This window comes from Varroa destructor, unplaced genomic scaffold (genome assembly GCF_002443255.2).
Source record: "Varroa destructor unplaced genomic scaffold, Vdes_3.0 BEIS01000001.1, whole genome shotgun sequence".
Taxonomy (NCBI): domain Eukaryota; kingdom Metazoa; phylum Arthropoda; class Arachnida; order Mesostigmata; family Varroidae; genus Varroa; species Varroa destructor.
In genome coordinates, this window is record NW_019211454.1 from 59,829,203 (window position 1) to 59,901,291 (window position 72,089).

The 72,089-nt window shown below is 40.4% G+C and overlaps 2 protein-coding genes and 1 long non-coding RNA gene across 6 annotated transcripts in view; 1 reads left to right on the plus strand and 2 right to left on the minus strand.

Moving 5' to 3' along the window:
• Positions 1-2,758: 2,758 nt before the first annotated feature.
• On the minus strand, positions 2,759-52,456 carry LOC111255496 (uncharacterized). 2 transcript variants are annotated; one of them, XR_002675508.2, is made up of 4 exons: positions 51,996-52,456; positions 11,074-11,190; positions 4,331-7,470; positions 2,759-3,303 (listed from the first exon to the last, which is right to left on the minus strand). XR_002675508.2 is itself a non-coding variant. In XM_086974071.1 (3 exons), exons 2-3 carry the CDS (start codon positions 11,188-11,190, stop codon positions 7,219-7,221), a joined length of 369 nt encoding a protein of 122 aa, XP_086830197.1. In that variant the 5' UTR covers positions 51,996-52,456; the 3' UTR covers positions 2,759-7,218. The 2 variants fall into 2 exon arrangements, 1 of the variants encoding a protein (XP_086830197.1); XM_086974071.1 differs by having other exon boundaries at positions 2,759-7,470.
• On the plus strand, positions 20,666-22,400 carry LOC147758886 (uncharacterized). Its single transcript, XR_015327123.1, has 2 exons — positions 20,666-20,914; positions 21,357-22,400. It is a non-coding gene; the product is annotated as an uncharacterized LOC147758886 (long non-coding RNA).
• A 19,352-nt stretch (positions 52,457-71,808) lies between the features above and the next one.
• The window catches only part of LOC111250018 (uncharacterized), a 28,500-nt gene continuing 28,219 nt past the window's right edge, over positions 71,809-72,089 (minus strand). For all 3 annotated transcript variants that reach the window (XM_086978350.1, XM_086978349.1, XM_022804608.2), the window contains one exon: positions 71,809-72,089. This exon is cut by the window's right edge and continues 5,909 nt beyond it. The gene's annotated coding sequence lies outside the window, so the exon portion shown is untranslated.

Below are 72,089 nucleotides of genomic sequence, written 5' to 3' on the forward strand. Positions count from 1 at the left end.
TTCGAGACTTCAACTATACGTTAGCCACTCTCAATTGTCCATTTACAAGCTTTTCGTTTCAAGAGTAACCGTCCGTTAAGCAACACAGGCAGACTTGTCTGTGAAGGTCTTATGTTCCACGCAAATAACTCATTCCCAAAAGTGCAAAAACTGAGCGCTCTGAAGAGTCGAAAAAGGCTGGGCGTTGCCGATTCTTTGGCGACACAATAGGTTAGACGATACTCTTCGCGAAGACAGAAGCCAATTTCTATATCGACCGCTGAAGACTATCAGAAATTCAATCAATTTTCCAGCCCCCTAAATATAAGCCCCACTGTAAATCGTCCGCTTTGTTGCATATAAAATTCCCTTGAACGTTCTAGAAGCTGCGCCACTACTGGGACACACTGGAAATACCACGGAGCATCGATTTCGGGCAAAGAAATACATTTTCAATTTTGGCGCGTTCGCTCTCGCGAGAAAATATTCGTCATTTGCAAATTTTGTCCGGAATGTAAGAACAACTCGGTCGCGTTCTAGTCACCATATATTAGGAAGATAACGAAGATTAACATACATCTATATACAGGCATGTATTCATAGAAACTGCATGAGAAGACAGGGTAGGAGTATTGTAATGCTTGCTGCCTTCATTAAGCATCCAATCTACTAAGCTGACAGGACATCCGCCATGGCGTTCCTAGGCGGAGCGGGAAGTAATCACGAAGATCACACAATCAGCAGGTATACAGGAGGTGAATCGACCGTTATTGACATTAAGCCACATTAACCTTTCCTTAAGGCTCTACTCCCTCGCGCTGCTTCTTTCTGGGCGCCGCTAGCGCTGTATGAACAGCCTACAGGATACGTTGGGCTGTTTATTCGATCAAGCCGGTACGTCAGTAGACAAGCGGTATTGGTTCAGCGACTTTTACCACTCAATGGCCATGATGAGGCCTAACTTGCTGACCGTACAGGCATAACGAAGTTAGTGTAAGTCTGTGTTGAGCTGTTGTATCTTTTAGTTTCGGCCGAAAAGGGCACGCTGCCCTAGTTCTCCATAATATAACTGTCGCTGCATGGTGATCTTCAAGTAATAGTTTGCCTTCCTCTGAATCTGCCAGTTCCGCTTTGTACGGAGGGACGTCATGGCATCTGACGTTCGAAGATACCAAGTGTCGTTCAATTCATTCTTTTTAGATGCTTTTGCCTCCTGAAAAAGGTGCAGTTCGCAACCTTTGACCATTCTGCGCATCGTCCTTACTAAATAATTAGGCCTGCCCTTAGAGCAATATTCCAAGTAATGCTATTCTGTTACGAGAAATTTCACCATTTGTCATTTTTGTCTCTTTGCATATTTAAGCAATTGACAAAGGGACAAATTGTTCATTTGTACTTCAGAATGTTTACTATAATAAGTATTTCAATGGAAAAAGGTATACTCTTAGTACTTTGACCTACATTTGTTGTTGAGATAATTTTAGTGCCTTTTCCAATATGTGTACCAGAAATTCGCGGAGTTTTTGTTTTTAAACGTGGCTAAAAGAAGAGGTTTCAGCAAAAAGTTTTTGCGAAAGACCTAATAACATATATTTTTTGAGAAATTCTAGACTTTACATTTGTGTGCGGAAACCCAACGCAATTAAAATCTTTTAACGAACTTTTAGTAAAATCAGTCTGCAGGTTTTCTTGTCATTTTTTTGGCAGATCATTAGGAACAGTTAGACGAATCTAAAGGCATGGCTATGTAAAAATTATAGTTCATGCGAAAATTCATCGTATAATCAATAAATTCTCTATGATGAAAAGAAGATTACCATTTTGGGTGATTGAGAAATTTGTATCGAGAATTTTAAGAAATGGAAGATTGTAGAAGCTCACATGCGCGCCACTATGGCGCAAATAACAATCCCTTTGGCTATGAAATCCAAGGCCGTCAGCTCCAAGCCAGCGATGGACCATCTACCTCATCCAAAGGTTAAAGCTTAATGCAAATATGAGAACCACATATTTCACAAATATCTGCTTCTCAATTCTATAGAAATGCACCTCGGACGAAGAGCTTCAAATTGGAAAAACGTATTAACTTATTAACGCCAACAGCTTTTCTTTGTAGAGGAAACATAAGTTTTTTTTTTCCCACTTTAGATAGAGTAAATCCAAATGTACTTTTTTTAGAGAACACTTCAAATAAAATATTAGTAAGTCAGCACTTCGTTTGCAATAAATATGTTGTATCTCAAAAAAAGTTTAATTCTCTCCATTTATCGATATGGCAATTGAGTTAAGGTTCGTATGTCTGAAACCTGTTGCTCTTATTTCAGATGAAGCGAAACATTACGTATGATAGCTAGGATAAATTAAGTTAAAATTGGGGAATTAAAGTTTACTCGGTATCGATGACATCTGTTACTTGAAAACTGCTACGGATCTCTGTGTCTCTCTCTTAGTGACAGGGACACTCTTAGTGACTTTCTTCTCCAATGTTCAAACATCGCGATTTGTATAGGACCATTGGAGTAATTTTTAACTTGGTTGGAACTTCGTTCATCATGGAACTTTTGAGAACGTTCATTTTGAGTGGCCTTGTATTATATATTCTAGCCGGAAGACGGGATTATATTTATGCCTTTTCTGCTTGGGTAATCTAGAATCCACGTATTATTTATATTATCCCGTTTTTAGAGGAAACACCTTACCGCGATACCGATAGCAATAGGCCAAGGGTACGCCTACACAGTTTTTGTAAAATATTGTACCCAATTGAGAAAGAATAGTATTCAACACTCAACGGCAGATAATATTGTTGTTTATTTACTTATTTCATTTTCAGTTATTATCGTTCAACAGAGAGTTTCTTATCGTTTTGTTTACTCATCGGTCTCTTATAATCACTATATTTGCAGTAAGAATCACCACTTTTCCTAATAATATACCATTCGTCTCATTTTTTAATATTAATAATTCTCATTATTAGTATATTGTTATTAGATTACTATATAAATATTAAAGTGTCTCATCTCGTTCATAGCAACCACGGCCAATATGAGATCCGGTGGAATCGAGATTGTCCGGAGCTTCTGCTAGTTCGAAACAGAATGTCGTCTGCTCTTGAATATTGCGAATCCAATCCGATCTGTTGGTACTCGGTAGGGTGTAAAACGCAAAACGTTCAAAGTCTTATTCAGAGCTGTAACTGCAATAATAGCAGGATTGGTCACCGTAACGTATCTTGCTCTTTTGAAGGTGGTATCATTTCTACCCTTTTGATGAATCGCGTAACATGTACGTAGGCTGATGAGGCGGGTCACTTTTGCGATGAGTCTGCAGATATGATAACCGTAAGCAGAAAGAACTTCTTTTTCACTTTCCTCTTCCATAGATAGTACTTGATTCTCTTTGACAACACTGAAGTTTCTACCTTTCGGTCATTATATATATATATTCTTAACATAAATGCACTTTATACCCAATAAAATCATTTAACTGTTTACAAGTTCGGCTTCAGCGATGCTGAAACCCACTTCGCGCAGTTTTCTATTATGCCACTACAGCTTGCGGTGAAAAGGATCTGTCCAGTGAAACAACCTCGCAATTTCTTAGATTGCCGTGGCCCTGATCATGTTGTGGCCCTTGTTGTCCTTCCCTCTCTGTTTCTAGGTAGTCAACCCGGTACTGCCATTGGAAATTTTAACTCCTATAGTGGAGTTGCTGGATGACATGTAAGCATTGTATTTATATGAATATTATTTCTTAATATTATGACTATTAGTTCTTGAGTGTGTATGTCAATGGAAATTATTTGCAGTGGAAGGGCGTCATCCATCCATATCTGTTTTACAAAATCGTTTCTTCCTACTATGCTTATACCTTACTTGAATATCTATGGTCACATTTTTATATATTATAGATGTAACTCGTAGGTGCCTATGTTCTATACCGTAGTGTTATATCGGTCCTTTCCATCTGCGGTTTAATGCCTGTTAATATGTATACAGACAATGCGTGCATGTACCAAGATTTTGTCGTGCAAAACCGCCTTCATTTCGTTGTAGGGTTCTCCTAAACATCATCGCCGCAATAATAGCAGGACTTATATTATTATTGATATCGTGTCTCGATTGGCCGGGCCATCGTGAAAGGGCTTCAGTTCGGTGACTTGCCATCATATCAGTCACACTTGTGTTGTGAGTATCACAGCCGTCGTCAAATAGAGGCAGCGGTGTTACCGCTTCCAAAATAGCCACTATTTGAAACAACTTTGTTCTAGACCTCCTGTAACAGACTCGTTTTTCTGCTTTAATTTTTATAGTAGACATCTTTGTGATATGTGTGTTAACGATGTACGAACCTTGCGGACGATGATCTCTTCGACCGTTTCGGTTTTCGCCAATCGCATTACGCCTGGCTGCTGACGGTTGATCTTCTCGATTTTGTCGATGAATCGACGTTGTTGCAGAAGTAAACAGAGATTAAATGAAACACACTTAAGATGATGTTTTGACAACAGTTTTTCATTTGCTGTGGCCTTACCCGCTTGTCGTTCGCTATTCTGCTTTGATCTTTCATTGCTTGTTTACATATCGTCTGCGCGTTGATAGATTGTGCTATGAGCGCCATGAAAAAGTCAGCACTTGTTTTTCTGTGTTAGTTCGGTTAGCTTTAATTCGATACGTATTTTGATTTGTCGATTTTGGTCTGCTACATCGTCTGCTTGCGTATTTCGTTCTGTATTTATCAACACACTGTATCTGCGTTTTTTTTTGTTTGTTTTAAACGTGTGCACTGTCGTCGTCGTAACTGGTCAACAATTTATTAATATCATCTTGTTAATAATTTGATCTATAATTCATATTATTCTTATTTTTAATAGGAATAGAGGAGAAATATCTATTAGGTTTTCAAAAATAATAACACTATGGATATTCTTCATGTGATTTGAATCTATTACTACAGCAAATAGTAACATGTGCAAATGATGCAATGATTATACTATTATTCTTAAATCTTCGTTTCTATGGGACTTCGTATTCCACTCTTTGTAGCACTTACAAACTTCTATTTTTTCCGTTGGGCTGTTCTAGCAGCAGCCAGTGTTGCTGAGACCAACTTTTATTAGAGTGGTTAAAAAGCCAAAAAGAAAACGTATTAGCGTCTTTGTCACGTTTCGATTAAATAAAACTGTTTTTTTTGGCTGTCACAGGAGATGACGGGGTTGTCCTCTAAACTCGGTGTTTAAGTATCATACACACACACGCATGTATATATATATATATATATATATATATATATATATATAAGTGTGTATATAGACAATACTACAACGGTTGCAAGATAAACTGCTGGGCTTCCTTATACTAAGTGAAAGTCGGCGACTGCGCGACTGAGACGCGGGCGTTCTGTAAGTGCCTGCTAATTGGAATTATAGCAGTATTATTATTATTATTATCATAAGTAGCCATAATGGAACACCATGCTATTTCATAGGCTGGAAAAGTCTAGGTAAATCTAGCAAATTTGCAGTGCGGATAGTCAACGAGCGAGTGAAAGAAATATGGAACATAGTGCCTTATATCGGGGCTGACACTGCGCAATGTAAGCCTGACCTTCGCGGGTTTCAGCGCACAACTCAAGTCCAGTTATGCTATACGTCTTCTTGTCGATGATCCCGTAATAATACCTTAGAATTTATATCTTGGGTAAATCAGTCCACAAAAAGCAGGAATTAAAAGTCAGATATAGATTCAGAAAAAAATGGTAGTAATCGTACTCGAGGGGCCCCCAGGATTGCGGTGTTTGGTCCTATCAGGCCCTAATATTTACCACTTATATTTGTGTAGCTGCGCTGTGTTGCCTGTCAATATATTTATCATTGTCTGAGCTTTAACAGGCAGGCAAACGATGGTACATAAACGTTTAGCCAGACAGACGTAGTCAAGGGAATCAAAATCAAATTCAGACAAAAAAACGGAGTCATTGTCTATCTCGTATTGTCGCTACTTTTGCTGACGTATCTCCCTACCAGGCTTAACATATAAGATTAGCTAGGTTAGAAACCTTATAAAGTAAGTGTACTTTGGTTCGCGTTAGAAGGTAGCCATCGGAAGCGATGCTTAACAGCAGTATCCAACACGAAACTCGAAACTTTTAATCTACTTTGAAAGAAAACTATGATTAGTGGCTGTATCATAACTTATCGTAGACGATCTTGATTTTTCAAATATACGATGATAGTTAAATGAGAAACGGAAGAAAGCGTTTAAAGTTTCCTGAATAAAGTAAGCTTGAGAGCTTACATCACGGCAAAGATAAGTCATGGCTTTAGCTGTTTTCGAAGAAATAATCATCACTTATTTTTATTGTTTTTTTTTAAGTATATTCCCGATCGAAATAATCCCAGGATTCCCTTTCATGTAAACAAGAGTAAGACATTGAAAACAATGCAATGATTGTAATAAACACAAAGTTAAGCTCATTCTGTTTAGCTTTGACCATTACACCAGAGCAAGTGCACCTATGGGGACACATATGCGGATTTCAGCTTAAGAAGGAACCTAACCTATGGCTCCGACGAGATCGTATCAATTATCCTTTTTAAATAGTAAAAGAGATATACAAATGCCAGCTAGTCAGGTCTAGAATATAGCGATATTCTTGAGTGAATCGGAATTAACCAAAGCCAGCGATATTTTCAATAGGTCGAAAAAAGGAAGAGGGGCAATATGTCAGACCCGGAACATGCGCGACCGGGTTCCAGCCAACCGATCGATTGACCAGGTGGAACAAGGAGTTCGAGACAACAGGGTAAATCTACTTCATGAATTGAACTCTTTTTTTTAGATTATTCCTGCTGCAAGTAATTACAAGTGCCGATTCAGCTAGTTTACACGCCAAATGACTGAATTTTGCCACTGACGTCCTTGCCTTCCATAGGGTTACATCTAATCAAATTGGCAAATGAGCGCATGGCGAAGAACTGGTAGAGATCTGGCAGAATCAGTACCGTGCTAGTGTTGTTGTTTAGTCCACATTTGCTTTTAGAGATTACTACCCATCTTTTAATTTCCTCTAGAAAACTAGCTTTTACGAGCTTGTCCTGTGTCATTTGCTTGTTGCTATTGTTGTTTTGTTCTTTTGTATTTATTACACTGTCTTCAATCTTTTTCGTCTGGTTGTACAGTTCACTGTTGCTGCCGTTATTGTCATTGTTATTGGCGTAGCTTTCTTGTTTCTATTCCATTAGCCCCATCGGAGCGGAGTTCCGTACGGTCGTCCGCTGGGGGTTAACGCGGGTGCGTAAGCTGAGTCCTTGAAACGCGTCTGTCGGATCTGCGTGATAAAGTTACGCTTGTCGGAAAGGGCTTTTAGCAGGTCGGTGGCTCGTAAGAAGCGCCTGGCCGCTGACTGCGCGGCCACTCCAATTTCCGAATCGGGGTAATCCTCGTTTGCATCCGAATGGCCTTCAGGCCAGCGCGGGTGCCCCTGCAGCAACTAGAATCAGTCAACGAGAGAGCAAAAGCATAAAACAAACGGATCAGAACAGTAGCTTAAGAACACATATAGAGACGAAACGAATGATTGTAGATACGATCCCTAAGCAATAATATATAGAGCTTCAAACAGATGATAACTAGCGAGACTTTTCATTAAGGTAAGCGTTTGTTCGTTTGGAATAGTTAACGTTGAATTTAGGGTGCTGGCGTATGGACACGACTAAGCATTTCTTATTGGGAGCACTGAGAAGTTAGAGCTCACCACCATACAAACACGTTACATGTAAAGTCATTTTTTTGTGAATGCTCTATTGGATATGGTAAAAAGTACGGCTATTGAGATGGTAGCGATTTAAATAAACTGTCGTTTTTTGTTTTCGAATAAAAATATTTGCACAAGAAGATGGCGAAAAATGACGTATAAATCACAGACAGCTTGGGAGGAAATTCTCTAATGAGAGAAAGGGAGTCGAAAATGACGCGATCGGCCATAGAGACCTTTGGTGGAGAAATATGAGACAGGTGTTTATTTTAGATAGTGTATATCTTTACATCATTCGAAATTTTTCGTTCTTTGTCTAACCCGGTCTCCGTGTTTGTTTCGCAATAATCGACGGTTGCAACTCGCTCTCTACAACATTGTGAAAATGTTTTGGGAAGTATCATAACTGACAACTATGAACGACATTTCTAACGCGTTGAACAGACGGAAACGATACACAATGATCACGGTATTGTACCTATAAAAAAATGCGTCAAATTTAAAAATAGGCAAAAAATTATACGAATTTTGTACCTCTATATATATATATATATATATATAGCGAGGTATACACTCATAGATGCCTAATTACGAATCGGATGCAATGCTGGAGTGATTAGCTGTAAAAGGAAATTGCCAGCTGGATATGTGGGCGAGCCGGAACTTCTATCATGTACGTGGCTGTCGTATCACCGGTGAAAATAATCATAGTAATGGCTAATATGTTTGAATTGTTCGTTTATACAGTACAACTGGGTTTAGTCCGGTCTGCGCTGCAGTAGAGACATTAGTACAAGACACGTTTGCGTAAACAGATAGAAAGAACCCGGGATGTAATTGAGGACGCGTCAGGTCAAACGCGCAGAGCTCGGCTGGGTACGTAAAAGAACAAAGCGATATTTAGAAGGTGGCAATGTTTAATGACTTTGGAACTATTGATTGCTTTATAGGCGTCGAAACGAAATTCTGCAACTGTAATTCTATTATCCATAGAGAAACGGCCACATATGGCTTGACATATATATATATATATATATATACTATGCACGGCTCTGCTGTTGCTAACGGATAAAAAAGGCGCTCTGTCTGGCGTCAGATTATAGCTTGCCTTATTTTCGTTGCTTCCGTCACAGTTCGGTGTAATGAGTAACTCACAATAGAAAAAACTGAACGCCAGCAGTGTCGACGACACATTAAGGCATCGGTTGCGCAACATCAGCATCGTTCCTCTAAGCCACCCAAATGGGTCTTTGAAATCCTTACATTATATCAGTGTGTAATGTTTTATGTGACTACGCGTTAATGTCAATCCATTCTCGTTCTACGTCTCATCGGGTTTCTTATCCATAATAAAAATTATTGATAACTTATGTTACTTTGTAACATAGACAAGTATTTTCACGGTCCATCGCATGAACTATCTTCAATTCAAGATTAATTTAAGAAACGGAGTTTATATGGTCATATTTATATGCGCATAAAAACATACGCTTCTGTTTGCGCGCCTTTGTCCATTGATCTAAGTGTCCTGTTTATATACATATATATATATACAAAGATCTATTCGTTTCGATTGAAGCCCATATATATTAGACATCAAAATGAGTATGGCACAAGGGGCAAAAGGTGTATGACTTGTCGCTCGTCTACAATTAGGCTGCACGGGATAGCCTTTCTGACGCAGCATGACTGCCCGGAAAATGCACTCAAATTGCGCTAATGCCCCGACAAGAGACTGAAGACACGACACAGGGACTAGTACTAGGTGAAGTTTAGGGGAAGGACAAGCTGGATCAAAACTGGTCCAAATAAAACAGAAAAATCAAACGAAACGAATTATCCGTCACGAGAGGCCAGGATCAACTCTGCGCTTCGGGAAACACGAGCCATCTTGAGATGCGAAATGCTGGATTAAACGACAATAGCCAACAACTTACAGGATGTCGGCAAGGCATTCTCGCGATTGGTATTTGGCGACAACTGTGTTATGTGAATGAGCTTTAATATCTTGGAAAAAAAATTTGTTTACCTGTTGACAAGGACCGTACAACGATGGCCATAATTAGGCAAATAATGCTGACTGAGTAGTAGCTTTTTAGCAATTGGCATCAGGTCAGTTCTTTGCAGCTGTCGAAATAGCTCTTTCAACATTCGTCATCTGCAATTCAAGTTTTGACAATTTGGGTGGCAGCGTCCTGTTAGACTCGTCAAACATTCTCAGTTCCTATACGCGCGGCAAGGCTCAATTAAAACACGGATAAAGACTGAGCAAAAGAGAGCAAGTGCGGTTGCGGGGAAATAGAACGCTTGCCAATGTTTGACCACTTAAGATTCGAACGATACTGGACAGACCAATTGCGTCAATATTAGAAACTCGACTGCGTTCATTAGGGATTAACGCTAACGCACCACATGCCATCACAATTGCGTGCCAAGGAATATATTTAGGGTATTTGAATCAATCCAGGTCACCCGTTTAGGCCTCAGCAAACATAGTTAATCACGTCATCGGATCCTTGTGCTCCATTTTTGTCGTACCATAGAAATTATATATGTCGCCCAGAATATGTCGCCTCGGGTGAGGCGAGGTGAAATTATCGCTCTTAAGTAACACTGAAATGAGGTTTATATGTAAATCGGAATTGCTATAATCAATTCCAGTGGCGGAATAGTGCGTACAAAGCACAATGTAGAAGACAAATTTATCGCACGGGCTGGGAGCGCACACTGTGGGGTACGGAAAAAAATTGCCTATTTAAATATATACTAATACGCCGCTTGTTGAGAAGTCGTATGTAGTACTTCATCGGATGACGCGTTGAAAAATGTCGTAAGTACTGATAACCTCGTTTGAGCGTCGTTATCCGGCGTCGAACGTAACCGTTCATCCTGATCGGGTACTAATCAAATTTGCATTCGTTTCTATCCTACAAAAACAAACAAATTCTTGAGGACGATATAGTGGCAGTAAAGGCAGTCTGTGTAAGTACGGGCCTAAATGAATGCATATATTCTCCGTAGAGAAAAACTAATTTGTTTGTAATGTCCTTGTTTATAATACCGGCTATAGGCTTACTGTACTATCTCCCGAAACCTGAGGTCACAGTTAAGGTTTTTGGGAATGTACAGATTTGAGATACCCATACACACCCCGAGTTTCGGGTATCGCAAAATTTGCCTAGATGCAAGCTCCAAAAGTAATGCTACACTCCTTAAGAAAAGGATTCGACTTTTATGTCATTGTCTTTAATTGCCCCAAACCAGCTGTCGTTCGAACAGCTGCTCTAAGTTAATATCGAAGATTCTCTATATGACTGCATAGGAATTAGTTTTGTTTACCTGCTGCCATTGGGGGCTGATGAGGAAGTTTTGATTAGGAGTTAATTTTTCGTCGCCGCGTGCCTTAGCCATTAGTAGAGGCATAAGTACCAGGATCACAGCGATTCGTGCCAGCATCTGCAACAAAGAAAAAATTGAAAAATATAACTAATCTCTGTATCCATCTGATGCACAACTGATGCATCAGAGAAACACCTATATCTGAGAGTTCCCTCTGATTGTCACGACCACATCCGGTTGTGTTTGAATATTGGTATCAAAAAGATTGAGGCCAGCGAAACAGAACGTTGAATACAGTGTTTCCTAATTCAAAAACACTTACGATTATAAGGATGTTAGTGGTTTAGAGATATACGCCATGATCGACAGTTAATATCCTATTGTCATGGCTCCTGCTGAGCGTATTTATAAATCGCGCGTAATTTTTCAACATGTTTCTGTGCATTGGATATTGACTGCTGTTCTTTCCCCGCAGAGGTAATATGCACAAGTCTCGGGGTCGCTGTACGCTTAAGCACTGCATTGCGTCCTACAACGGTTAACAAACGATAGAAATGGACGCAACGTAGTGAGCAGGATATTTTCCAAACGTAAAGACCAAGGTAAAGGGGTTCGTTATCCCGTTCTAGTGTCCTCTCATATTTAAAGTTCTTAAAATGGCAATGGTGTTGGACATTCTAATGTATTGTTTCATAGTCTTAGATATGTCTAGGTAGACAACAGTTCTACATGTAGCTGTACTGTACAAACAAAAAATAATTGCAGGTAAAATTCACACGTAAAATATAGAGATTCAATACTGGCAAACTTAAATATGTCATCGTTCTCTGCTTGCTATGTGCGTATGCTACGACGTAGGCGGTAGTGAGATTTGCGTTATAATCTAGGAGATTGGAATCCACAAATGTATTTCTGAAAAAGCTTCATCAATCGCCTATGGCCTAAGACACCGCGTCAGGACGCCTGTCGTCAAAGGCTATTATTCTATACTCAACGTCACTGATAGTCTTAAATGTATTTCACTATTTTATAGCAAGTTAGAAATTATCATCTCCTGACAGCTTTGTGTGTGGTTTCTATTTCCAGCAAATAGCAGCGAAGCGATAATCATATGCATCGATTCTAATCTAATCCCTACTAAACGCTCGGAAGAAATTTACAACTAGCGTTGCAGTGTCTCGATCGCGTAAACGCGTTAGATGACGCGCAAGATGAGCATGCCCTTCAAGCCATCTACAACGCAAGTCGCTTCCACAATATTCCATCATATGCCGAGTTTTGTTATTTTACGCCCAGGGACCACACAGGGTCTAGCCTATTTTTGAAGCGTCTAACTAACCAATGCAAAGCCGATCACTGCTTTCACGTCGTTTCGTCCGCAGACGGAAGGACTATGCGTTCCTCTACAAATTGGCATTTCCTCTGATTAGTTCCCCTGATCAGGGGAGGTTGTTCATTGTGGCGGGTCCACTTTCTGTTGTTGACGGTACCTGGGAGAAAATTACATATATTGATTAAATTCGGTGTATCTTACAACTGATGCATCCAATGCAATATTCCGCTCTGCATTGTCCGCAGTTCACCCTCAGGTGTTTTTTCAGGTGTCGTTCTTGCCCTTTGTCTGCTTACAATATCAAACGCTTCGGCGTGAGAATTCAAATACACGTCGTCTGAAAATCACGGTGGGAACTGACTTAAATGCGGCAACAGTAAAACGTTTTCCTTTTCGGACCCAAAGCCAGTGCGCACGTCGGTATTCGTCAGTAGTAAATAACAGCGTTGTTCTAGCGGGGGCGTTGTTCTTATATGAAGGAGTGTGCTTTTCAAACCTCGAAATTGTGAGGTTGTATTATGCCTGGCACAAGTGGGTGATTAAACGGCTCGCTCATTTACAGCTCTCTGTTTGTTGCTGCTGCCCCTGCATGTACAGAAAATTGGCTGCCTATAGCGGGATGGGGTCGTTGAGGGGGAAGAGGGTAACGCGGGCAAGAAAAGGCGGAGATCGAGGTTTTTTTGTCGATAACCCACCTGTTTACCTATCTGATCATACGATCGATCGCTGATTGTCATCCAAAAATGGAGACGTGTGTCACGATTGTTGCACATTTTTCAAAGACATTGCGGAACACCTTCTCTACGCATCTTGCTAGAGCATACGAGACTACAGAATGAAGTTAAAGGACAACCTTTCGAAGTTTTGAAGGGACCACAAGCAACAGACAAAACCGAATTTCGTTTATCATTGCATCCGGACGATTATGATGTAATCATTCGTGAATGACACAGTGTCGTACCCTGCGTTGGTTACGATAATTCTGGGAACTCTCAAGTACAGAAGCGGCATTTTTTAAAGGAAAAATTTTCAATTATATGAGCCATCATTGGAAGACCTTGTGTGTTGCGAAATGTCCGTTAGTTAGAATTGGATTAAATTCGAATGCGCATTGAAATTTCTAAAAGTTGAAGATTTTGTGGGACTCCATGCATTTGCTGGACGTTACGTATGGGGTATGGCCGACGTATAAAGAATTAATATAAGAATGTCGGCATGGAACTCAAATGGACAATTCGCAAATAGATGGTTAAAATATATGGTCTGTTCTCTTGAACTCTATCTTTTCCCATTTCTAACCTAGATGTGGCTTAGGACACCCTGAGTGATCGGAAATTTCGCTTACAGATTATTTAAAAGTTCTGTTTGCGCTAATAAAAAAAGACTGTCTGTCAGAAAGAAAAACAAAGCATAAGAAATGCATAGAATCTGTTGAAAAGTACGACTAATTGGTTAGCCAACTTCCTCTGGCATTTGAGATTAACTCGGACTTATAAAACTTTTTTATCTGATGTGGGAGCTTAACAAAGAATCCGTCAGGAGCGTGAAACATAGAAAATACGAGAGAAAATCAAAGAAAAAGACGCACTTCTACCTCCTTTCTCCGTTCGGAGAACCCGGAATAAAGTCTGAAGCCTACAAAGGGGACAGCGTTCTAGTCTCACTCTACCTAACTTTATACCATTAGAGTACGGTTCTATTTGTCTGCGGGGAGGTGAGTAAGTTCCACACTTGGGCCTTATAAAGTGGAGCATAAGGAAAGATCGCTTTGCTAAAACTTCGAAGAACGTGGTGCTGCTACTTACGTACGTGCATCGTGAGTAGTTATAACGAAATTATAGTTGTTCGGGTTATGCAAATTCCGACACCACCATGGAGCTCTGCTTCTCGCCATTATGTGGTCAGCAAACGTTTTCAATGTATGTTTTGTGATGCCAGAGACACTCATTGTCTACTTGAAATTTAGTTGAAAACTTAGAAGAATTGAACATGACTTTTAGCTAATTGAATAACATTCGTGACCGTTTCCTTGCACAAATTCAAGCTATACATACTTCAACAAAATTGCACCTGTGCAAATGTGTTACATGGGCCAGCTTAGCCTTTTCACATCTGTCGTCGAAAACTATATACATGTGATAATTACAGTATCGTTACTCAAACGCGATGTTATTTTTTTCTAATATCATTATTAAATTATTAAGTTGCCGAGTGACAGAAACGGTATTTAAACATAGGAGGAATAATTTTGGTAAAGCACTTGACCTGGAAGGTCAGTTCAATGTATGAAAGAAAATCAAATATGTAAACCTTAGTTAGTTGATCTCGTAGTACTATGCAACGGATTCTTATGAGGGTGAACTAGCAGACTGGGTAACGAACGACACAAGCCCACGTTAGATCAGCGTAAACGGGGTGCGACATACTAGATAAACTGGCATCTGGAAACAGTGAGCTGTTGAACTTGTAGATATTGCATCAGAAGTTTCAAGTGGCATTAATAACTTTTTTTTTGTTAGCACTAGAGCGAGTTATAGCTTTGCAGTAGATTTGTTACTAGTTGTGTTTCAATGTCTTCGTAGTGGTTGGGGAATGAAACTCGAGATGCTCGTGGTATCCGTACCGGCTCGCATTCAGATAATTACTACAACTATGAATGAGCTAGAATTAAAGGTTGTTTTTGGCTACCCGGGCTTCAACTGGTAGACACCAATGCCACCGCTACACCGACTATATACAAAAGTTGTGTAGGCGCAACACTGTTCCATTGGTAAGGAAAGAAAAAAAACGATACGGAGAACTGAAGGCGAATTATCCAGGGTGCATGCCAATCTAAAACTAAGTAGCGTAGTTCTTTCTGAATTAATATAAACTTGATTATTACTAACCAACAGCAGCTCTTACGTGTCTAGCCAGTTTCCTTAGATTGGAAAGAGAAAAGTTATATCAATAATAATGCAATGGGTTGTTTAGAATGGGAGCAGACTAAAGTAGAACATCATAAAACAGTTTTTCCGAACGCATTAACTCGTAATGCTATTAAACTGACGTCTGATTGAGGTACGTTCATGCAAGCAAGCAAGCAACTAGGTCCGAGTGAGCATGTCATCGGGTACGTCAGCCTAGGCAATCCCACTGTCATTTTTCTTCCCCACACGTATTGTACAAATCGAACGTTTTCAGCTAAAAGTAAGTGTTTTTTTTCTAAAGAAAAAAAGCCCAAGATGCTCTTTGTCTCTAATTTTTATTGTACGATCAGATCACATGATGGCGACAAGAGACGAAATAACCCCCATCCCACGAGAAACTATTCGCGCTACTAGTTGTAGCTATAAAACCCCGATGATTACCCAGCTACTTTGAACCTCTACTTGTGCGGCTGCCGCCACGGTCCCATCTTTGTAGTCTAAATCTGCACAAGCACGGGAAAAGAACTTAGCGTCCGAGTTGTCGGAGATGGTAAGTCCTCCCTATTAGGCTGTGCAGTTGCAGTGCTCAGCAGCAATCCCTTGGGAATAGATGACAAGCAGCTAGAAATGCGCCGCTGCGAGCTGCTGCTGCACTTAGCATAGCCTCAAGGAAAGCAAAGGTGGCTCGAAAAGAATAAAAGAACGATGGTACTCAGACAGCAGCGAAAAAATTCGGGGGCCGCCACGGCCTTCTATTCCCGTTCTTTTTGGTACTACGGCTAAATGAAGGTCCGTTGCTGTCGTTCGTTCGTTCGTTCGCATGTATCTGCCTGTCGCTGTGAGCAGATGAGCCGCAGTGCATGCGATCGTCTTTCCTCCGAAGTACGTTTACTGTTCCAGGCCTGGTTGCGCGCTTCTTCTGCCTTCCTCGCACAATCCCTCGTTGCTTGAGTTCATTTTGCTTTTTGTTGCTCCCTTCATACGTACTGACACGCGTTATCAAGCGTCTCGTGACTAGACAGGTAGCGCGGCGAAAGATAGGGAATTGTCTCCTAGAGACGTCCCCGCCCCTCTCTGTACTTTGGAAATTGACCATATAGCTATGGTCAATACCAGATGACTATTTCGGAAACAATGATATAGTGCTTTTTAGGGCGTTTTGGCAATTATTTGCTGTGTATAGATGCCTGACTTATCAATATATAAGACGATTGATTTCCGCATCAAATTATGTAATTCGGACTCTGTACGGATGCATAGGACTACACATAAAAGCCATGTGTCTGTGGGGGGAACTGGTTAACCCGTCTTCGGCCTTGAGGGCAAAAAATTTTTTTCTGGATTTCATTTGGCGTCGAATGAAAAATACGAAAGAACATGCTGTTGTCATTATAACAGTAAATACATTACGAAGTACACATTTTGTATTGTTTGGTACGAACCAATGTGTTCATTATTTCATATGGTAAAACTGACTGTTGATAAATATTTATAGATCATCAGATCGTCTTTGTTATAGAATGGAACACAATTGGATCGTACGTATTTTTGATTTTCTAAACAATGACAAGGTGAGAAAAGAGATTTTTGATAACTTGAATAAATCGATGTATTGCTTAATTTTATGTGTAGTACTTTTTTGATAGAAAAATGGCCTAATGTCAATTTGAAGTGTCCACGCGTGATAATTATTGATAGCGTCACAATCACTGTATAATAAACAATGTGGGATTACATTTGCAATCCGGTCTCGCTCTTGATCCGGAAGAAGTATTCCGTTGCAAAGACATTTGACTTCAAGTATTTTGTGATAGGGATCTGTGGTTGGGTTGCAAATGAAGAGGCGCTTGGGTAACGATGATTGGTTATATGATTTGCAAGCTAATATGCTGCATTCTGCTGTGACCCTGTCGAAAAGCATGCGCGAACACAAAGGACCTTTGTATTGCGGATCTGTCACATGCATATTTATGTATGGAGTATTTTCTAGAAAACTTTGAGTCTAGCGTTTAGGACTAGAAGGGATCGTCATATCGCTACGCGAGATCGTTAGCAGGCTGGAGAAAATCAGGCAAAAGCGCTAGGAATCATAGAAATGCAAGCGTAATCCAATGGTTATAAGTTATCCCCAGCGATTGGACCTTACATCATAACGGAAGTTCGTAAACAAGTTACCTATAAATCTATGTCGATTCGCGTCAACACATTTTTAAAGAGCGACGATAAATCGGTGTGGCGTTAAGTGGTGTTTTAAGCAATTAAAAAAAAAGTAATTTCCTCTACGCTGTCACCAACTAAATGCTCCGTTGATAAGGAGCCATCTTTCCTGGATGCCTATTTTCAACATGTACCGTGACAAAAGTTTACAGCGTATAATGCCGAAGACGATTTATCATGTATCGTCCATATTTTGGTTTCGCTTAGTTTAATTGCTGACCAGAAAGAACTTGATTGTGTTTTTCACAGCGGATAGTGGTTCCTGAAGACTCGTTAGTATCGCGATTTGCTCATAGTACACTGAGCTTGCGAATTAATTTATTGATCCCATAATATGTGTCTGGAATCAATTGTCTAAGCGTTGAAGCAGATGCTTCAATGATACGGTTTACGAAATGTTTTTTTTTTTTAACGAACACAAGCACGATATTGTAGTGCCTCTCATTCCTTTGTTCCCTTTCAAGGTACGCATTGGTTTTGAATTCGGGTACGTAGACTGGCGGCCCTAACCGATGACCCTGAACCTGATTCGATCGTATAGCGCAACAGCCCGACGCAACAAACTCAAGATTAGGACCTAATCAAATGTGGTGTATATGAATGCAGCTAACTGGCTATAGACTTATAATGAGCCTTAATTTTTTCATGTCTGGCTTCAAAATGACAATAGGCAAAGATAGCTGGGACAGATATCTCAATAATGATTCGGTTCATAAGTAACCAATCGTTGAAAGCGTACTACCGTACAGGTATCAGCTAAAAAGCACTTCGATTTCGCAAAGGTGGCAAATAAATAGGAACGAATGATTCTTCCGTAATGAATGCCCAGTTAAAAGATTACAGAATAGCACCTACTAACGCTACTGAAAATGTTCCGTAGCATCATACTGTTTTCTAATGTGTTACATGCAAACCCATATGAATAAAGGCTTTGACGTAGCCAACGAACTTCTAACGTAGCGTGACATCGCGTAACGGAAACGTAGTCATGTGGACATCATTTTAACGAGCAGTATATAACCTGTCTAGAGTTACTGATGTAGTTTTTGTGTGCCTTTCTATTCTTTCGTATAGCTACTATTTCAGGTTAATTTTCTAGGAATCAGTATGGCACAAATGTCAAATAAGGCGAAACAATGCCGCGATGACAGAATAGTGCGTGCTTTTGGAGAGCTGAAATATCTTTAAATAATTAGCACGTTACTTGTACTTCTTATAGTACTTATAGTTCTGTTGCAGCTAATAGTATAGCTCACGCGTCTATCCTTGCATGCCATCAATTATGGAACTCAAATGAAAGTATATCACCTTCCCAGGCCACTTGTCAGGCCTGACGGAATAAGGGACGCGTAATCCCTTCGAGTCCACAGCATGTTCACTTCCTCCTCTAAAGCCTATCGCAAGATCTCGTACATTTACAAGCGAGTATACCGCTCGAGCGGTATAGCGGATGTGTGCCTCGCTCAAATGACGAATAATCACACGCTCCCATAAGGTTTGCTAGAAATAACCGGTGGATAGTTCTTTGCAAACTCATCGCTTGCAGCCATCAGGCTTCTGGACGGGGCTATACAAGATCTAGCCTAAAAACCTAATTGTCAGCAGCTTTTTTTTGGCAGTCAGAAGCGTTCAGTGAGCAGGTTCTAATTGTGAGGCCTGTGCTAACATGGAACCTATAATCATGACAACAATATGAATGTAGTTCTTGATATATATGATCAGAACTCGTCTATGCCCCACGACGTTTTCGTCAACTATTCTACGCATTTAATATAAAGAATGTGGTATATCTATTGCTTGGACTGCAAGCAGTATCGTAATAAAATAGTGCCCTGAGCCAGGTAGCATTTCGATAGTGTTTGCGACAATATTGCTCAATAATAATAAACAATAAGAAAGTTATACCCAATGGAGCAAGTTTCGTGCGTACGTGACGCGGCTTCCACTAATACAGGTACTGTTTGACCCCTTAAGACGACAATGAACGACTCTGCGCTTGAAATTTCTGATTTCATTGAAAGGCTTTTTTTTTTTATTCTGTGAACAGGGACACTCCTAGTTCATCCATCGAGCTATCCTAGTCAAGTCTATCTGGTTTTAATTGTCACCAATTTTACCACATAGCCGCCTTTACATCTGTTAAATGATGGGCCTCGATTCTCGGCAATGGCCACCTACGCTTGAATAAATTCTGCTACTGATTCGATATTAAAATGAAAAACGTAAGCGCTATCTCTGACTCTGGCGGTAGATGTGGTCGCAATGAAGCCGCTTTTGCCTTTCGAGGTTCATTTTTTTCTTTCTTTCTTTTTCGAGGTGACATTTGTTAACAGTTTCATATTATGTCTACATTAGTAATTGAGTTTTGTATTGCAATTATCTCTCTTTGAAAATTCGTGACATTTACCCAAGAGCGCGATACGTGTTAATACGTATCACTTCATTTCCTACTGTAGAGTAATGGTAATAATAGCGTTGGAATGGTTATGCTACTCGAACGAAAAGGCCATATATCAAAGTACGTCTAGAAAAAGTTTACCTGCTTCTTGCATCGTCTATCTGCCCATAGGGCTTCTAATTACGTTACGCATTTTGGTCCCGTCTAAGAAGTCGTCATTATTGCAGCTCCGAAGCAGCTAGCGATAAATAAGCTACTGCCGTGCCATAGATGTGTAAATTCCACATAGGGATTTCCGTCTATTTTGTACTGAAAAGTATTTCTCATCAAGCAAAGAAGGATGGATGCTTATATTCACTTGGCCGAAATCCTTCTTGCCCGGAGCATTATAATCACTAAATAATTTCGACACACATGCAATTGTACTGCCCCGTTCCTCAGATTGACAATATCCGCAAGACGTGACCATGAACAAGCTCAAAGCGTTACAGCTGTCCATGACACAACCTGGCTTAAAGTCTCAACAACAATTATTTAAAACATTTCAACACATACAGATCTAGCCAAAGTCCGCCTGACCGTTATGGCTAAAAGCTACGACGGGAAGGCAGAGGAGGAGGATGGGAAGCAACGGAAGCAGGAACTTTGGGGCGGCTGTTTTCCGCTATATCCAGTTGCACTGGAAAATTCAATTGGAGGTTCCTGGCTTTGCGACAGCGGAAAGGAAGTGACAAGGGACGAGGGCGCGTGACAGTGCCTTTGGGAGCATCCATTCTTAACAGGCATGTGAGCCTCAATGTCAATGCGCCGGTAAAACAACGCAGACGGTGCTCTAACAGTTGCTGAGTAGTGTTCATTTACTGTGACCCTTCAACGGCAATTGTTGAACGGCAATTGAAACCCTTCGATTAACGTGCTGTATTTTTTCCGGAGCCTCGATGTACAAAGCACTCAAAGTAGCAAGCGTCGACCAGCTTTAACATGGTAATTTTCATGGTTACTTGTACCTGCTAGTTTAGGTGCACACCCAGCTGAGCACCCATAGTCCGGGTACCGCCATTGAGTTCGTGTAGCGCATGCCTTGTTTCAAGCGTAGCTAGTACAGACGTATCAAATTGGTGTGGAACGACAGGCACTTGTATCATACGTTAGTTTGACTGCGAATTTTATTTTTTTAGCCTTCAGGTACAAGGACAAATACACGGAATTTTTTTCGGCATTTCAGGACGCAGTTAGATCTCAAAGAGGTCTGACTGTATTGTAATCTTTCTCATTATTGCTACAACTCAAAACGAAAACTCAAATTTCGAGTCATGTTTGCAGTACGGTAACTGTACGTACTTTTCCTACTTTTGACTGTGTATTTTCTGTCTATTTGATATTTTAACCTTTTTTTTTTTTATTTCTCTCACTGCCCAACCATGAGGACTGCTGTGCAATGATCGGTGTGCCTTGTAATCAGCATCTGGTTAATTGTGACATCTATGTGAGCATCGTATGATCGTATGTGCTCGCGTGTCCTATTCGACGTTGCCGCTGGCATTGTGCGTAATCGCTGACTTTCTCTTGATTCATCCGGATTGATCACTAGTAGAATTGTATCGCGTATCCTTTCATTGGCAGAGGGCCAGTAAGTGAGCTGCAACCGTTAACCATTAGCCAACATCAGCCGAGCTTCTAACGGCAATAGTGACACAAAAAGATGAACTAGCAGTAAAGTTTGCCGTGGACTTCACTCTTCAATGGTGCGCTCTTACTTCGCGGCGAGACTTCGCGAGTTCCGTACAATGCTCACAAGCCCTCTTGCCACAATTACTGCCAGCCTTCCGAACTATACCAACATATTGCTTCTTACCAATAGTAGAAACTGCACCACAATCGCAGTAGCCGCGTTCCTCGTTAAGCCAACCAGGTAACTAACGTGCTCATCCTGTCGTCAACGAGGGACATACTGAGGGGACACCGTACTGCCTGCGCAAAGGGGAACCGTACTCTAACTAGTGCCGAAGCTTACGTCCTCGACGTCGCTTTTACTGTCGCCGCCTCCATATATTGCTTAAAATGTTCATAATTAGGCAGCTGATGATGGCGAACCCCATTTTCGCGCCGAACAAACGGACGACCATTACAGTCCCCATTTATGTTACCACCGATTTGCTGTTTAGCTGGAACGAACATTCTTTTCTTAATGGATGAAGTGGGCTGACTTTAAGCTTTCCCCTTCCCCATACTGTTTGGCGAAAACCAGTAAAACATTACGTGTCGTAATTAATGAGGCACTCACGCCGTATAACCTAAAGCGGACTGAAGTCTAGACCGCGTGTTAGAAAGACACGCAAGTAATAATGTTGTTGTTCTTAAGCGGAAATCGTACCAACTAAGACTAGTGTTGGAAAGTGATGCGCTAAGCTAGGTATATGAACATGGTCAGAATACATATAAAATAAAAGTTATGCGGAAGATGAAAAAACGTTTGAGAAAAGAGTAACGAAAATTAAAACAAAGTTTAGGTTAAAAGTTCACACTTCCTACGGCCTGATCTGTGAACCTGCTACATTAACGTGTGTAGGCGTTCGTGCTCGCGCGATCCCGACCTTTAAATAGATAATGTGTCTAAATTAGCGACGGCGATCTTTACCGTCGGCCCAGCAAGAGGTTGAGTGTTGGCGGTAGGAGTAGTCCCCATTCGTAGTTGATTTTCATTCTCGGACTGAGGTGAATGAAGCTATAAGTTAGTTTCTATCGGCGACAGTTCACTTTAGTGAAACACGTTTCTTCGTCTATCTGATTTCGAACGAGTCAACTTGGATTGTCATATTTGTTCGATTTGGCTCGGGCACAAAACTCTGTCTTAACACAAGCCGGCGGCTCTGCGGTATGGGTAGCATTTTCAGGCTCCAAGCGCGAGAAATATAAGCAACGCTAAACTACATGGGGGCTTCGAAGCTGATGTAACATCTTTATTTTTAGATGAACTCGCCCGTAATGTTGTCTAGATCCTGCGGTCGCGTTCCCGCACAAAATTCATTCCATCGAGTAGATGAAATATAGATAATCGTTTAGCTGAAGTTTTCTTGGAGGTTTCTCATCGCATCAGCCATACAAGAACAGGAAAGAAACCTGTTATTTTACGCAATGGGGTCCGCAATTATCCGGTCGTTTTTGTGAAGCAACAAATTTACTGGAAGTTATTCAATACAATTGTATGATTACGCGCCACATTGACACTTGTTCGAGTCCATAAGATCAGTTAAGTTCCTATAAGTTGCTTTCTATCTCAGTTACATCTTTGTACATCTCATTTAAGTATGAATTTTACTGTGCCGTAAAAACAACACATCAATCCATCCTCGAAATTCTTAAAAAGCATTTAATGGTTAACTAAAAAGCCATCAATGCAGCCTGCTCTCGTTGGCAGGTTTCTTTTGTATTCTTTATTGTTAGGACATTAATACTTCACCCTATGCTTGCATTGTACTGGGCGCTTTTAAAGTATTCTACCTTTCTTTTTTTTAATAAAGGTACACTGCAAATGTTCTCTCTCTCAAAATATATTTTATAGAAATTATGTAAAGGTTATTTTTTTCTATTGTATAAGAGCTAGGGTATCTCCGTACGTTGGACTGTTTACTCCTTTTAATGTGCAAAAGTTATGGATACTCAATGCAGCCGCAAATGTCGTTTAACTTAAGGGGAATAATTTCTAAACGAAGAATTGCACATCTATAAGTTGTCACGATTCGAAATAGAATTTAGATACATTTAACTTTTGCCGCCAAATTCACAATAACACGCACTAGTAATAATAGCTTGCCGTGCACGTGGATGTTGAAGGGTCTTTGTCGGGGATTGTCGTTCGATTGTGCATGCATGCGCAATGTAAAAAGTGTAACTTAAGCTTCAATCTCAATTACGTTTTCCTTGGTTGCTATCAACGTAAACGTTGGGCAAAGCTTTCGCAATGTCTTAGCTGCATCCTGCTTTATATTGGCTGTTTTTATCAGAGCTATCATATGTATATGCTTCTGATATCGGTCCGGAGTACTGTTGCGTGTATTTTTGTTATATCACTTTTTCGACAGCTGCAATTACATGACACTCGCACGAAGGTAGATCTGCTATGTACGGCGGCTAGCTAACCAATTTATAAATCTTCAATAAAACCTCAACTTCCGTAGACAATTCTTGTAACCCAATCAAACCCATTTTGTAAGGTGGTATCTTTCAGGTGGTGCTGGTAAATCGGTTGCATCACATGCACCATTATGACTGCTAGAGAATTACTACGAAGTTCTCTAAGGAAATTCTCAAAAATTTCATGACTATTTCGCTAATCTTGTTGAGCTGGTTTATTCATTGTCATCTACTTCTTGAACTTCATTTACCTTCAGTCATGTAATAGCACATTGAGATTTCATGAACAGTTATATGCCAAGTTCACTGAATCTCACTATAGCAGTTGCTTGAAACGTTACATTGATAGCGTATTCGGTACTATTTATCTGAATCTCGCTGCGCGATGATTGTCTAGGAACGTTGATACGAATACCTAACTTACAAGATTATTAATCTGACCATCCCTGGAAAGGAATGGCCATGCCGATATTGTATAAATCAAGGCTAATTTTTGTAACGCATATATTAATCCCCATTGTATCAGACATTCTTGACCCGGCTCAGAGCAATGGTTGCCCGTGGGCCGAGGTAACATACCAGATACTTGTGCTTGTACAATGACGCGGACAAGCTTAATAGATCTGTCAGCGACAACGTTAAAACGTACCTACAAACGCAGAACAGTTTCCGTGCGGACATCATTTGCTCCCGTTGGCGTTATGCTCGGTGGAGTGACCTTCCGTGGACCCTTAATCCTGAACTGTTTTCTGCTTACTGCACGTGATCTTTGAAGCTATAAAGGTCCTTGAAGCTGTTTCTATGAGTTGCTTTTATTTTTGTTTTGTATCCAATTTCCTAAATAACGGGTCCACAACAGGACGACTGGAAAAGAATATTTGCAGAACAATGTAGAAGGTACGCATGACTTGCAAGACGGCATATATCAGATCACTTGACACACGGCTAACAGCCACAGATCTCAATGTCAAAACGGGAAGCGGAACACGGTCAGCGCAAACTTTTCAAAGTTGCTTTAGGGCAAACAATTAGCCTTCAAGTGTCGGGATTACCATTGAAGTCACCTGTAAAAATTTCTCTTTGTCCTTTTGAAATGGCACGAGTAAACAATTACGTACGGGGCATGTGTCAGTTGCCTTTTGCATACGCATGTTAATTCTGATAGAATATTGACATGTACAAAAAAAGAATCAAATATTTTTTTGTTTCTAGCTAATGGAGCTGCGCCACTAACTGTCGGCTATCGACACAACGGTGGCGAATTTTAATGAGAGATGGATTTGTGCTGATTGATTGATTGTTTGTAGTTATTAGATAATGAATTGCGACAGGCTGGGTTCGTTATGGTACTTTTGTCGACCCGACTGGTCACATATGTACCGCAGTCTCCATGACTTTTGGATATTAAGGATAATTTGGATAATCTTCTGCTAACAGCTGCTCATAATTCCGGATGATGCTCATACACAGCTCAAATTTTAGCCAGATACTGAACTTACTTAGAATACGTGTCTCACAAATTCCAATAGTACAATGAACTAGCAAGGGAATTCAAAAGCCATTCGTCGACCATCACTGGCTAATATACTCGACGTCACCATGTTCCTCTGCAGTAATTGGTACATCATTATGTACCAAAAAATATCACGAAGAATAGTTGATTGTTTGGGCGTGAAGTGTGAGGTCAAGTCAGCCTCATCGATGAGGAGGGTGGCTAATGTCAGAGTTCAACCATTATACTATGGTACATCGGTTTATTACTATTAGACCGTCGTTTAGCCAGTGGAGGTCCCATAATATCCAGTTTATCGTGCGTCTGTTTCGGACTCTTTTTTAAATGAAAAAGCGATGAATAGAGATGCTGGAAATAAGCGTTTTTTTTTTTTATCAGCAGGCGTATGAAACCAAATCTTGTCACTGGCAAGCAAATAAATGCACGTTTGAGGGATTAACTATTTAGTAAAAAGTATGGAAAAAAAAAAGGAGTTATATTCGGTTGATTCTCATGTTCAGTTGGTTTCGATAACTACGTATATATTGAATCAGTTCGTTTATGAGGCAATACACAAAAACCATATAGGTTAGTAAACAGAGGTCCTGCTTATACGGCTATTGTCAAAAACTCATGATGGGTACCTATACGCATGACACGTCGCAAACATAAAAAAAAAAAAAAAAAAGTTTGTCATTTGAGGTTTCCTAATAGATCTGTTCTTGTATCGTTTTAGTGCTGTAATTGGAAAGTATGGTTTCAAAGATCTTTCTAAATTTTAACCTCCGTGTTCCGCCGGCTGATTCAGCGAAAGCGTCTGTACTTAAAGCCAGAGTTTGCCATGTGCTGGTTTGCGGAGGGCGCGACTAATGTTCTTGCATATTTTAGATCTAAAGCGATTAGAATGATGACTTTTCGGCTATAAATAAAGCCTGTTCCATCCGTGATAATCTTTTTTGCTTATCGATTACGGAAGCTGTTGAATATATATATATATATATATATATAGTCTACTATAAATGTGTGCCGCTTCGTTATGGCTTTGTCTTTCTGTCACTTAATTTTTCCATTGTATGGACATCTTTAACCAAAAATGGGCGTCTTTATTTTTGTTGCGCCACACTCGGCCTTATTATAATATTGTTATAGTTGTTAAACGAATAGTTCGAATGTTAGAAAGCACTAGACTTCTTTCTTGATGAGATCACATTGAGTCTATAATCGGGAACGTCGCGTTTTTCGTCTTCAAAGTGAGACTAGTAAAAGCTTTATAGAGAGCGAAGGTGACAGCCGGTCCTCTAAAGACAATGCCCATATTCTAGCTTAATTTTTTTAATGTGTCGTTTTGTTACTGTTAATAGCCGTCATTTCCCCTCCATCAGAAATAATGTCTTCCTTCAAGCTGGTCGATATATTTCGTTCAAAATAATTGAAAAACAACGAAGATATACAGACGATTCTATCCAAGTCAGCCTCTAATTCCGCTAGTGGACATGCAAGAAATGCGAGTGTAAAAGGCCATTTTCGCTTATAATTTCGACTGGGATGATTTCCAGTTACTAATTATGCTGGTCATTTAGTAAACAAATCTTAACAATCCCTTAATTTCTCCTGAAAACGACAGGAAACTAAATCTAAAATACTTACGACCTGAAACATTCATGGACGCATTAAAGAGTTCTGTGGTTCACCGTGGGGCCGCTTTGCTGAGGAGAAACGTTTCCCATTAGTTATAGGTATAATTGGAACAAACTACCATTCTCACTGCCTGAAGAGAGAGTTGCAAGTGGAATACTACTACGCTTCTAGCGCTGCTGGACTTTCCCACCTTTTATTAGTGTTCCCGGAACCCAGCCATGAATCTAGGATTGTGTTAGCAGCTTTCTATGTTCGTCAGCTTTTTCTTGTTTCAAGTTGTCTAGTGCGCAGCGACCTTGTTTCTATCCAGTCAATATTTTGGTTAAGTAGCTTTTTGTACGATGGCAATATATCCATTTTCGTCCAGTTACTCAAAAAATGCTGCAATTTTTTCTGCTGGACCAAAATATGATCTACCCTTACTCGTAGCTATAGCTACCTTATTGATAAACGAGATTTATATACAGAGCATGGCATGTAGTAAAATCCTTAATTTAGTCTATACGTTCTGCGCAGATGTGCTAGCGCTTATATGAGCCCAATCTTTTACACACATCGAGAATTCTAATCTATGTCGCTCGGTGGTAATATTTGTCTTATGGATTATTATAATTCGTACGTGCGATTTAAACCTCGCTTTGAGAGTAGAAAGGTTCCATCGTATCTGTGTCCTCTTAAGGAGATGGTTAAACCCCATGCGTTTTTTTTGTCCTCGCGCTCTTTACCCTATCACGTCTTGTAGACACAATCGTTTGCTTCGGAAGCCTCATTTTCGCTACTTGCATGGCGCCGTCGTGCTTCCTAAGTACCTATCTAGCGTTCATGGCTCTCGATAGCCGGCACGCAAGAAAGTACTGAAATGTGGACAGAGTATTTCGATACAAGTGAGTTTTAAACAATCGCCAGATTCGGATCGATGTTTACAGCCGTTTATCACATATGTACGATATAATGGCGCATCTGTCATTAGTCCGATGTAATCCATACATGCGATCAAATGAGAAACTCACGAACCAAGAGTTCGTTCTGGAAAGGTAGTCCCTGTTTTGGTATCATTAGGAGATATCAAAGCGTTTTATTGCCCGTCAGATAGGCATTTGCAGGAAGCACTATCAACTACAGCAGGTTCCTGCGGACAGTCATGCAAGAATGGTAGCACGTAACGTAAAACGAGTGAGCCCGACAGCAAGTTCCAGAACAGCCAAGACGAGACACCAGCAATTTGAAGCCTTTACTTTATAGTGCACTATACGTTATGGTAGTTACAGATGGTAATATTTTTGTAAAGAACGTATATGGACTGCAAATAAATTGTACATCTCTCGAAATTAGACGCCCGAAAGAATATACGGTAGGAATAAAGCCACTTCTCAAGTAATTTAGTGGACAGTTAGAGCACTTCGTGGCGGTAGAACTGATAGAATCATTTAAACTTTTGACAGCTGCCTTCAGTAGTGCTGCTAGTGGTATTACCAACCGGTTTTCTAGCTGATTAATTAACCCAGCAATCAATTTAGCGACTGTCCTGCTTTGGACGTCATTGCGAGCTCTTAGTAAATTTGGATTTATCCAACCTCAAAACATTCAAGTCATTTAAGGTAAGATAAATCACACATGCTTATCGAAAATGATATCTGTACAGCCACACTTTATGCGATAGAATTGAATGTGTTTATGTTATTAGCCTTTAGCCAGTATATGAACCGTCGTTAAGGTCGTGTGTCGCTTTCTTGGGTCCGAGGGGTGGATAGGGTTAAAACTGAAATATCCGGGGTGCAGCCTAGAGAAGGCGAGAGTGGTGGAGTCAATACCAAGGTGATTACGATAACACCACCGCAAAGCTACTTGCGGCATTCCCCTTTGCTAAAAGGCTGTATCGCTGACAGCAACGTCTGCCTTCGAGCCTATGCGCGTATATGCACTACTAAGTTGTTACATTGATTTGCTTGACCCCCTGTGCTTTGCCTTCGGGAACTAGACCCATGACCACCCGCCCAGTCTCTGCGGCCAGCCCGCCACTTTCTCGCAATGCCCATTCCCTCTCTATACTAGGGTTACAAGACGTGCTTGCCACTCGGCTCAGGCCTGTGTCCGTTGCATACTGACGCCATCGAGATGCCATCATAAATCGGGATTAGCTCTTCCTCCTCTCTCTGGCCCGCTATCCTCGGACCGTAAAACATGGTACCATCATCATCAGATGATCATCAGAGCGGTGTAGCAGTTTATGCGATGTCCAGGGAATGCCTTCGGTAGGCAAGGCAAGCTAAAAAAATTCTGATAAGATCCTGAAAAGAGTTCATGATAACAGCTCAACACAGAATAATCAAATTATCCTTTCACAATACGTCGTCTGCATGCTCGTCCGTATTGTGAGTTACTTATAATAATTCACGTCTAGCGAGATGGACGGGCTCGCGGTGCCAATGACGTCGCGCACAATTGCTGCTCGAACTCAATAGGCTCTGACTTTCGTCGCAGCTTCGAGAACGCTACACGAGTCGAGTGCACGTGATGACAGTCTTCACAGAAGCCGCACTGTTTAGTACCATTTTAGTATCTGCATATACCTTAAATTCGCTGCGGTCCTGATTTTTACAGCGTCGCCTACTTCTCGTCTCGATCGCTATGATCAGAGAAGTGTCATTTAACGTTCAGCTGGACAGAGACGTTGTTAATCGAATTGTAAAATCTCTGTGTTAGAAAACAGAAAACACTATGTTGATATCTCACAGTGTTTGTAAAAGAAAAATGGAGTCATATTGGCCGTGTCTGGTTGTCATGTCAGTACAGGCAAGTTGGTAGCCCTATCATATTTTAACCTAGTCCTTGAGAATAATAAAGAAAACTATTTAGTGTTCACGATGTCGCGTATTTCACGTGGGTCGTGTAAAATCAAATTTTACCAACGCGAGCCATTTTCGTAGATACATATCATGATGTATCAACATATAATCGAGAACACAAACCAGAAGAGAACAGAGAAAATTGCACGAATCGTAAGAAAGACATTATCTAAAATGCGTAAATGGTCAAGCGTATAGTTTAGTCCTATCAGGAAATGCGGACATGGACGTTGTTCTTCTGTAGTTCCACATACTTATATATTTTATTAAGTTTACGGACTAGCAAATTATTGCAAAATTGATAAGTCTCTCTTTATCCTCATCTGATATCTGCAAAGTTAAATCGTACCTTTGGCCCAGTTTCGCTGTCATTTAAAAAGGTCATGCTTTTTTGCGTATTATTAAAAGGTAACTGTGTTTAACGTCCTTGAGACCACAGGTTGAACGATCTGAACAGACGAACTTGTTTACTAATTTTATTGATATCTCTCTTCTCGTTAATAATGTACGTGCGTGCCTACATAACTTTCTGGAGATAACCTAGTACCGAAGTAATCTGTAAAGCCGTTGTGGGAGGGTATGATGCAAGAGGAACCGCTATATTGTTTCTAAGAAAAATTTATCAAATTTTAGGTGCGTTAACAATGTATCCTTAGAAGTCCGTGCGACCAGTAAGTAAGCTTTTACTACATTTAGTGTGCCATTCTTAGCAGATTTGCATCTAATCTATGAGATGTTAATTATCTTAACAAGCATTGATTTTAGTGATACTGCGATTAAAGATCAACATCCGGCCTATAAAATTAGAGCTCTCCTTAGTTCTGTCACTAATTTATCACGTACTATGCTCTACTTCCCTCGACAACTTCACTGAGTTGAAGTTTACGGTACTGAATAGCTAGCAATGCTTCTGTGAGCGCGAACTTTAAGTGTGGAGTTGGTGTTCCTTGCTGTAAGTCCAGATTTCACTAGATCAACAAATGCATGACGATGTAACACTTCTGTTCGTTTTATTAGTTTAAGCGCAATCTTCTCAGGTTTTTGCCTTTTTCCGTATACGCACCAAATCAAAGTGTCACAAAACTGTCACACGGAGCTTTCACGAAATCGATACATTGTGAACCACACTGAATTCCTCTTCTCCGCTACCCTTCGAAGAAGCCTTCATCCTCCTAGCAGGCTTACAAATGTAATTGACTAGTTTTTAAACCCACACTGTACATAGCCTCCATTGAAAATCTTTTTTTCGCCCGATTGTGTATTGCGGCAAACAGCTGTAATGTTTCGTTGTCTTCCGATTTAAGGGTTCAGCCCCACGTTATAAGTGGGGGGGGGGGGTGGCGGCGGCTAGCGGGGAGAACGTGATTGTCAAAGTAATTCGTCCGATACTTAGAAGCAAAATCATTTGATTAAACGATGGACTCATCGCACTCCCGCAGTTCACCGTCTGTTTGATGATCGCTGGCGGCGGGTAAATTTAAAAAGACAAAAGCTCGATGACCTTTTACACACAGTTGTGTAGGGAGTCTCACTTTGTTTTGCCACTTCGTCTTATACGCGCTCGTTCCACTGGGCGAATCCAAACACAATTGAAATGAAACAGAGTGTTTCTTGCCACGAAGGTTTAGTGACCTGTCGAAAAATCTGTATTCGGCTCGTACGAAAAGCCTCCCTATTAAATAAACCTCATCCCAACGCTTCCTATCGAACGGCCCCGCGAAGCTCGAGGACAGAGCTTATCTTGAGCTGCGACCCCATTGTATCGTGCTGAAAGCCGTGTTTCTGCAAAGCTAAGCAGCGAATATGCAGGTGATGAAAATGCTTCCTCTGGGTATAAGGACTTTTCAAAGGTTATTTGAGTTTCCCTTGTGTTGTCTACAGTTATTGTTGCTTCGACTATCCTATCTGGTCTTTATTCAATTATGCGAATTCAAAATGGCTGCCTGCTCCACATGGCAATTACATTTCAATTTGGAGTGCACGTGGTAAGTATTGTTAGTAACCTTAGCTGGTATAAAACCATTTGATAGCGAACGATGGTCAATCAGGATTATCGAACCGTTTAGGGCTGTAGGTCAAATGGCAACATTTTACATGCCCCGATCACGAGGCTTCCTCTTAGTGATTAATGATGGACGCGATCTGGGATAAACTGCAAACTTTACTGGAAAAGGTCTATATGAGGCCAACATGGTTATCACAGAGGTTTTCGACACAAATTCCCCTAGAAATGCATGTGTCTGATCCGTCGAAGGACACAGAGAGCTGGAACTGAAATATCGTTATTAACAGTAAAAGATTTGACTATCACGCACATAGACATATGCCTTTATACACAGTTCTATATTCATAAATCTCTCGCGGAGCTGAACGAATGACGCCGCACTAATAAATAAAAATATGATTGCCAACGAATGTCTGGGGGCTTTGAATAGCGCGAAAATACCTACATTCTAAATTTTTACCGTATACACATACCGCAGGGATAGACAGAAATGGGTCTTTTTTCCGAATTTCTGTATTTGTTGCAAACGAACGTTCCATTAGTGTACGTTATTATCTAAGAGGCAGACTAAATTACGTTTTTTACAGCTTACAATTCTCAGTGGCTTTTATTGCTTTCCGTTTAAGATCTGCAATAGTTTCAATTTCTTACATTTTATCTGCTTAAGCAAATTACCATACCAATAGACGTGCAACAACGCAAAAGGTCGAATCCGAGCCTGACGTCAAAAGTCACCTACAGCCTAACATCCAGGCGCGTACTGTGCCTTCATAGTTGTACGATCTTCCGGAAAGCGAACTAGGAACGTCAGGAAAAGGGTGCAAAAACGCACATCTGAGTCTCATTCAGCCAGACGCTTTAAAGTCTTTATAGGATATATAGACAGAAAAGAGATAGTATGCAATATTAGCTATGCAGTTTCAATCTAAAGCGATTTTATTTATTGTAGACCCATTATAGAGGCGTGTCATCGGTTATTTTTTGCAAACCGAGACCGTTAGTTGTGGTGTGATTCATGATTATGATTAACTTGTTTAGATTTAGCACGGAACTAAAATCTCGCAGTACTAACAACTCCGCTAAGGACCTTTCTACAGTGGCTTAATGCAGTGAACTCATCACACGTCACGCATTATACGTAGAAAATGATTTCGCACTCAATATCGCAAAAGCGACCCGTTCACGAGTATCTTCATTCAAATTTGAAGTCAATTTTAAAATGAACTTGTACAAAAGCAAATTATTGTTAAATATGTTTGTGGTTGCGTATTTTCGTATAAAACAAGAAAAAAAAATAGGTTTGTATAAACTCAATGTATCAAATCAAGACTCGCCCAAGCGTAACGTATCGTGTACCTGGGTCGTGGGTAAACAGTCGATTTTGTGAAACAGGATGTTGATACGCCGAAAAAGACAGTCACTGAGACGACCTGTACATGCCCCTTTTCAAAAGAATCGAACGGCATTTAGACTCCTTGCGTTCGATTTCGGCAGGGCATCCCCATTCTATAAACGAAGCTTTTCTTTCTAGCGCGCTTTTCAAAAACACATAGACATCCACATTGCAGACGTCGCTTCTATTTGAATGGATGAATTATTAATTGAATGGGCGGGATGTGTGCTGGAAGAGTACAATTATTTCGTTTAGTTGCTGAGTCAAGCATCAGGTCAGGTTCTGTAATTGTAGAGTTCACCGGTGATCAGACTTTTCGGAGCAATTGTCTCACCACGGGGACCATGCGCGCTCTTTTCTTGTTTTCGTTTTTCTGTGGGCACGATCCTAAGCAATCTTTTCGAGTTCGATTAAGCCATAAAGCGCATATACGCGGCACGTTGTCAGTGTAACGTAGAGAAAGCCGGTCCATCTCACGCTGTAAACAACCAGCGTGGAACGAAATGACAAAAATGGAATTTTATATGCATTTCTGTCCTAATCTTGCCTATTTCTACTTCGCCTTCCATTCGAAATCCAGGTGTGATTCATTCTTGTCCAAGAGAAAACGCAATTTGTTAGAAAGATGTGCCAAGTTACTTAGATTCTGTTCAGATTTAGCCTTCATGGAGCATGGCCCTGCCGTCTGTTTTATGTCGTGCACCCCTTAGCTCAGGTAAGGTACAAGCATGTTAGTAAACGGGATGAATCATTTAATGGAGTTTATAGCGTAACTCATCGTGCGTCGCAACAACTTATTCAGTAGTATTTAGTCAACGATGCGGTACTTTCAGCTAATAGAAATTCACAAAGGAAAAACGCGTATACATAATCGTCCGTTAGTTTTGGCGGTTCAATCCATTTTTTCTTGCTTCCTTCAGAACTTCCTTATGATAGATGTGTACGTAGAACTCGATCAAAATACCTCTCGCCTTTCACGCCGTCGACGCGCGTCAATCGTAGAATTTTTTTAATTGGTATGAAGCAGGATGAGGTAGCGGGTGCCTTTTTGTAACACTTAACCCCTTTCATAAAACCGCAAACTATATACGTTTCTATACGGTGACTTTCGGCAGTATTTTCCAAGCTTGTGATAATATTTTTAATAATGAACATGGAAGCATAGCTGTCCTTCACTATCACGGTATTCGACGGCTCGACGTCAGACCGTTAAATGGTAGCACGGTAACAAACAGCAGAATTGAGAGTGGCTCGGAACAGAAGTTGCGATACATTATTTACCCGATCAGATTTTATTTTGAGACCTAGTTGACCCTCGGCCTACGTTTCCGCAACGCGCATGGGCCAGCTAGCTTCTGTTAGGTGTCGTCGCCCAAAAAATGGTATGTGGGTTGAAAACGAACCCTATTGGACGGTAGACAAATAGGCGACAATACGTACTTCATTTAGGCTTCGACGAAATCAGGTGGTAATACGTACAAAAATACATTGCTGTAAATAAATTGTCAAGTATATTTGCCAAATCATGTAAACTACCGACGTTTCGCTATATTAAGCATCGGTCGTATCGTGTGCTTGATAATTAATTGTATTTGTTGGCTTCCAAGTATACGGACAATAAACTTGATCAGCGTTTTAACAAAACTCATAAATACTGAATTTGCTGGAACGGTACCATTAAATCCCAATAGATTATTTCAGTCATTGCGTGTAAGGTCACGATGGTCTATTTTTTTCACTAGCCCAAGAGTCGATTTCCAGCTATCGCTAAACACTTTTATGAAACCTAGTGAATATTGATGATTAAGTCAAGATATGATCTTCGACGAGTTATTTAAGGCTCGACTGCTTTTAGCAGCATATTTCCCCCAGCCAGTTAAACAAATCTTATTTAACCTCAAACTGCTGTAGGCCGTAAGCTCATTTAAACTTTACTGGCTGTGAAGTTGAAGTTCTAGAAAAAGAAGAAAATCATTCAAGCACCAATAAGTCTGCGTATATCAGCCATCGGATAACAGGGTTCGTCGAGCCTCTTTCAAAATACGACATATCCGATTTCCATGCATGGAGTAGGCGTAATTTTCAATTTACCACTATGCGCAGACACCTAGGCATGCCGCTATTTATCTCTAGTACTGATTACATGTGTATTAAGGCAAATGGCTTTTCGTTTTGATGTCTGAAAGTCATTAAGCTAGGAGAGAACAGATATGGAACAAGATGCTATCTGAAGAGGACAATATAAGGTCCGAAATAGCAAATCAACTATGTTTCCTGAAATTACTTTTTGCTGATCACTCTATTTACACGGCAAAATCGCACTGCAAAAACAGCTAATGCGAAACTGAAATAGGACTAAGCGTGGGATACTTTAACCTCATCATATTTTGGACTGGCGTCGAATTTATCGGGTAAATTTGCTCCATTTTCAAGTTGTCGTTTCAGCCCACTTCGCTAAAGGCCGTAACTTAAAGATGGAAGCTGCCTGGGCTAAAAAAAACTGAAGCTCCATTAAAGAAAAAATGTAACTCTTACCAAGGGCATTCGACAGCTACGTCGAATAGTAGCCAACTCAGTGGCTGGACGATTAGATAAAATCCTATACATTAGTGATACTAGGGTGTTCTTGTCAAGCCCTATATTCGGACCAGAAGGGGTGCAAGGACAATGGTTTTCGCGGACACTAACTGAAACTTTTTCTAATATGTCTTAACAAGGTTGCGCATTAAAGCGCAACGAAGCGGAGTGTCCGTCAAGTAAGAACAGCAGAATTATGTTCAATAGACGGAATAATTGCCCCTGTTTGCGAGCAGCAATATATGACACAGCATACAACTAGATGGAGTAGAATACGTTTTTACATTTACATTAATCATTTAGTACATTTAGATCACCCAACGAACACTGGCTATTGAACTTGTGTATGCTTGTGAAAGCGAACGTTCGTGCCGATGCACGCGAAGAACATTTTACACCGTTCCGTTCGTTAAAGATCGTTAGCCTAGCTCATCTTGGAACTTAGTGTCATGGAGTTATGGTGGTGATATTAAACATTACAATAGCAGCAGGAGTGAATACTTCTTGGTAAAATTTTGAGGGACTTTAGTTAATGACGGAAAGAAACTGACATTTCCTTTAATCAAAACATGCCCCTGCACTTTGTCACTGTCATACGAGGAAAAACGAGTCACTTGTTGGAGCTCTCACCGCTCGATCGTCTGCAGATTGCCAAAATCTTTTCTAACCCTTTGATGCTTCATATTTCGTGAAAGCGCGTGGTGGATGGTCATCGAATAACAGAGTCAAAGTCCTGAACGATGACGCTGATTGGCGATAAGATAAACGTGCAAAAGCTTGAAGCTCAGGGCTCGTAATTGACAATAATAGGCAGGTAGCGATGAGCGAACGTCGCCGAATACCCGTGTCGAAAGTGTGTCGTGGTAAGTGAACAACCGGTACCGTCATCTGTCCTGCAACCTCCCACTATGGTAATAGAAGAAAACAGGGTAAATGAATAGGAAATCTAAGAGTAATATAAAACCACGCATACGTACAAAATGAAATTGGTTCCCCATAGCGGAATCGATGGAGCGAATAGAGAATTATGACGCGATGCATCGGCCACGTATAACATTTACTTTGTTCCATTGTATGTACAAGATGAACTTTAAAACAAATCAACTTTTCATGCACTTGAATAAAATGTTTTTTCAAGACTTAGTTGAGAATTACCGAGAAATATTAACGTATTTTATTATTTTCTAGCTTCGCCTTTCAAACGTACAAACATCCGGCATTTAGATCTGGATCACTTTCGGATAGAACGACCGCAGGAGCGAAATGGGTCAACGATAGGACAGCCATAGTTTCTCCGTTATTGTAGCGCAAAATAATTGCTGCAGAGAACGGCGTTTATACTATTATTAAAGCATGGCAATGAAATACTCAAATAGGGCAACCGAAGAATCGACAATGAGAGGTCACACCAGCGGAAGCCCTGTGCGTAACTTGCTCAGAGCCTATAATGGGATCAAGTAAGAAATTAAATGATTCGAACAATTCTAACAACAACTAAAGGGCACTAGTGGAAGGCTTAAATCAAGGACATTTCCACAAGTCAACGCGGATAACTGTTGCCGTGTTATCCGTAGTCAACATAGATTTACAGGTTTGCAAAGATAGTGGAACAAAGCGACACATTTGCAATGAGTCTGCGTTCAGAACACTTACGTCGGTTCTGAATCTTCAGAAAAAACAGGCCTGTTTGGTGTCTATACATATTATAGATCAGGTGAGAACAGAAGAATAAGTGCAGTAATGAACCGTAGTGCTCATAGGCCAGGTGCTGTACCGGATATATGTCGGACACAGGCGTCATGGCGACAACCACTCTTTTATTAAATTCAATATGTCGTTTTGCAATAACTGTCTCATAAAGTCCTGCATAACAATGTGCAATATAGGACATTTTGTGCATCTCATTTTAGCAGACTCCGTTCTTTGCCTTTTTAGGAGCACCTCCCTCATTCAGCATATTCTTATAAACGAAGTTAAAAAATGTACACTTGAACTATTATCAAATAGAACGACAGCGTATGTAGCAGTTAGACTTTCGCTAGTCATAACCGTTGGGATTACCCCGAGAGCGTTCGATCAGATAACAGTCGGCCAGATGTTTTAATTAGCGATTCCGCGAATATTTAACTACTTCATAGTCGAGACGCTGCAGAAGTCCGAACGTTTTAGGCGATATTTTGCAATGCAATTCGAAGATTAGCGCTGCTATACCAGTAATCTTCGCGTGACGTCAATTGTCAATCGTGCTGTACATACGGCATTTCCGAAGCAGGTTGACGCAACAGAAATGATGCATGTCCTATTATGCGTATACGTAACAACGAAGAAGGTTTGCTTATTCAGTCGAGGACTTGATCCCCTCTTTTCTGATAAAAGCAATCGTTATCGATGTCCACAGAGTGTCACTTATACACTAGGTACATGATATAATATAGACATCCAAAGGTCTACGGCTGTAAGGGGTTTAGTGTCGATATCTGGCTTAAGCAACGGTAGTACTCTTGTGCTGGCAGGCTGGACAGTTGAGAAGCGAAGAAGACGAAGAAGAAAGATTAGACTTCAAGACGTCTCATAGAGAATCGAAGCTACGTAGTACGGGGATCGATATCCAGCACTATACTTTAAACAGATGCCGTTTGCTTAAAGGACACCGACTCTGGCAGCCGCGTCTGATGGATATGTTTCGACCCAAGTATTTTAAAGTAGTCAACAACGCAAAAGAGAAAACGGTTCGTCTATGAAGCGAACGCCATCGTTTGTGTGGCTAATTAAGGCGTTAAAAAGACCACATAGTTGACACCTATGTAAGATACAAATTCTAATACATTCAAAAGCTAAAGCCGTTTATTGAAACACTTTCCAAAAAGGAATTGCGAAGCAAATGTTTAGAAATTATTTACAAATAGAATATTTTTCTTATATTTTGGGTTGCTCCTCCCATAGGTCTAGTCAGAGGTTAGCCGAAACCTTTCGACAAAAATTGACAGTTTTCCCTGGATTTCATACCACAATCAACTATAGCGCGTACGCCAGCATACACAATGGGTCCCTGCACGATTCAGTGTTTTCTTGAAAACTTGTTAAAACACCGAGTTCGTCTCTGTCGATGGAACAATCAATGTCATCTTGTAACGTGTCACAGAAAAAACATGTAACAGGGAAATGTTGAAACTAGAGCGGTAATCTAGCCTGACCAAGAGTTTGGGGTGATCGGCGATTCTAGACACGTAAAACCCAATACGAGGATATAAAAGCCAATACAAGAGGATCTCGGAAATGAACCTAACTAGCTATTTTAGTTAGCTGGCTTTTACTTACTTCCGAGCAAATGGGATTGCTGTCTAAAAGGCTTTTCTTTAAATAGACGTTATGTTTTCAGGGTACGATTTATGCACTTCTGCTGATTGAAGATTGAAACTCATATGGATGGTACCATCAGCATCGAGCAACGAAGCTTGTCTCCGTGAAAGTAGCGCCTACTAAACTTGTAGGTTTGACATCGCGTCTAGACACATCTCCTTTCATGCTAGGAGATAATTTTCTAAAGCAATGTTTAATGCCAGTACCGGCGGCAAAATTTCAAACGATAATTTCAGTACAGACCTGGACCTTATTTTGAAAGTTATTCTTACAATATTCAAAAGACAGACCACAGATATGGTATCAACATTTGGATCTTTATATAGCCGAAAACTCTCGCTCCTAGTAAGCGTCCAGTTTTCATGTTGGGTGCACATTGAGGCTTGATTGATACCTTTGCGGTTCAGGCATCACTGCGTACCATATAGAAGAAAAAGTCTAAAGAAAATAGTGAGATTATTAGATTCGATAGCGCCCCCTGACAATTGACCCCAACACTAAGCACTTGTTCTACCGAATCATATGTATTCCATATATACTGAACGCGTACGCATGCAATATAGGCACTGTCGATTGCCTTGCATACGTACATACGACTCAAAGCATTAGGATATGTGTTTATTTTAACATAGTCAGACGAACCGATAATTTACTCAACCTTACATATGCTGTAATACTTTTTAAATTAGCAAAGTGGCCTTTCGATGAATTGTTTGATTGAGTTGACAAAAATTATTTGTGTACTGGGGACGCTCTGGACGATAACGCGTTATTAGAAAGAAAGACCTGCACACCCCCAGTGGAAGAGTGTATCCTTATTCGTGGCAACATCTCTCGTTTCATACTCAGCTCAATCTTGGTGAAGCACTGGCCGTACACGTAATGCAGTATTCTCGGTAGAGAATTTGTAGACCCGCGAAGCAGATCTTTTTAGAGCTGTAAAGGACGAGTAAATTCTAATAAAGCCTACAACAACAACCGGAGCCGAGTCAGCGAATAGCCAGGCGATGTATAAGACCGCAGATACGCTTAATCTCATCTCCTTTTTCTCTAATCGTAGTATGAGTCAAGTAAACTTGTTCAAAGCCTTTTCTTGGCTCAGAATAACGGTCTTATGCCCAGGTTCAGGTATTTGCCACTGGCCCGACCAGCATTGTACAATCTGATAAGAATAAATTACCGCTGTATGTACTGGGAGCTTTTCTTTAACGGCTACTTAACCGCCGATAGGTTGAACTTCTTATTTAAGCAAAACATGCCAGCTAGACGAAATCGTAAAAAAGCATATCGAAACACGTTCAATGACCACAGGACTGAACCACTACTGCATCTAAGGAAGGTCACGCCGGAACCTGAAAAGGCCTTCAACGCAACCAACCGTTCTAGAATATCAGAAAGATTATCGACTATATCTATTAGTCTTAAAGACCCATTTGTTCCTGCAACAAAAGTAAACGGTGGCCTCACGACTTTTGATGAAGTAAGAAGGCTTTCTTGCCACCTATTCAGTATCTGCTAGGCCGTTAGGTAGAGTAGGCGACAACCGCCAGTGTTGTCCATGTAGAAAAGCTCAGTGAATTTTCAATGTTCACCTTTTTCGAAGCGTCTTCAACAGGCAGCGAAAAAATTCAACACAATTCCTATAGAAAAGCGTTTTTGAACGTACGTTGCCGAATTGATGGTCTGCAGTTTCCTAAGCTTGGCCTACGAAAGGTCATTGGAAAACGGGATGGTATTCGCAGCTTTTCGAACTACCATAATTATTTCTGTGTAAAAAAGAAGGAATGCAGCTGCGGTTAAAAAGCAAAGAACGATATTGTCAATGACAGTACCCTGCCAGCTCCTGAAGAGGTTTACTCGCGAAGCCCTAAAGATGAATCAGAATATTCGGAAATACGTCTCTGAAGAACAATTAGCACGTAGGCCTGCAAGTTTTGAGTCTTAACAGCTTTCGAAAAGCAATACAAAGGAGCTTCCGTTGGTACGCTTCGACGCTGGTTAGGTCTACACATCAGCTACTGACGAAAAATTAATTGAGATGTAAGGAATCGGCTCCAAATGTATCGGCTTGATATTCTAATTTCTAGCTATTGTTCGTGACTTATATTCTACGCTAGGTTGTGCAGTTGTGTGATCCAGGGGGCGTTAATGTGGACTTTTTACACCGATGTCTCCGTATGAATTGAATACACAAGATGCACATTGAATATGCTTAGTAGACAAGAAGGTAGATAAGGCTGCGAAGCAATTGACGAAGGGTAGCCTAGTTAGTTAATTAGTAAGTTTTATAAGTTAGGTGGCCTCTTTGAATCTGCAGCTATGGGTAGAAGAAAATTGCGCCGCAATGTCCCTTGGTAATAGTAAAGTTAAGTATGATTATTTTACCAATTTCCTCACGCTTTGAAAAACCAATATTATTCGACAACCAGCGAGAGCATGCAAACGACATCGTCACGCAAGCTTTGCGACAGCCGACAAGCTTCGACTATTTATGTTGGCCGCACATACTGATCCACTAAGTACGTTTCTAATTCCATTGTAAATGTATCGTGCTTGTGTTTATAATCTGTCACTAAGCCATCTCAGAAATTGTCAAAAGTCTAAACTTCACATAGAAAAAGAAAACCGGTTCCCCAGATGTTCGATTTATTGCATATATACATCTCTATGCAGGAATAAACTGCATTGAGCTTCGATTCTCGTTCTACCTAAGTGCTACTTTATATGGCTCCTTTGAATTAGTACCATTTTTTTTCAAAAAAGTCAGATTTTTCGTCTGCATTGCCTTCACTTATCCCAAAGGTGGCTCTTAGATTTACAATCTAAGACAATTTTGTTGTGATGTTTTGTAAGCATCACCGTCATCATCGCTGTCTATACGTAGCTCAGTATAGCTACCTCAAACTGTAGCCTTTTCTAACCTAGGTTTTCCATTTTTGTTAATGTTGACGTGTCGATTAAGTAGCCGTTATCAATTAGAAAAAGTACTTACACGTCGAGCTGTTTTTAGCTGTAGTCTAATTTGACTTGGCATGACCGTTACTATTATGAATCGTTAATAATAATTTCCTCGACTATTTCCTAAGCTCTCGTCGTACCGCCCGTTTCCTTTGTTTCTATTCATCTACATTTGCCATAATCCATATTGCAGTGTAAAAGATACGCATTATTTTATCCGCTATCCATTTCAACGACAGTGAAGCGGGTCGCTGGAAGTTTTGTTGGAAGCAGCTGTAGGAAACTCGACAATACTCAGGAGAATAGGTCGCAAAAATTACGACTATCCGCAACCCGCTCAATCGGTAAGGCATTTCACTTTTGTTCCGCAATGTTTCTAATTTCGTATAATTCCCGCTAAATCGTCTCACTGCAGATAATTGCAGAAACAGGTATTTTCTATTTGATTTCACCTATCGCTGCAAATATGACCGTACCAAACGAGAAGCTGAGCGGGAGGCCATGACACAGTTAGAAGGGTCGTTTCAAGATGGCGCTGCTGTCCAACGGTAGCTGTTCGTACGTATGGCCACGTGCGACAATGTATGTCGATACGTCCTAGAAAATTTGTATAACAACGACAGAATACGCAGCGCATATCGATGTTTACCACAGTCCTGGAACTGTTTTACACTTTCTTGTCGTATTTGATTTAGCATCAACATTGTTCATATGGCTTCCGCGGTCTTAGGCGACGTCTACCGTTGGTTTTTAACCTAACTCCAATACCATTTTTGTCTGCTATTCATGATCAATTGAATGCGCGATAGAAACGTACCATCTTTGTTCATTGGAGCTGACGTCCTCAGAAGAGATAGATGTTCGTATCTGTACGTTCGTAAAAGCCGATCCGTTCCTCTCCTGGATTGTCCTTCGGTTGTGTCTTCACTTCGATAGTCTTACAGTGGTTCGCCTGCTTCTTTTTTTTTTTAGGGCCTTGCCACTGTCGAAAAATTCCATTGTCCCAATGAACAACAATAGCACCTTATTCATGCATTTAGCCTTTTCTGAACTATTTGCGAGGTAAAACGCTATTCTAAGACACCATTCAACTCTGAGTTTACGTAGGTAGATGCGCGAAATTTCTTCGTCAGCCGATTCGACAATATACGGTGACATGATGAACGCCTGACTTCAGTAGAAGACTGCAATGGGCACACGTGGACGACCATTGCCAAGAATTATCTTATCATGTGTCATGCGGGTCTCATATGACGTATGGTAAAAGACATAGTCCGTACGTAACAAAGCAACTCGATTGCCTCTTTGTCACGGGGTCCTTTATGCGTTAGAAGCTGACAAACCTGATACTATTATTATTATTAGTATTAGTTCGGCCACATTTATCGAACAACTAAGTCTGCTCAGTCTGGTCAAGGTATACCGGTTTTGCCGAAGCCTTGAACAACACATACTCATTATCAACTTAGCTTCAACTTACTTAATTGCTGGTTAATCAGACAACAATTGTCGACACGCTAGTGACCATCTCAAAGAGCATACTAAATCTGCTACTGCTGTCATATTAGCTGGCTGGAATTAGCTACGTCACGGGTCACGAGTTAAGTTTTATGTCAATGACCATCCTCGCCATTTTCGTTAAGCGATCACGGAATAAGCTTAGTTGTAAGCAACATATCCGCCTACGCTCCTGTTTTAATTCTGCAATAACATTCTGGTTCATTTCATCAGTGATCGCTACGACACACGAATTATTAAACTGCCAAGCCGCTGTCCATCTGATCTACGTAAAGCTTTTCCGGGCTCTCCAGCCAACGGATTGGTAAAAAAAAACTCTCTCACAACTGCCTCCTCTACAACAGGCTATGATACCGTAAGGTATGATTTCTCTAAATGAAACTCGTTTCCTTCCAATCTTTTGTCGACTGGGCACACTGCATAAAAAAAGCATACTGCATATTGAACATAGACGCGCCATCGACATCATTTAGTAGTAGCTGTTCCTTAAATATCTTCATTTTTCTAACGTGGCTCATTGTACAAGATATCCCTCGAAAGTCCTTTGTCCTGCATGGCCCTACAAGAGCTCGCTCGCAATGGTAATGCACCGTGGACGATAATATAATGAATTGACTAATAATAGCTTGACCTTATTTAACCCAGAAGGAGCGCTGCGCAACACACTGTCCGAGATTAATAAACCTTGATGATAAGTATAACTATGTATGGATTACTGTAACATAAGATACGTAAATTATTTTGGCAATATTATCACATAATATGGAACACTTGTAAGTATTATATCATCCAATGATTTTATTATCAATTAGATACATCGCCACTGGAAAAGTATGCGATTTTCCTTTAATAAGGACCCTCGGCACCAGCTAATATAATATACAAGGTCCATTATTTAGGCACATACGAGGCTCATAAATCTAACCTATTTCGATAAGCAAGCGGCCGATATAGGTGGCTTTTGTTTTGTTTGATAATCGCACACCAGGAGCTGTTTCATTTCAGCTTGGCTACAACTAAATTACAAACAGGTCTTGAGACACCATCAGTTTTACGGTCTTAGGGTAGCATTTGAATATGCGTTCGCATAGCCGGGTTCGATAAATCGTATCTAAAAAAACTACTCCTGTTCAATATATTTATCCATATATCATCAAATGATTCAGCAATAGATAGCGGACAACTAGTCAGTTGAGAACTTAATTACGATGTTATCGAACTTCTCGACGTAGTTTTACAGGAAGTAAGTTTGTACCAATGGTTTAAGTGCGCCATGAGTTTGTCGCCTTGTCACTTTGTCGTCTTGAAGGACTTCTAAAAAAAGTAGAAATTTATCATCGTCATAGATTGTATACTATGAAGTACTCTGAATTGCATCGAAAATCATGCCCACCGTCTCTCCAGCTAAGCCAAGATATACAACGAGGTCGGATCAAATGGTCAAAAAAGAAAACAAGATACGGGCAGAAGACTGCAGTAACAGCTAAATGTACAGGAGAACCGTCCTAAGGTAGCCTGACCTAAAGACATGCGTGGTGACATACTATTTACTGCACGTTACCGCATACCTACTTGGCAATTGTCATTTTTAATGAATGCCTCAGATGCGCCTTTTCCTGTGCCGTTCAGGAAGGAAACAGTTGGTGAATTGGTTAGGATACCGCACGTGAGACCAGATCGAAGCCGCAAGCTCGTCCGTTCGTGACTTTTTGATGCAGTATTTATTAAGCGCCATGTATGCGCACCTGGCGAACAGGCGTTTATTAAATCCCCTTATTGAAGACATATGCTTCATTATTTTTTAAACTAGCCTATTTTAATTTGTCCTATACATTTTACCTTTGACGTAAAGTGAAAAACACTACGTCAACATATACCCATTATTGTCAGCTTTGCTATTAGAGCACTCAAGTGAGTGCGCCCTATACAATGGGTTAGCAGAACAGCTTGTGTAGAGGAAATCTAGTTCGTACATAAAAACGTTTCTACCAAAGTTTTAAAATGACCTATGACAGATTCGATGTTTAATCCAGAGCATGGCAATATCCTCTCCGTTGGCCGGAGTATTAGCCAGATTCGTATACTGGCGCGCAGTTACCGATTGTGAAATAACCTTATGTTTGCCTAAAGCCGTGTGGAAGCGCCTAAGTGCACGTTTTAAGATCCTCTTCCGTGGCTTCTCTTCATAATTCTATTGGCTGGCCTCTGTCGTCAGATCCGAAAAAGACCGCATGCGGCAAGGGTGAACTGGCCTGCGGTTCGTCTTCTCTGTCCTGCTGCCTTGTCGTATGACGTAAGCCAAGACTTTTAACGCGCCCAACAAAGACTCGGACAAATGATCTACCCATCAACTTGTGAACGTTTCAGTAGGGGCGTCTTAGTAATTATCACAGTGGAGATGAAGTGTCACCCAGTGTGGCCCAAGTGCGGAGAAATCGAAACCCTGCAGGGCCTCATAGGCAAATTGAACGTAGAATAAAGAGTGCAAATGATTATGTTTTACATTTTAAACAAACAACAAATGTCAGTTACATAAACGTAAAGCATAAAATTACTGTCAGAACTGATATACAGCAAAAATATAAAAATGGCTGTAACGTTATGTAACAAGTGGGTCCTCGACTATGTTTAAAAGTGAGGTGTCAAAGGATGTTTTTCCTTGGAAGACAGTCTCGTAAATAGGCGTACCATATTTAGATGATGTGCTAAACTCAATCCAGTGAGAAACAATCGACAACGACATCACAGAGCTAGCTTCCAATAAAGAAGACAGTAATTATTATTAAACAGCATAATGGTCGAGTAAAGTCTCTACAATATAATCCAAGTCAAGATTAAAAGGCATTAATGTAGTCAACAAGAGGGGATTAACAAGAGTCGGTATATTAACTGTCTCACAAACCGCGTTTGTCCGAGACAAGCCTTATCATTTTTTCCAAGTACCGCCAAGAGTGTACACATCCTTGACCACCTACATGGTACCACGATACAAACATTTGAAAACGACAAACGTTGTTATCCAAAAAATGAAATGTGTTTATATCCGAAAAAGCACCCCAAAAATGTAAATATCGTCGTCTTTGACTCACGCCAAGTCGGTCTTGGCTGCCCTTAAAAAGTTGCACCCTAGAGTGACTACTACCCCTCCCTATCTGTCTTGGACTTTAGCTAAAAATTTTCTACTCCGCGACATATCATAGTTCCGACTGCTTAAACACATAGCCAAACTTTAAAGTTCTTTTTCTGCTTGTCTCTTATTTTTCCGTTGCTCACATTAGTTTGTGCCAACCGCATTCAACAGATTACACGACAACATGCGGACATGAGTAGGGACGCCGCCCAAGCAAGCTCACTAGTTCCTCAGTTACACGTGCAGTTCGACGGTACCAAACGATACATTGATTTTACGAATAGCGGAGCGTGGCGAAATTAGCACAAACACTATGGATTGGTGACGCAAAGCAGCCCACGCTTATTTACGAGAGCTCTCCCACAGGTTACGATCGGACCTTCTCGACATCAGGTCTTCCTGCTCATGCAACGCAACCAGAATCGCTTGGACGGTATATATATGTCAGCTGACCTGTGTGAATTTTGCGTCGAACACGTGACCCTAATTAGGAGACACCCCCTACAAAATAATTCGATAATCACATACAAGCCGTATAACGTAAGCACCGTCAGTAGGAGAAACATGCATTTCCTGCGTGTTTTATGCGTACACGGTAATAAAACAGAAACAATGTCGAAAATAACAAATTCGACTTGAAAAGAAAATATGACTTTAGATCGGTCAGAGCTAAAGTCTTCACGTTTGAGTAGAAATACTTCGTCTCATACTGTGAGAATATAATAGTTTTCTAATAGTGTTCTTAATAAACATTATATTACAGGTATGTTCCTGCCGCTTCATATTATAATATCCGTAACGCTTTTTCATCGTTGAAATTTTTCAAAAACTAGAGAAAGTTCAGTGACTTATGAAACAACAGAAGGGCGTAAACAAAACTTGTTTTATCCATTGAACTGGGAAAACAGAGGTAGGTTAGACGCTTGCATAACATGCGATTTAATTCGAATTCTGTGCTGCACATCCCAAAGTTCGGATTTGTTCCATACATTATTTTAGGGTTGCATAGATGTACAAAGGAAAAGGAAAAATAATTTTTGGATGTGTGGCTAGGAAATGCACTAATCTATGGTAGAATACTACATCGGACAGAGAGTAGGGTGTCGATAAACTTCCTCTAATCCTATATCTGTGCAGGATTTCACATGCCGAAGCTTCACTCAATCTGCCATGAGAAAGCGTAAGCTTTAACAATGAAAGCTGAAATAATCACAGGGGCAAGGAAGTTGACATTCTACGCTTCAACATCTGCCCAATAAGCGTCTTGCCAATATTCGACACCCTCTAATACCAATATATAAAACAGAACAGTCGTCATAAAGAGCTAGCAGATTAAAACAATCATGCGATAAAACGGAGAGAGATAATTTTCAAACCCATCTAATATCACAGGCCTAAGTTTAATCGCCCAGTAGAGCTCCAAAACGGCCTCTTTTATTATGTTCATAAAATGCGTGGCTGTACTTGCCCTCCTTTACAATGGTGGCCAGGCCATGGCATGAGAGCACCTTATTTGTAGCCAATCGCTGTCGCCAAGTCTACAGGGATTGTAATAGAAACCTCAAGATTGTTCTCGAAACAGTGAACACTTAACGGGTTCTGTACCTCAACACGACATTTATAATACCGTGAAATGTATGCGTTCTAACATATCCAGGAAGTCTGAATAGTTGAAGAGGTACTTTAATTGCCTTCCTCAAACGGGTCATCATGACTCCTAATGATCGTGGTGATTCTATGGGCAAGTTCCAGACCGACCTGTTTTGTCCCCAAACACGCCCAACACCAAGCCGTCTTGTTGCTTTCGAGACCACGATGATAAATAATGTAACTACGGTAGCCTATTCACACTTGCAAACACAGCCCTTGCATTCGGCGGTTCTTGTTTAATACGACAGGCATTGCTACCCGAGGTATCGAAATATCTCCGTAAAACGCTGGCCTGCTTCAGTGTCCTTAGGTCGTTTATGTACAGCTTAGTCTCCAATAATTTTAAGGGTTTTTTGCCATCGGATGAGGTTGTTTTACGAAAATTTAACTAGGCCAAGGTATGTCTGAAACCGTATCTAACGGTAGTACCAAACGTGGCAGTCAAAACTGTTAGGCCATACTTTATACGGGTTGGTACTGCGTTCATGTACTTTGAGCATATGAAGTAGTTGAATGCCCACCCCACTAGTCCATACGGTCCTTGTAAGAATAAAACTTTCAGTTTTTTGCTTTATAAAAAGCTTCAGAGTTCTTATAATTAATATAAACCTATCCTTTGATGACCATATATTCAATAAGTTTATCATGTTCGAAATCATTCTAAAATCCTAGTATCAACGTGGGGCTTTCCATATATACTGAGTGATACTGAGGGGACCTTCCGCTATTTGAAGGCAATCTTAGGCTTTCATTTTGAACTCAGCTACTTGCAACACTGGTTAGTCTATTAAGATTGTTTCTCTTCAGTGAAAGCTACGCATGAGAGATACGTTCATCCGAGTCAATTTATTATATTAAAAAGGGCATAACTAAAAGCATTCAAAGGTGTCGGGTTTTTTAAATGGCACAACAATGATATTCCCTAAATCAAAGTGTGCAGCTTTCTAAGCCTTTGTTGAGAGTCTTCAAATAGTGGATAGATCGTATGAAATCGTATGCATAGGTAAGATAAGTAATGGAACCGTTGAGAAAACCATTACATGTCGTCTTTTTGATGAAATCCAAAAAATCTATTTTTATATAGCTGTTATTATTTTATTATTTATATCATACTGGTTTTCTCCCTATTATAATGATGGCTTTATCAATTTACGTCGAGTACAGTGAAATTAAATTAGCTAACTGCATCTGCTTTTTTCTATCCGGTAGCTGTTACACTAACCCAAAGAAAAATGCGCTACGCCGTAGCGAAACACTTCTCTAACTTAACTTAGTCTCGTTAGTCGAAGTTATAAGTAACTTCCGAAAATGAATAAACACCGTTTCGAAACCTCATCGAGTCTGTGTGGATGATGCTCTGTACAAGGTTTCCAAGGATGGACATCTTCTAAGTAAGCTTGCAGGATTAAAACATGATGAATTGGTGTCCAGTAGATGGACATACTGGCCATACATGACGGTCATCTCTGCTAGTTATGAACTATTTATGGATGTGTAATATAATAATGGTCCTTTGAAACTTCAACGCCCTGAAGCATGACTCGCATGAAAAAATATCAACTGTCAACGTGTACGACGTTTTCATTGGGTACAGTAGGTCTAAAATTGGTAGGACTAAAATTTTCGATGGCCTTCGAAGATCGAATCTGGAAATTTTTTGTCTGAGAGTATTCTATTACCTAAAATTGGTATTCGTTCCTGAATAGGGTTCGTTTGTAATGGACGCGTTGGCAAGATGTTTCGGTATCAGGATGGTTTTGTCACTATATTTTACAAAACGATCCTTATATGGATAAAGTACCGAGTTTTGTTCTATTTGATAAGCTCACCACTTACAGCTGGTCTAGTGAATAAAGGACAAATCATAACAAGCGTAAATATATGATACACTTTTTTTGTTTGAACGGTTAATGTTAATAGCTTAGGGTTATTTAGTCTTCCTTTCTGACTTTGCTATGGTTAAAAAAAGTTCTTAAATTTAAGTCTCGATTAAGATCATCTCTATTAAAGTCGATGCATCAAGTAGTGAAACTTATGTTTCTTAAGGACCATGAAATGGCTATCAAAGGGGGTACATCACAGAGGTTGGCAAGTGTATAAAAGACCTTATATAAATTGAATGCTCTTGACCGTTACACTAGTAAAAACTCTTAGCTGAATTAGTGACCTATTTCCATTACATTGATCGACCTGTAACTTTGATTCGCACTTTCAGTTAGCTTATTGGATAACTGAATAATTATCTCTATAAGTTGGTCTAGTTAGCAGTAGGCCAGCAGGACTAACGAGGACTTGGGCATGGCAGTACCTGACACGCATTTTTGATCATTCAATTCACAATGATTTTTGTCGTGTGAATAATCACCTCTTTAGTCACCCGACTAAGATTCAGGACGTTGCAATATGGGACGCGTTTTAATTCCATTAATCTATGTGTTATAGCTGCGTTTTACTATAAATTTTTAGACATCACCTGACAACTGGGGTGCAACACATGCCCACACACATACATACATACATATATATATATATATGGAGCTTTTATTATTATTGATTTGTGTAGCGTGAAATTAAATTGTGCTATACTTTTTTTTATCTGCATATCTTTTTCGCCTACATTGGCATCAATATGTGAGTCGTCTTACGCTTTCATTTTTTGTCTTTTTCGAGACTACAACAACTAAACGAAGTTTGCTGATGTCCTCAAGCAACCTGTAGCGGCTACGATCTAAGTTGAGTATGATGAAGCTTCACACATGTCCACTAAACGCAATCTCTGTTGAATGTTCTAATAGTCGAAGCATCGTCGCTATTCATTGTGGCCTTCACTTTATTTTAATATCGAACCATCCTTCATCTTCCCCTGTCTTAGATCTAGCATGGATTTAATCGGTTCGCTTGCGGCAACAGAAACTTCTTTTGGGCGGAGGCACATAACTAAACACTGGTGAACGCTCTGCCTCACCCCAAGCCACGAAGCCTATTCGTGCCGCTGCTGCTATGTACACGGGACGCGGGGCAATGTAGCGTTCAACCAAACTTTCCCTCTCAAGTTTTTTTCATCAGACTTAATAATAACATGCAAGTAGTACATACACATATGCGCGCCTGTATGTACTTTTGTATCGCTCCAACTCTTCTTTGGCCCTGGGCTCTAGCTATGGCTGGAAGAAAGGGTAACGAACGTACTTGAGGGGGCGTTAAGCACGTAAATAAGTAAAGCACGACTGCCGCTAGCACTGCTATTTCGTAGCAATGCGAGTTGCAATTGTAATAAAGGCGCCAGTTATAATGGTGGGTGTGGCAGTTCGCTGTATCAAAATTCTAAACTTTTTCTGTAAACTAACTCATTAATTTTACTTACCTTTCAATCAGAGCAGATGTTGGTAGGGTTAAGTAATGCGGCCGATGTGTTACCGATGGTCTCTCTGACGGCGGCGACGATGACTTTCAGATTGAATTCGCAAGAAATGCTTGCGTGTCTTCTGATCTAGCTTAGTGCGTAACGCAAAAGCAGCTAAGAAATCTGACGAGATGAACAAGGAAAGTTTCAAGGATTTCAACTCGTTGTTATACAACGGGGTGCACAAAAGCTTATCTGTGTTTTTGGTTTTGGTAGAATGTGTTAGTTTGATGCGCGATGATAGAATAAAGTATTTTGGCAGAATCCTTCTTTTGCAACTTTTTTTTACGACGGCAGCCAAGAGAGCTCAAATCGATGACTCGATGCTCGCGATCGCATGTGATATAGCGTCCTCTTTGGGTGCGCGCGCTCCGGCGAACGGGCTCGGAGTGCCTTCGCCAACTTGTTGCTCGCAAGAGTAGCTCAGTGGCGCGACAGAGCACCGAAGATGGCGGAGGCAGGCCGACCTGCTCGCATGGGAGGACCGCGCGTGACGTCATCACTATCGGCCAATGACAGGCGAGCTTGTAAAGGGGTGTCGTGCCCGCCACTGGCGAGAGGGGCGCCGTGCCGCTTCTGCGGCTGCCGTATAAACGAAACCCGCCGACCTGCTTGTTGCTAACTCCGAGCTTCCAGGCTACTGAGTCTCCCCGCTCTTTCTACTACCGCTGCCATTGTCACTGGCACTATGCACACATACACGCCCACGTGGTTGTGCGTACCCCACCGCAGCTGGCCAACAGTAGTCAGAAGATCGGTTATATCAGTCCCTCAAGCACTAGAACCATCAGAGGGCATTGGTAAATAGACCCGTAGGGGCAGCACGCAGGGAAAACGCGCTATTCTGAAGTGCGCTCGAAGACGACAAGCACATGGCTGTGGGAGTGGGTTACTTGGAGGCGATTTCGAGCCGTATCTAATCAATGAAGGAAGGGGCACCAGCTGGATGTTGATCTTAGGAAGTCGACTGCATTTTCGAACGAAAAAATAGATGGGGCGAAATACAAGGACGAGCGGTTAGGGGCGCCAGTATGGAAACGCAGCTAATAAGAGTCTTCTGATCCGTTTCAGATGACATTGGTAACGAAGGCCTTATGAAATAAGGATCAATGCAATTGTCAGAAGACGGTGCTTGATATAGGGCAGCTTCACCAGGTCTGGCCCGGCCAGATCCGATTCTAGTTAAGATGAGTATGGCTTCTTGTGAGCTCATAAAGAGGGCGCTTCCGATCGACAATGTGTGGCACGGAAGTAACCTAGAAGACTCCTGTATAGCAACGTTCTCCTATTTTCGATCTTCTGTGCAGGTTATCTTCGCACTCAGTCGAACGCGAATCGGAGAGGAAGTGCGGAAACGATGTTAAGTAGTGGGAATTAAGAGGAATAAATATATCCGTCTGACGGCATCGGGTCGGTTTCGAGACCTTTAGCTAGGAACGTAGATGGGTGACTGATACGCCGAAAGTGGTGCAAGATAACAGCTTCGGCATCAGAACCTAAAGCTTAGTCGAGAATGGACGCCGTCGCTGGTACTGCCAGAAGAAAAATATTTAGGTAGTATCTAGATTCAGGTATGTTAGCCATCATCCACGGGTAATGAGCTCATCGCTAATGTCAAAAGCAGGTAATTTTTCTCCTTAATGGTGCAGTTACAAAATTTTCATAGGTAAATATTTTCTCGAATAGTGTCCATAAGTTTTCGTGAACGTAAACGTAAGGTAAGTGAAACTTTACCTGCATCGAATAACATGAGTGTCGATATCGTGAGAATCAATTTGGACGTCGATTAAAAATAGCCCAAACTTCAAAGTTGATCATGTTAGCCCCAACGACAGCTATAGATCGTTGATGTAGGCTCTCTCTGGCAGAGAACGTAATCGTTTCTGTAAACAGTACAATGAATCGTACTGGAATAAGCCAGTTTACGGCTCTCGTTTGCTGCACGAACATGAAGGGGTTATTATGGGCGTCAGAAACGTTTTAGCAGGGGGGACCCAACTAATAACTAATGCCCTCTCGCCACTCTACAATAATCAACTTTAAACGTGTAGGCGTGACTCGGTACATAAAACTTTTCTGCAGTTGTACTTTAAATAATAATAGAGATAGGTTTGAATGAACTTCTGAAATTTAACGAAGCTTCTTGGCGTTCTTAATCTAGCGTCACAGTAGACCTTCTCAATATAGGTTACTCAATATAATTTGTAACAAGCTCATTTGTAAGATAATTTTAATATTTGGACACGATACCCGGTAAGAGTTTGATCGAAACGACTTGAAATCTATTGGAGTATAGTGGAAATTGTTATTCCAAGGTTGAGGTGGTCTAGAGGCTGATTTGAAACGGTAATACGAACGAAAAAAAGTGTTTCTTATAGTAACGGATAGCGTTCTTATGCTTTACGATATCAAACAATACATATGTATATATACGTGAAAGAAACGTTAGAAAATAAGGCATCCACGTTGAGATCTAACCTAGGGCAAGATCGTGAACACCCAGCCTTAGACGATATTGGCATTTTGTCATTGAGTACAGCATCTCTGACATGACCGAAACAGCTCGCAGGTGTGTCAACATGCTTGATCAACATTGATTTCCCAACAAAATGAGCATGTGAAGTATCTATTATCGCGAGCAATCATAAAATACTATTATAAAGATAGCATGGTTACGGTAAAGTAACAAACACCGTTGAGTATACTGTAAAAAAAAGGCCAGAATTCGATGTCCGCAGAGAATGAGGATTGAAGAATTCGTTCATAGACAGTTAGGAACGCGTCGCATTGTATGCTCTTTACTTTAATTTTATAGAACAACGCAGAAGAGCGACGACAGACTAACACACGGCATAATATATAAAAACGTGAGCTGGCATTTTTTCGAAACATTTCATTCTCAAATAGTTTATTGCAATACGTTTGGTCTCCTAATAACTTGATACACCTTCATATTGATTAGCTCGTGTGTTTCAATCGCGTAAGTTGCCTCGATGATGTTCCTTCCATGTAATTGACGGTTCCACGAAACTACTTTCCGTCACATGTCTGCAGGGACTAGAACGGTCATGAATGAGTCATATCTTGAGTAAATGTACAGAATTTACCTTGCCTATCTGCAGAAAAACCGGCCACCTTGCTGGCTGGTCATTGACAATTCTGAGGACATGCAGTGCCTCGCCGAATGACTGTGCTCTATTACTGATACAAGAATTGATATGGTGTCAATCGTCAATTTTACCTAAATTGTTATGAATTAATAGAAAATAATACCAGATCAAAGGCCAGAATGTGACATTTCTCTTTGGACACGAACATGTTAGAAAGGTTCAATGTAATTTCTATTCATGCAGTTAAAATACCTTACCTTAACTAATCTCTATTGGAAGTTGAAGTAGTAGGTTCGAAGGAGTCGATTTTATTGCGGAAAGGTAGACTTTTATAGGACGGTAGGCCTATCTACGCGCGACTGCAACAGGGACATCGGTTCGATCCCTAGATTGATTGAACTTTTGCATTGTTGCGCAGGTAGAATTGGCTAGCAAGGATATGGCTACGTGTCAAAATGTTTTGCTTTCCATCAGACAATGCACGAACAATATAATATAAAGAGAAAATGCATATAGAAAACGAACGCAGGAATATGGATCCATTTGTATGGTATTCAACATTTCGGTTGACATGTCTAACGTAAATATACAGTTACGAAGAATACAGGTATATATCGGCCTACACTTTCAACTAACTAGATGCTTATACTTTGTCCGATCATAAAATTCATTTATGTATAATCAATTAGATACGTAAAAGGGTTTATATATATGTTGAAACTTTTTCTGTCTTGTCAAAGATAATCCTTCAAACAAAATAATTTATTGAGACGTTTATAATTACGACCATCTGAGACGGGTACGGCACAAGCGGGACCTCGAGTGAAGCGTATGTATGAATTATCTTTACGTAAATACAGCGAACGCTAGCACAGAACTTGTAAAAATAATTATTTTCTCTAATATAGCCTAAATATAATAGTCTGGGGACATTTTAGCATCACTGATGAGAGCCTAACGCTAAGGCGGATGGGGCGTATTACTCGAATCGCTCATAGTAAATACGTAAGCGGGTTGTCAAACGATTTCGAGGATTAGGTCCATAGTATTACTTGAGTTTCGTCAAAATAATGTCAGCATTACCAAAAACATACAGCTTTGATTAGACTTTGTCTGAATTGAACAAATCTCTGTGAAATCTACAATATTGCTACACACACTTAAGATGGCTTAGTATTCAGGACAACTATAAAACGCTAGGAGTCGCAAGAATCGATTTTTATTTCACTGACGTGCAGCTGGCCGCACATAAATGCATAAAAATTCACAGACAATCTTTTTTTGTAGTACAGTTATTTTGTGCCTTCTAACCAGAAGATATGCCTTAGGATGCATCAAAGGATTCATTTCATACAGGAAAAACACCCCTACGAGTTTAATGATATCATTAGGCCATCGACGAGCGATCTGGTGGCGATCGTGGTGCTGACATGCCTCAGCTAACGGAACTAACGAAGCAGAAACTAACGGAAAAAATTCAATTAACTTAATTAATAATAAACATCTTTACGAAAGCGTAAATCTTTACGGAACGAACTTTATTTTGCACCTATACCTTGTATTATGGCTGGCTTAGTAGAGATAATACACACGAAAAAAGATATACATATATTATTTATCAAATCTGTACTAACCACTTTGAAATGGTTTGCGCATGGTCTGAGCGGACCTGTCTGATGACGGGACGTATTTCGCCTTACAATAATTAAGGTATTGTATTAAGTTCCATTTTAAAAAAGTCTCAGACGTTTATTTTTGCGATTGTGTTTATTTGCCTAATTGAAATCTCGAAATACCGCAATCACAACCGCTGCTGGGTAGATGATTTGAACGATAATCAGGATCACAAAAACATACGTTTACATATGTACACGGAGCGGCTTGTCTAACCCCGAATGTTTCTGATGCTTTATTTATTTTTAAGACTTATCTAAATAAGAACAGATAGTCCAAAGGCCAAAATAAAATTTTCAATTGTATATTGTTTACATATGGTTTTAGTTCGCTTCAAATATTTCTTTTGCAAATGGACGAGTTTCTTCGTGATAGCATGAGTGAGCACGTTGACATCATCAGGATTTGTTGGTCCCTAACCCATTGACACACCATACAAAATAATCCAGCGAATCCCAACTTGGGCCGCTGGAGGTCATATGTGCTTGCCCACATATGACACCAGCACATGCCCAGACGCTCAAGCCGCTAATCCTGTTGCCAGTTCTCTAGCTAGTACAACAGCCTATGAATGATTTTCTATGGTCATACGTTCGGCTTCCTAGAACAGAATTGAGTCTAAACAATGGCCGAAATATTGCTTTTATTTACAATAGACATATCCTCTAGATTGTTTTTGATAGAATAACCGTTTTTGCGGTTACTTTTTAAATTGAGAATATTTATTATTTTTTACTCAAAGGTAAACGATACTGCTTAAATATCTTGGTTGCATTGTTTTCAGGGGGCATCTGTCTGACTTCAAATTTTTTTCCTTCTAACAACCTGAGTGGGATAGGAAGATCATCAGAAACGTACATTTAGACGGCGCCGATTAATTCGGATGTTAACACTGTTGCTCTTCTGCTGTGTTGGCTTTTCGCCAGGCTGCACTGGAACTGTTGTGAAGCTGCATAGTTATCTGGGGGCTGACTATCTATTTGGGGCAACATTGCAGCATTACAAGCTTGAATTCGGGTAATTCAGTTGTCGAAACACTGTTTTTCGCCATGGCTGAAGTTGTTAACGTCCTTCTTGGAACGAGCTTTTACTTAGTGGTTCCTGTTTCGTATAAACGCTTCCATGATCCAAATTTAGTCGGAATCTTGGTGGAAGTTCAACGAGAATTGTAGCAGAACTTTGTTTATCACAATGCGACAGTTTTAAGTCGGTGTCAAAATTTGAGGGCCTCCAAAAATCAATAAATTAAGTAAGTTTATTAACACTCACGAACTTTGCTGGATTAGTGAGCTCAGTTAAACAGCGAAAGTAGCAGGGTTATTTTACAGGAGGAGTTAGGTTAGGTTATGATTTAAGTTTTAAACTTCAAGATATGTCGAACAGTCAGAGTCTCTATTGGGTCAGTTGTCTGGAACAATGTCAAGCGTGAAATTTGAAACATATATTTAGGCTACATAATGTAATATAATTTGTGTCTGCTCGGAAGTATGAAGCTATAACCTAACTTTAATGAATTTCATCGAAGCTATGATGTGCTAAAAAAAGACATAAAATTAGACCAGTAAACTTTGAAATCTCCACTTGATTCGCTGGCTAAAGCTCGCCAATCGCAAAAAAAAATATTGAAAATAACGGAAAGCAACAGTCTTAAGAAGATTGAATTTATTTTTCCTAGTATACCTTCGGCTTTTAGTATTTCACAACCTCCGACTCTACGGTTTGCTTAGACTTTTTTCTACTATGGAAGCCTTGAGTCTCTCTGTCTCGCTTTCTCCTTACTGAAGAGATACTTTGTAATGAGACACATCCTCGTTTTTCCCTTTACAACAGCTAAGTAAGAAGGCTAAATTAGGCTGTCCTTCAATTTGACTATTGGCACTGAATCAGGTCATTTATAATAATGTTTGCAAGCACACTAAACTTCACCTTATCTTGACTGGGCTTCACCTGTGCAGGTTACTACGGGTCATCGTTATTAGGCAACGCTTTGCAGAGAGCGAGCATTTACATTTAGATATTCAGCTTTGTTTTTTTTTACTTCAAATAAACATTTTTACCATGGTAGAAACACGCCTAGTTGCTTCAATATTTTTCACTTCTATAACCCAACGCATCAACGATTGAGATAATTGTTTTGCGCCCTCGATTCTTGTTATGATATTAGTACCTGTTATAAAGAGATGTCACCCAACTTGAAAGTGGGACAAATTAATTCAGAAAGATAAGATAGTATACAACATGCGACTAACTTGTGTACTTGATGCAGAAGTGGAGATCTGTCTGTTGATGGAATGGGAATCGTACGTAGAATGCACTTCTGTAGCTTGTTCCATTAATCCTCGGAGTCAACATGTCGGTTCGGTTGGAAGCCGTCGAACCGTGTAACTGAAACTGCTTTGCCGTATATTCAGTGGACGGTTAACGTAAGAAGAATCGCTTTGTTTCCGGGCAAAGGTTCCCGATTCTCCCAAAAACAGAAGGCATGGAACGGCACGATGCTCGTCGATAAGTGCCTGAACACGTTGATCCTATGCCAAGAGCGACCGCATCACTATCTCCAGGGAACACGAAGGGCCTGGCAACTTCCCGAGGGCAAAATCCGTCGAAGCCTGCTTCGATCTGCAAAAAGGGAAACATGTCTCGTGTATTTCCTTGATTTACTGTACATCTTGCCACACTGTTGTTGCAAGGCTAAGTGTGACAGAAAGAAATAAGGCTGAGAAGAATATCTCTCATATAATAATAGCAGGAGAGGAATGGGCTGAAAAGTGCAGACATGCACCTTAAAAATCGTATCGTTGTCTAACGCGGATAGTAAGCTGTTTATGTTTGTAATCGACTATGGTACAAGATGAATCCTAACCGCTTTTGCCAAAGGCTAAGGTTTGATATTTAAAAGTTCAAAGGGTTAGCATTTCATATGTACCAATTTAAATTGTTCTGAAGTTTCACATGTGAGGTATCTGCTGTATTATTATGTTAAGTATAGAGTTATGCGGGCCATAAGGCACGACAGGTTTTTACATCGACGCCAGCTATGCGGTTTCTATATTCAACCGGAAACACTTAAATGTTTTATAAAAAAAAAAACGCCACATCATACGAGTATAACCCAGACTCCTACTGGGAGTTGGCACGAGCTTCAAACGAGACTAGTTTGTCGCCTATATAGACGAAATGTTCAGCACTCCTGATATCTAAATGTGACAAAACAGGCTTTTTCAGATATGTGTGCAAGTTCATATCGGCAGATGATTGATTTACTGCTCAATTGTGCTTTGATAATGCGTTTACCTTAACAATGACAAAACATTTGCTCTTATTGTACTTTCGAAAATTAGCGACAGCGTCCTCCTCTTATACTTCGTAACTATGGCATTTTCGAATAACACCGCACCAAGAACGAAATAAAATTCAACTCCTGCTAGTTTATTCAACATGTCGTAGCAGCTAAAATGAAAAAAAAACATATGTAACTACAAAGGGTGGTTAACCATTGCCACAGATATGAAAGTCCCACGAGAGTTTCGTGTAGAGAAAACGAGAATGTATGACTACGCGAAAAGATTCATTGCGTGGATCGGTATAAGAAGTGCACAGACACACAGTTCTGAGATTTGGACGCCGATTCATCTGGTCCTTGATGCCAGCCTAGATTCCTGCTAGGCTACATATGCACAGTAGCCTTAGAAGGTAGCCTTACGATCGTGACGTATGCCTGCTGCGCCACAAACACACACACACACATACATACAGGTTTCCAAGCTATTACTTATGGTTCGCAACACTGAACCAATGCCTAGAAAACAGATCAGAGTGCGTTTGCCATTATTTCTAGGTAAATAAAAACACGCGAGAAAGCACGCGGACATGGTCTGCATGATCGAGTGTCAACTGGAAGCAATTATCATATTGATCTTGGTTTTCTCCAATCAGTTCTGATTTTGTTTGAGAAAATTGATTTTTAGAGACGTTTTTTTTTAAAAACTGCCCTCTACCTTTTACTGTTTCGACGATTCAATTAGGCAAGATAGCTTTATTCTCGCATAACAATTGAATTGGGACGCTTCACCTTATTGTCTTCCTCTAAGGCCTGGTCCATTTTTATTGATCCTTTCGGGGTATTCAACCGTAGCCGTGTAGAATTGTTCCCTGTTTGAGCAAAAGCAATGATTCGTATATTGCTCACGTGTTGTTGTCGATGCTTTCTCAGTAAACCCCGATGAGTGAAATTTACGTCTGTGCAAGTTACCAACTTCGCCCTCGAGGATAATATTCTTTCCAGTAAGCCTTTAAGCAGCAACAGCTTACGCCATTTCATATTGCTCAATATATATATTTGAGACCCCTCTTTAGCGAACCTCTGCTCGGCTCGTACAATATAAAACATACATTTTTGTGCTATTTACGTATTAGCATCACCTAGCATAACTGTACCACTTGGAAAAATGTGCCTGATATCAAACTTGCACCGGGTGCTTGATCGGATAGAATCATGGAAGTTGCCGAAGCTCGATTTAGTGTATTTTGGCCGTTTCCGCCAATTCAATAGTGACGAATATAACTTTCGGTTAGAAAGTATTAAAGACTTTTTCGGTTAAAACCTATCTCAACTGGGAGGAAAATTATTATTTTTGGACTATTAGCTCAAAACGGTAGAGTATTTATGAAACGCCTCTTAGTGTTTCGACCTCTACATAACAGGTGTAGCATTTGATCTTCAAAAAAAAACTTTCCTTATTTTTACATTACTTACTTGTTTGGCTTCTGAAGCGGTCTACCATTGACATGGAACATTGAAAGCTAAAGTTTATTTCATGCTGGGGCACGGAGTTACCGCAAAGGAGCAGTGGGTCAATGGTTGCAAATAATGTCTTAACTGCAATACGAACAGGACATGGTTGACCCAAGGAAAAGAAACAAGCTTATAGGACCAGCGGTAGTGGAAGAACAGAATGGAATATGATAGTGGAATATTTTTTTATGAGGCCTATTCAGGGCTAGTCCATTGCGTAGGCCAGGCCAGGCCAGGCTAGGTTTCGCTGCTGAAATATTCGTGTCTTGCTTTTTAGCTCTCTCTTACTAAACCCTAGACTCGTATGCTTGGATCTTGGGTCAGGACCGAATGAATCATTGTTTCAAACGAAAGCTCGCTGAATTACCTAATAAATCTATGAATTCATAATGGAGCATTTGACTGAGGGAAATTGCACGCGACTTGTGACTTAACTGCTGGAGCAATGTAAACGAATTCGTTAATCAGGATAATGGGATATTATATCAAAGTAACGGAGTGATTCGTACATGACAGTAGATTTTTCGAAATTGAGTTACGAGCGCGCCGCAATGATAGTCCCGACAAGATGGCGGGCTGGTGCAATAACGTAATTAAAAAACTGTGACAAATTAAAATTCAGCCACATCAATTATAAAATGCATGTTAAATGTATATCGAGAACAATACTGGTCACGTATGTCTGACGATTGTAGGCCCAGCGAACTCTGACCGGATGTGAATAGTTTGTCTTTTCGCGCCTATATAAACAAATTTTCAATGATTGCATGGGCGTTAGTTACGTTGGTTTACCCTTGATGCCTTATTGTATTCAGTTATGTTTCGATCATTTTACGTACATATACATTTGCGTACCAGGCGACAAATGTTATCGCACTGCGTAGAATCGAGTTAGAAGGGCATAATTTATCGTCTGTTGGTCATCCAGTTGGAACAGCTCACGCATCCAAAGGAAAAATAGTGAATCACTCCCACCCTAACAATTTCGAGTCTCATCAAGGCTATATAAAGAACGATACCTCATGACGGAGTACCTTCAGTTGAAGATTGAATGTCGGTCGAGCAGAGTATTATTCCCTATTCGCAAATTTATGTATGTTCATTTGTTGCCATTCGATGGAGAACCACACTCATAGCTAGAGGCAGATATAAACTAACTTTTTTTTCACCAAAAATGAATTAATTGTACGTTCAAGTAATACAGGAACGGTGTTACGTGAGGTTTTCTGCAGCAGTGTTTGCTCTAAACTTGAAAAAAGAGAGGAAATACTTCTATTGGTATTAGATCCTTAGCCATTTGACCATGTATGATTAGGTAGGAGCCAGGCGATTTTTTCTTGCTGGATAATGCGTTACCTGCACTGCTTTCGTGTGTTCACTTAGTGGCCTGCTGCGAAAGACCGTCGGATTCGTAGAAATTCGCGGAAAGTTAAGTAAACTTGCTTCAGCGGAAAAAACGTGTGCTTTATGGTTTCCGTTGTGCATATTGTGTGGTTGTTATCTCGTTTGTAGTCTGCAGTTTCTCCAACGAACAAGAGCAACGAGTTATTCCTCAAAGCCAACGTCGCACTAACCAAAAGTTGTCGTCGGTCACACGATGTTCGCGGGATTCCGTCCTGTTCCTTATTTGCAAGTTACGACTACAACAAATAGCATCATTATCCTGCATGTGGGGCATATAGTCCTTCTTGCGAACAGATTTTGTTCGTCCGTTCGTTGAGACTAAGCTATTATGGCAGTACAATTATTCCTACGCGTCAGGCGTGCTGGGTGCGCGTACTTGAATTACTTCGAAACAGTTGAATTAGAAATTATTCAAAGTGTTGAAGACTATTTATACTGAATCATTAGAAAAATGTCTGGAAATCTATCGAACTGAGCGCTTTAAGATCAAGAGACGTTTCATATTATACGGGACGTTTTCGCCTCGAAATGTTCGTAGACCATTGTGTAACCCGGTCTTAAGAACAGACTTCAACCTTGTTATCAGTGAAATGCTCATTGTCTAAATCGTTCCCATTAGGTGAATTAATAAATCCAACAGCAATGCAGAAGTAAAGAGGCATGAGTGGTCAGGCTCGTCGCTATCCAAAACACCAGAACTTATTGCCCCGTTGTGGACAATTTTAGCTACTGACACAATTAAGGCCATCCTTTATGGGCTGGAAACTTAGACGATAGAAAACAGATTAGGGTAAACTTGTAAAACGCATTCGGAACAAGCAGTCTTGTTCTTCATTACCGAACGCAGCTTCTCAAAGCCCGTGCTTCATTAGAAACCTCTGTGTAACGTGCGTTTTCTATTTGACTCTATCTTTTTTTATTGGTAAAAAGAGAGAGAACGAAAATGGAACCGTTTAAGTTTTTGAGTCGTACTTAAATGTGCTGCATGTTAGAGACGTGACAATGTCAACCTTTACGGTTGTTGTGTTCAGCTGAGCGTGAATACTTGTAGTAATACATTAGAAATTTAGAAAAAATATAAAAATTAGAAGAATGTATTGAAAAGACTTTTGAGCAGATACAGTATCATAGTCGACCTACTAGGATATCTTTGAAAGTGTTGTTTCTAAATCTTAAGTTCGTACATGCAATTTTCAATTATTATACAGTCCTCTGTCGTCTATAAATCGGATTTTTTTTAATTTCTAAATAATATTTGCTGACAGCAAACTAAACGCAAACATTTTAGAAGGCTTACGGGATTTCCTTGTCCTATTTAACTAAACCTAGTAGCCATATGAGCGTGCAGGAAGTTCCATATTCCGACGTTTTATTCCCCTGATGGCTTCTCGACTATCGGCGTAGTTCTTCTTTTACCCATCGCAATGCTGGGCAATTGCCCCTAAATGGTCTTTGTATTCGGCCTGTGATCTTCATAGCTTTGCTTCAGCTTGGTGCTCACGCCCTATCTGTCTTTTCGAAACAGTACGGTTAGTGATTTTTCGACCGTCGCATATGGAGCAGCTTTATAAGTCTGAGAAACACGCAGTCTGATTTAGACTACGTTTCCGACTTATCTAGCCGTTTGCAAAAACCCTTTTGGCGTCTCGTTAATTTTTTCACAGGGCAATCCACCACAAGGCAGTGCATAGAAGTTCGGATTTGATATTCTTCACGTTGGCTTCAGAGCTGTTATTTGTTCAACTAGATGTTGCTATCGTTCGATGTTTATATGAAGTAGTGTATGCAGTATGTTGCACCCTAGGCCAATCGTGGCCTCGGATTTTTTTTTCTACGTCTACGTACGTAAAAATGTGACCTGCCATTATCAATGCAAATCTACTATTATCTACCTCGACCGAGTGGTTCTGACCACGAATGTTAACTGCCAATTGGTTCTAACACGATTTCGATCGATTGTTTGAACTAGTGAAACTAGTGTTTCGTTTGCAGTACGCCTTCGTTTGAATCTTCGCGCGCGAACTCTTAATGTCCTGAAGGTAACAATTTCTCTAGTCTCAGATAGCTTGTGAGTTACTGACGCCCGCAGTATGCACGTAAAGAAGAATTTTCACTTAAAAAATCATTCACTTGTTTTAGCTAGGATTCCGCTCATAGTAATGTTGTTGTATCATCATCTTTTTTTTTAACATAGTCAGATTTAACTCCTCGGTAAATTCTGCTACGCTCATCTATTTCCTCAAGGTTGTAAATCGTGTATGAAAGACAGGGCACCCGAAAGCATATCAATCATGTTAACCATTTCTGGTCGTCAGCCTATTTAAATTGTAGCTTCCTACACATATATTCGCATCGATTCCCTGCCAATCTACTCATCTTTTAGCTGTAGCATCAGGACCCGATAACCCGCTAGAGGAATGAATTTTCTTCCCGACAGGTACACATCACATTTTCACATCATGGAAATTACTCAGTTTAGTGTTTCCGAGCAGTTGGTAGTGCCACTCTCCGAACTCTTTGTTGCAGCCTGTTCGACGTTTTATTCGGTGCCTGAGGAATGGAGTAACATCGAAGACTTGAACCAGAAGGTCTTCGATTTTCATCTACTTAGGCATACGCAAATCGATGCGAACTTGTATCTGCAAATGTGTTATCTTTGGGTAGCGCTCTCCTAACGGTTGCTATTGACAGTGTGCAAGTCGAGCCGACGGAATAATAAGGAAAACTTTAAAGAGCTGTGCAGAGACTACAGGTTTTAAATAAAGGAAGAAGTATGAAGAATACAAATTACATTTAAATCACAAACTACTTTCGGCATACAGGCACTGTTTGTACGTGGCCATGTCCGCTACAGCGTCCCTTTTATAAACTGTGCGAAATACACTTTCTTCAAATATGAACTTAATATAGCTGTGAATTCAGTATTCTACCAGGCGTGTTTAGTAATACGAAGCACGTGCTGAGACGTGTGTGTACGTAATATTTCGTGATGTATGATCGCTGGGGACATGACGGCGGACTCATAGGACCCACAGAACGCTCAGGATGTTTGTGAGGTTTTTCTTGAAACAAAAAGAAAGTAGTCTGTTTTTGTTTTGGGCGATAATTGCCCAACTATATCTAATAAAAGTACGTTCGAATTCAATTTCATGAAGGCGTTATCAGCAGTGCGTGCACACACAGTAACGCTATCATGCTTGACAAATGACTAACAAAAGACCATAATCTTTTCCCTTTTGACTAACGAACGAAGTGATGCTGTCTGTCGTGGTTTATTCGACCTGGACATAGCATCTTTCGAATAGGAAACCAATTTTACGAATAGCAATTGCGAACCGCTTATCTTTCGACTTATCCTAACGACTCTGACATATACCAGATCCGGTCCTCCCGGACATTAGTTAGATCTTCTGTGTTGACGGTTACTCTCGGACAAGGTATAAGGGCAAGCTATCACAAACAAAGAAGATTGCTCGGAGTAGGCCCATGGTTAATTAGATTATGATCTTCCAACTGTCTCTCATGTGTTTTTTTATGCGAAAGTAGTTAACAGCTTAAGTAGTTCTCGAGGTGAAAACAATATTTCCTTGAAAAATATCCAAAATTGAAGTTGTTTTTCAGTAACTTTCATAAATGATTAGGGCGGAAAATGCAAGAGAAAATTTTTTTCTCAATTTCACAGAAAAACATATGATACAAACGAAGCATCCGCTAAGGACTTCTTTACTTGTCGATTATTCATATCTGTAGGACACATTTCTGCTGTACCTTTCGATTTTTCAACGAAATATGCGATAGTCAGGGAGTGATTTTGGATACGTCACCTAAAGACATGTATTACCGATTTCAAAATCGCGCGCACTTTATGCATGCAATGAGCTTTTATTGAATTTAAGCTAACAAATTTGTCTTCTCCATACCATCTACTTAGGCTGTCCATCTAATCTATTATTTAACTTCAATCCAACTCGGTAACTTTCAATCGTCGATACAGAGTTGCTCGCTATTTTGCGATTATTTCATTACGGCGTATTGCACATACGGTGGAATTTTTAGACCGATCCCCCGAGCGTTCACACCTATGTCTATCGCTCATTGAGTTTTCCTAGGGCCTTTCATCCAAATTATCGCGAAAACATGCGTTGTGCCTTGATGGAGGCAATTGAGCTGAACCCTCTATAGGTGGCACGAGAAAAAAACTCGCGTACATGACCAGCCCAACAATAAGCGATCTGCTACAGGTTCTCAACCGCAACTTTGCAAGCTCATTTTGGCTATTCCAAACTTAACCCGGGACTCCTACCCGGTTCGTCTTACGGTAAATTCTGCGAACTGGACGCTGTCCTCACGTTTTTCTCCCTTGCTAGCCAACTCACGTAAGCTCCCTAGACGAAAGCGTTTCGGGCGGAACAAATATAGACGAAAGAAAATACTATTTTATTGCACAGTGCCAGTGCACAGTTTGCAGGTTGTAAAAAAAATTATAAGTGCCGTATCGGTCTGCAGGAATCGGTCCTACCGTGGCCTTTTGTCTATCTGATCACGACGAGCAGCAAAGATCCGAAGAACAGAAACGCATCCCTTTAGAACGGAATAAACGTTTAACCATTACCCTCATGATGAGTAAGATGCATACCTCCGATTATGCAGGAGGTATAATGATATTCGCCCTACCTAATCTTTATTGTACAGTGGGGCTGAGATTAAAATCTCGAGTTATCAAAAAAAATCGCTGCTTTTCAGGTGAAGGTTGAAAGCGAAATTTTATAACTCTGAGTCTGCCGACTTTGCGACTGCTTCAAAGAATATTGCACCGTACCTGTTCATACATCTACGCTACTAGATATCGCTTATTCGAAAAAAATGCTCAAACCCGTAGAACAGCCGCCACAGCTCCTTATGTGATAATAGTGCTTTAGTGCATATGAATACTTTTGATATATTGAATATCCGACCACTGCTTCACAAATGGTGTAAAATTTTTTAACGACCGTAGGCAACTTATGTTTTTTACATCTGTGGCAAATCTGACGCTCAGTTTATTCAAGGTTTATGTTAGTATTGTATATTATCTCGGAGCCTTTTTAGGCTGCCAGGACAATTTGGTTAAAATAATTAAGACGAAATCTTATATTTGTGACGCAAATTTTGATTCATGTCATCAAGTGAGCCTGCGTGACACTTCACATTGCAGCACTATAAACGCGTTTAACACGAAGGTTTCCCCCGAATCATCTGAGTCAAAGAGGAAGAGATTAGAGAATCTGAGCTTTAATAAATTAATTAGGTTCAATTAGTGGACTCCTGAATTGCCAAGTTTTTGAAAGGCGTTCATCCCTAATCTGACGGACAAAGGGCGTAACCAGGCTAACAAATATTATTCGCGTCATACGGAGCCTGTGTTTTTTTCGAAACCCGACCAAATATGTAAAACATTAGCTATTTTTATGTTTAGTTTCTATAATAATAATTTGAAATACGGTTACGTATTTTGAGTGCGAAAAGATCTTTCCTTCCGACCAAGCTAATGCGCGAAAAAATCCTCCTCCCAGCAGTACCTTAATATAGGAAAAATAAGGCCACTTTTTTTAGATCCAACAAATAGTCACCCTTAACGTCTGTGTAGAGTTTGAAGGTATCTTAACGATGAGACACATAGCTCAGACACGCAATTTTCAAGCTTACTTTTACGTAATCATATATTCTAGCTAATTATAGAACCTATTGAAGGTTGTCGAAACGCGCCACCCCTGCCACAGTAACGTAGTCACAATAGAGTCGCAAACCATATGATCAAGCTACACTTTTGTGAAACAATTATTTGTTTGCATTATGTAAAAGCTAATGTATAAAAACAATGTAGCTTCATGTTATGCTTTTGCGACCCGAATATTTTTAATAGAATAGAATCGTTTACGGAGGGTAGGCCATGTTCGGCAATTGGATTGCTACGAAAGAGTCATGAAATGTATCACATTGATACGAGCGCACTCTGCAGAGAGCATTGAAGTTGGTCCAATATTCATTTCAAGCCAAGAATCTTTAGCGTAATTAACTATCTTGATACTACGTCGAAGGTTAGATAATACTAATATGTCGGATTCGGTACGAGCATCGGATATCTCAGACTTTTTTTTGGTTTGGAAAAGCGTTAAAATAACGTTGACCAAAGTCAATGGTACAAACTGTGTAAAATAATGTTGAAATTGGCGGTTCAAGGTCTCGCACCTAGTGGCACACTCAGGCAGCTTTGTAATAACACATATAGCTGCTTTGGTTAGTTGCAAGATACGATAAGCAAGCCATGCATCGACCACCACCAACGTACAAAGGACTACTAGAATGTACTTTTCCAGCAAAAAAAATGACGAAAACGCAATATTCCTTCTGATTCTATTGTTTGAAACTGTACTTCAGTATTGATCCGAGTCTTGTTGAGTGTATAAAAATTGAGATATCTTCCGAATGTTCTAGGAACAATGGCATGATATTTATTGCAATTTCGCTAACATCTGGAGCATCTACGTGCTTGTGAAAACCCGCTTTCCTGCAGAGTCTGTGGTGGAATCCATACATAACAAAGTAACAATATGTCTTTCTTCCATTCATTGTTACTAATCGCATTCGAAGCAAACGCTTCCCATCAACCCCTGCGAATTTTTCTCAGTCCCCATGGTTGTCTTTAAATGGTTTTTGTCGCTCGGAGTTTACAGCGACAATTTAGGTCTTCGGACGGCAGCGGTTAGGTGGCAAGATAATACGTGCGACGACTTCAGACCATTACACGTAGTGTCAATGCCCTTTTTAGGAAATGCAATTTAATCGTTGTGAGGCACGGTATCAGTGGTCGCTGCTCCACCTCTCTTCTAAACTTCATTGCTTCCTTTTCTGACGGTCAGTTTCAGATCTGTGACTGTCGCATGGAAACGGGCTAAAGTTCACTGCACTAGAAACCTATTCGACCCGCATGCAATTAAATCGTTTGCATACAGGGTAACTTCGACTAACTTTTCTCCTCGACCATCTTATTTGATCGGAGAGCCCCTTTGGCAAGATGGAAAATAATAGTGGGCTTTAGTTGTTCCCTTAAGTTAGACCAGTTTTCTGTGTAAAGGGCGAGAGCTTGCCACTATATTGTAGTTATTATCTCCTGAGAAATGGTGTCACTTACCTTAGTTAGCGCGAGTGGAACCTTGTCGTTGCCTTACATGGAATTACGCAGCATGACCAGTACTAGATAGTCAGGATCCTGCGAACCGTGTTGATGAGCCGTTACATATCGCCCCATTAAGATGATGTGTAGTCGTTCAATTTCATAGTTAACAAGCCAGAGCTTTCCTCAATGAAGTCTGTTACCATCAATACGTGAGCACTAATGCTTGCGTTTTCTGATAGTGAATGATTCTCACCCTCAAATTTCATGTTATCCCTGGTTACGTTCATCTCAAATATATTGATAACCGAATCTTCGTGCACATCATAGGAAAGTCGGCTTCGAAGGAATATCGGTTACCCGGCGATGGCAGTCCGCAAGCGTATCTTGAAATGTCGTAAACCGGTTCAAGTTCAGCTGGTTGCAGCGGCAGTGATCACAAAAAAGCACAATAAAAATACAGCACGGAAATACGCGTTCATCAGAGCGGCGTAATCCATTGTTTTGTGCCCAGTGCAACGCACCGCATAGGATAAGAACGCAATAAATTGAAACTGGTTGTTACCTAAGCTTCCATTAAAACAAAAATATCTATACTACCCAGAGCTTCCGAAAAGAGGAACGCCAGAGTCGCAGCTCCTCATAATTCCACTGTGTAATTCTTAGGGTCCTCTTAATGTTCAGGCTCGATGCAATCTCCAGGATTATCCTCTCGAGCGGGCACGGTGATTCAAAATGCTGTATAGTGTGGCTGGCCATCCTGTCGTCAGTCCTGCCAGGACATGCCTCACGAGGTCCACGACCACTAGGACGGGTGGGACCTATTGGCTTGTTCTGTTCGATGTGGTGCTGCCTTTCTCATCGATAGCGCTTCAATGATGACTCTATTACGTGGTGGTTCGTTCTTTTGAGTTATATATATCTGACGCGGTTATAAAAACGTTCGGCCCGTGGGGTACGGTTGAGCTGGCTGGGTTTGTTGTTTATGCCCCCTCATTCTGTTGTTATTGAGTGTCCTTGGATAAACATCTGGGTCGTGTCTCTCTGTGACTCGTATTCTCACTCTTAAAAACCCTTTATCTCGGTGGCAATGTTGTAGGCAGTCTTCCCAGCCACGTCACCATCGTGGCTGTACCACCCACTTTCGATGTCTGGGCACTACGATACGGAGACCGAAATTTACGCTCGTTTATGACCGCCTTCTCCGCAATAATTTTGTTATCTTGCAGTTCTGATCAGAGATTACAATCTGGAAGGTTTGCAAACTTGAGTCCGATCTTAACAGCTGCGGAGAGCCAATGTAAGTTTAGCGCACTGTCGAATGACGTCGTCGATACCTATACTCACAGGACACTATCTAGAGTACATGATATACTTTGCGCGTAAAAGTCCTATCCGTTCCTTCGCTTAATAAAAAGTTCAAATGATAACGTTCCCAACTATTTCACGTGAGCTATCTCAGGTCTAATGTTTTTAAGCCGGGCTTCCAATCCCGTTGTACAACAAACGCTGCGTAAACCACACATAATTATAATTTAAAAATACATCGCGCCTCCCGTACTTTCTAGATATACGCAATTTTTCTCCTAAGGGGAAGGAGAAACCTGTACTCTATACAACAGAGAGAGACAAAAAACATTTATAGCTAAAGGGTTTTATTTACCTACTTATGTTTACATTACGTGAAAGAATAGGTAGAAGAAGAATCAACCATATTCATAATATTGTTCATTTGTATCCATACCTATGGTGATGTTGTTGTCGCAGTTCTGGTAGTTTCGGTTTATCTCATTCTTTCATTGTTTTCTCGTTATTGTTGTCAGTTTATGTATTTGTTGCTTCTGTTGTTGTAATTCTCGTCTGGTCTATTGTGTGTCGTTGGCGAGAACGTAACTCTAATCTTGTTGCTGTTTTATTTT

Excerpts from the sequence above, each read along its gene's own strand:
- LOC111255496 (XM_086974071.1), bottom strand. The coding sequence starts at position 11,190 with ATGCTGGCACGAATCGCTGTGATCCTGGTACTTATGCCTCTACTAATG. Across the intron at positions 7,471-11,073 it reads TCAGCCCCCAATGGCAGCAG|TTGCTGCAGGGGCACCCGCG; the intron begins GTAAACAAAACT and ends GACTGATTCTAG.